We start from the raw sequence: 72,089 nt of genomic DNA on the forward strand, positions 1-72,089 counted from the left end.
TTAGAGAAATAAGGAGACTGAAAGGGGTACCAAAGAGAGGCACCCAGGAAAGGAGCAGATGGTCCTGGGGTAGCTTGGGTAGTTGGAATAAAAATATGGAATAGCAATTCCTTTTTATGTTGAGTTAATTTTGAAACATTATCCTGTGAATAAATAATTTTACTTTCATTGTATCTTCTGGAAAAATTCAATTTAAGCAAGCATAAATTGTTTGTTTAATTCAGGAAGCTTTCTATTCTAATTGACTATATAGAAATTTCAACTTCTATAATTCAAAAGAACCAAAATGTGGACACATATTTCCAAGAAAGTACTTGATGGGAAAATGCCAAGCGGAGAGGGACAAACAAGTGGCAGGGCCATAGTGTTTGTCCATACAGTGGGCAAGAGGACCAGGAGGGAATTCTACATATCCCTCAGATGGCATTCCTCCTTTTCAAAGAAAGCTCATGTTTGTTCCAATTTTAGGACTCTCAGGCTCTATAAGAATTGTGAGGAGGATTGTCAAGGAGTTTGGACAGGGTGTTTTGGTTACAACGTGTGCCTTATTACAGGGGCATCGTCTAGCACCTGGTGGGTGACCCATTGCTTCAGGCCCATCCCTTAAACTGGTCTGTCCTGACTCCAAACAAAACTCACTGTTGTCAAGCTGAGCTGACTGCTGACGCAGGAGTCCTATAACCATCTCTCATGTCTAGTGCTCTCCTTACCAGCACTTATTGGTCTTTCTGTGCCCCTTTTCTTTGTGGCTTATAGAGCCTAAGAGTCCACAAATTCAAAAATGCCTAGGACAGTAAATAGCCCGAAAATCTTATACTATTTGTACTCCAAAACCCCAGTCAGTGCCATTGAGTCAGTCAATTCCGACTCATAGTGACCCTGTAGTGGCCTCATAGGACAGGGTGGAACTGCCCCTGTGGGTTTCCACGACTGTAACTCTGTACAGGAGTAGAAAGTCTCATCTTTTTCCCACTGTGCAAATTGGTGGTTTCAAACTACTGACTTTGCAATTAGCCGCCCAATAAGTGGCCACGACACCACCAGGGCAGAGCCAAAATCTGGCAACAGTTCTTCCAAGACAAGAATAAAAACAGACAAGGCCAAAATGAAACTAGAAGTTTTGAATAATTCTGGAGAGGTCAACAGAAGAAGGCCGAGCTTAGTGTTTGAAAGGGTCTTACCCAGCCAGACCTGAAACTTGTGGAAGTGGATGAGCTTCTGGGGGATCATCTAGGTACCACCACTCCTGGTCCTGTGTCGTGGGGCTGCTGAAGATAAGGATCCTTGAACTCTCTGCTTCTGACATCAAAGAATGTCAAAGAGTAAATTGGATCTTCGGTTAAAATTAAAGCAGAGTTTTTGAAGGAACACGGTGATCTGCGACGGGGCAAATGGGTGTGAGGATTCACCCCGGAGCTGCAACCGAATGGTTTTCACAGAACTTTCCAAGATCTTGGCATTTACAAAGGAAAACAAGTTTGATTAGTTGACATTTCTCTTTCACGCTTTAACAGACTCAAGATAATGGTGAGAGCCCTTAAGCATTATTTTGTTAATCATAAGGTTGAGTCATGCAAGAGCTTTAACTCTGTTAAACAGAAATTTCAAAGGGCAGCTTGAGTAGAAGATGTAAAATATTATAATGAAAAATGCCACCTCCCCCGCCCCCTCTGGGACGAACAACACCAACATGGGTGAAAGGAGACAGCGAATGGTGTAAGACATGAAAATAATATTAATTTATAGTTTATCAAGGGTTCATGAGGGTGGGAAAGTGGGGGAGTGTGTTATTCTGGGTTGACTAGAGAAATAAATCCAGAGATACTCATATATATGTAAGAGAGAGCTTTATATCACAGAATAATTGTATATTAAGAAAACATCCCAGCCCAGTCCACATCAAGTCCATAAGTCCGATGTTAGCCCATATGTCCGATATCAGTCTATATATTCCTCTCCAGTCTCACACAACACATGCAATGATGCTGAATGCAGGAAGATCACATGCCAGTGGGTAGAAAGTCTTGTGGATCCAGTGATGGTGGAAGCATCTCAGTGCTGGTGTGAGTCTCCATGTGGCTCCTCCAGCTCCAAGGTGCTGGCTCCATCAGCATAGCTCCATGTGTCTTGTCAACAGGAATATCTGCCAGGGAATGTGTCCTGCCTCCAGGGAATAAAACAGGATTCCTAGAATCCTCAGGAGAAGGCCATGCTCACAAATAAGCCTGATTAGTTATGACCTGATTGACAGGCTAGACTCCACCCCTTCATTCAAGTTAACAGGAGATTATGTAACTGCCACAGGGAGTGGGGGGAGGGAAAAAAGAGGAGATGACACCAAGGGCTCAAGTAGAAAGAAAATGTTATGAAACTGTTGATGGCAACATATGTACAAATGTGCTCAATACAATTGATATGTGGAATATTATAAGAGCTGGAAGAGCCTCCAATTATATGATTTATAAATAAATAAAAAGAAAAATACAAAGACCTAGAATTGGAAAAGCAAAAGGAAGAACATTCTCAGCATATCTTAAATTAAAAGAACTAAAAAAATAAATAAATAAATAAATAAATAAATTAAAAGAACTAAAGAAAAAATTCAAGCATTGAGTTGTACTATTGAAAGATTCTATAGGCAAAATACTGAATGATGCAGGAAGCATTTTAAAATATTTTAAAAATACAGAGAATCATTTTACCAAAAGAATCACTTTACCAAAATAACTAGTCAATATTCAACCATTTCAGTCAACATGTGACTGAGAACCAATGGTTTTGAAGGAAGAAGTGTAGGCTACATTGAAGGCACTGGTAAAAAAATGCTCTACGAAGTTATGGAATATCAATGGGAATATTTCAACAAGCTGATGAAGCACTGGAAGCACTCATTCGTGTATGCCAAGAAATTTGAAAGACAGGCGCTTGGCTAACTAACTGGAAGAGATCCACATTTGTAACACCTTGAAAGAAAGGTGGCCCAACAGAATGTGAAAATTATAAAACATTATCATTGCTATCACATGCAAGTAAAATTTTGCTGGAGAACATTCAAAGAAATTGTAGCAGTACATTCACAGGGAGCTGCCAGAGGTGCAGACCAGATTCAGAAGAGGACTTGGAACAAGGGACATCATTGCTAAGGTCAGATGGAATTTGGCTGAAAGCAGAAAGTGTCAGAAAGATGTTTATTTGTTTTTTTATTAACTATGCAATGACAGTCGACTGTGTGAACCATAAAAAATTATGGGTAGTTTTGAGAAGAATGAGAATTCCAGAATACTCAATACCTGCACATGGATCAAGAGGCAGTTGTATACACAGAACAAGGTAATAAATCCCATTTAAAATCAAGAAAGGTGTGTCTGGGTTATGTATTGAATAAGGAAGACCAGAGAAGAATCAATGCATTTGAAATGTGGTACTGTGAATACTATTGTAAATACTAGGGACTGCCAAAAGAACAAATAAATCTACCAGAGTGCTCCGTAGAGGTAGGGAATTACGATACGTCATCTCATGTATGTGCACATGTTTCAGGAGAGACCGGTCCCTGGGAAAGGATCTCAAGCTTGGTAAAGTAGAAGGGTGGTGAAAAAGAGGAGGGCCCTCAACCAGATGGATTAAAGCAATGGGCTCAAACAGAAGAACAATTATGAGAATGGTGTACAACTCGGTGGTGTTTCATTCTGTTGTGCAGTCGCTGAGAGTCAGAACTGACGCAACAGCATCTAAAGACAACAATGTGAGTTTTAAAGCCCCTAACAGTATTCACCATAGTAGGGCTTAGAACATAGTCTTTGTTGATTGTTGTGCTAGTTGACCTTGATTCTCCTGAGACTATGGTTCTGGCAACCTAAACACAGTGACTCTTTTTACTGGTTATGGCTAAGAACTTTTCATAACTTTCCCCCTATAAGCTCTACTATGCTCATGAATAAATTTGCAGCACAGGCAAATGCATATATAGAAAAAGCTTCATATATATATTTAGGGAATATGTTATAAGCCATGCAATAGATTCCAAGGGCTGCAGTAACAAATTACCACAAACCAGGTGGCATAAAACAAAATGTATTTTCTGTTACTTCTGGAGGTGAGAAGTTCACATATAGGACTCTATGGGAAGATTCTTTCACTTTTGGTATATCCAGGTGTGTCCAGCTGGGTTTTCTAGAGAGTGACCGATGTACATTAGAAAGAAAGATAAATCAAGAGAGAAATTTATATTAAGCAAGCAGCTCACACAGCTGCAGATGTGCAAGCCCAGCCTGATTCAAGCCTGTGGGTCAAACACTGAATGAAGCTGGAAGCCCTTCCTGACTCATGCAGTTGTTAGCCGACAAACCAGGAAGCAGGAGGTCAAATGAGGAAGCAGCCTGGTAAACGCCTTGTCAAGTGGATCCATTGTCAACAGGCAACATGACAGGTCATTGAAAGCTCCCAAGGTTGGCAAGCCACGTGGCAGGTCACTGGCCCAGGTCCCATGAAGCAGACACAGGGTGTAGGCCAGCAAGAAAAACAATAATAAGAGAATTCTCCACAGTTCCTTTAAAAAAAATTACCAAGTAGGCCTCACTCTCAAGGAGACATGATTAGGGTATATATAACCTTACTGCTAAGCTAGAGAATCCTGGTTCAGCAACTTGACACAGAAACCTAACTAGTCTAAGGGCTCAAATAGAAAGCAAATGTTTAGAAAATGATGATGGCAACGTATGTACAAATATGCTTGATACAATTGATGTATGCAATGCTATAGAGCTATAAAATCCACCAATAAAATGATTAACAAAATAAAACAAAAAAAACTATAATTAGTCTTAGATTTACAGAAAAAAAGTGAAGATGCGTGCTATCATGTCATTTTCAACTCACAGTGGCCTTACAGGACTTTACAGAAATGCCCCAAAGGTTTTCTAGAGGATGGTCTTGCAGAAGCAGACGGCTGAGCATCTTCTCCCGCGGGGTCTCTATTGAGTTCTTACCACCTTCCTTTCCTTTGGCAGCTGCCCACTTAGTCATTTCACCACCAGGCTTCCTTCCTTACTGGAAAGACAGTACCCAGAATTTCCATACATAGTTTTTTCTGTTCTTCCCATTTTATATTAGTGTGGTATTGTTATCAAAATCAATAAACCACTATTGATGCATTTTATTCAAATTTTAAAAACACACCTATTATACCAGTTTTTTTATTCCTTGGTTATGGCAATGTAACTCCAATTTCTGCTTCCATTTCACATGGCAACATGGTAGTGTTGCCTCTGTACCTCTGCTCTTTTTATAAGGATACCAGTCACATTGCACTGGGCTCAGCCAATGACCATGCTACGTTAAAAACATCTCAAAAGCCCCTATTTCTGAACAAGGGCACAATCACAGGATCCAGGGGTTAAAATATCAATTTATCTTTTGACACAGTAAAATCTCTAACAACCAATTACAGTACTTAATCTCTCTGTGCTTTAGTGACCTCGTCTGTAAAATAGTCATCAAACGCCCTAACCTACCTCATGACTAGCTGAGAGGAGCTCAAACATGCAAAACATGTTCTCAGTAGAAGCCACGTAAGTGAGACCAATGTTCACACATAATAAACTAGAGTCTTGATTGCCTTATGAACATAACTTTAACCTCTTCCTCGAAAGTATTTTGGAGCCCCTTTAGGCCTTTTGAGAAGGGTCTGTAAGATTCAGAACTGGGTGGGGGAGGGAGGGAATAAAGAGGAGCTGATATCACAGGGCTCAAGAAGAAGGGTACTGTTTTGAAAATGATGGTAGCAGTATATGTACAAGTTCGCTTGACATAATGGATTTATGGATTGTTAAAATATCTGTAAGAGTCCCTAAGAAAATGATTTTAAAAAAAGAAGAATGAGAATGGACCCAATGACATTGGGTTAGACTCTAAGAGCTAATTTAATTGACCCGGTGTCAAAGGAAGGATATTCGAGAGGTTTACAAGCTTGAAAAGGCTGTTTAAAGCTTCCCCCGCCCCCCATTATTTTTTAAAAATCATTTTACTGGGGGCTCGTGCAACGCTTATCACAATCCATCCATCCATCCATCCATTGTGTCAAGCACATTTGTACACTTGTTGCCACCATCATTCTCAAAACATCTGCTTTCCACTTGAGCCCCTGGCTGTTTAAAGCTAAGAGAAAGATGTTAAGTGTTCTCATGAAAAAGAATCCAGAGAATACACAAATATGCCACTTTCATCTCTCAAAAGAACTAAAGCAGAAATGGAGGCTCTCGTGTCAGGAAGAGTATTGAGGAGGATCCTGGGATGGCGCCAGACTACTGAATAGGAAGAATGGTCTGAATAGGAGAGCAAAGAATTGTTCTTAGGCAAAAAAATTAGCAGGAAGATAAGAAGGTTAAGTTGGGGGTTAAGGCTTTGCAGCAATTAGGCCTTGATACCCCGAACCCCCAAACTCCCTGTTACCTGCAATTGATTGTGACCCATTAGTGACCCTACACAAGTAGACCGGCTTCCGAGATTTTAATTGCGTGTAGCCTCCGGGGCCACCAGAGCGGCGTAGCTCTCCATAAGGAACGAAGCGAAGGAGGGCAAGACAGCAAGATGCCGCGAGATGGGGACCGAGTAGCTGGAGCGCCTGGGTTCCCTGTGAGCCTGCAATACGCCGCCGCGGGTGTTCGCCGCCCAGGTTTCGCTGGGATCAAGGCTCCTCCAGCAAAGCGATGGGCTTGGGACTGAGGCTGCCTTTCATTCGGCGCGGGGGTCGAAGCGAAGGCGATGGCGCACTAGGGGACTGAGGAGGGAACTGCAGGAGCCAGAAAGTGGGTCTCAGGCTCCCGCGGGGGAAGCTCGGGGCTAAACAGTGGAAGTCCGGGTATGTGCTTGTGGTGGTGGTGGTGGTGGGGGGGGCGCGGAGGACGTTTCTGTTGCTAGGCAACCCGGCCTGAGCCCGCCTCCCGGTGCGTTGCTAGGCGACAGCGAGGCGAGAGGAGGGGGGCACGCCGGAGCGGGCCCTACGTGCTGACGCTAATTGTATATGAGCGCAAGCGGCGGGCTCTCGGGTCTTTTTTAGCGCCATCTGCCCTCGGCGCCGCCTCCTGCTCCTCCCGCTGCCTCCGCCGCTGCCCTGAGTCACTGCCTGCGCACCTCCGAGCGCCCGGCTCCGCGTTCTGGCCGCCGGTAACGGACGGGGACTGGAAGGGAAGGGAGCCCAGAGTCGGCCGGGCGGCCTGCGCGGACGGGGGGACGGCGATACCTCAGCAGGGGCCGCGGGCGCCGGGCCTCCCTAGCCCGGTGCGGGGCCCACAGCCCGAGGCGGCCGGAGGGCCGCTAGTCCCTACAGGGGCGGACGGGGGACCTATGGCTTTGGGCGCTTCCGAGGCGGCGCGGCCTACGCGGGCCCGTGGCCGCGCTGCTCCCCGCCGACGTTGCCGGGCGCCACCGGCTGCCTCACGCGCTCGAAGCCCAGGCCGCGGCGGGGCCCGAGCAACCCAAGGAGTGGGCGGCAGCGCCTCAGGGAGCGGGAGGCACTCCGAGCGCGTTGGGCCGGAGTGCGGCACCCGCCGCCATGGCGCCCCCGTTTCTCCTTCCAAAATCCCGCAGGGAGGCCTCGGGGAGGGATGAAAAGAACGACGGAGACGGCGAATTCCGACGGGAGGGAGGGGCCGTGTGGGGGGCGGGGGAGGGGAACCCCGGCGGCTTCCCCTGCACGTGGTCGCGAGCGGAGCGGCCGAGGCTCCGGGCTGGCCCCGCGCTGCTGGGAGTTGTAGAGGCGGTGGGCTGTAAACATGGACCCGTCGTCTTCTAGGTCTTCCCTCCGATGGCGTTCTTGCTGGCTTTTGGGGGAAGGACTAATGTTAGCGGCTGAGTGTCTTCTTGCTAAAGTTGTGAAAGACGTTCGTTGCTACTGGGCTGGGCTGTCTTCTGCGTATGCCTCCAACACACAGCCTGGATCCGGAGGGGAAAAGTTGATCCCAATTAAGCCGGTGAACGGCTCAAAGGTGGCACTAAGAGATTAGGTTTGTAAATGTCTTCATGTTCTTTTAAGAACTTTCACTAGTCTCACAACAAAAGGCATGCTGCGATTGAAGTTCTCCGAATAAGGCACTCCACTAGCCATTTTGCATTTAGATGGAGTGGGGTAGCATGGGAAGGAATGGGATTTAATGTAAGTTTATTGAGTCAAGATTATGAGCGTCTCCTATGTTAATGAGGAGCCTGGTGGCGGTCTGGTGTAGGTTAGGTTGTTAACTACAGTGTTAAGCCCAGTGTTAAGCTCTGGAGGGTAAAGTTGAAGCGGCGAGCTCCATAAACAGTCTCAAGAAACCCTTTCTTGGAATCCATTGGCAGTGAATAAGCAACACTTCTCTTGGCAAGGGTCGGGTGGGGTTAAAAAAAAAGCTTCAAGAGGCAGCGCTTGAGATCCAATGCTTTCACCGTGGAGAGATGGACCAGCCACAGGATATGTCCTGGAGTTTGTACCTATTTTACCATCTTTGATTGTGAAATTGCACGCTTTAAAAATCTCGCAAACTAGTACTACTTGCCTGGTTTCAGGAGAGCAGTGAAAATGGACTTTGCCATTTTTATATGCTGAGGTGACGGGAAAACGTCTTTTCAAGCTAGTATCTGCGTCTCATTCTCTGGCACCTTAAATTATTCCTCCTGTAATTTTACTAATGAAGTAATACATACTGTCTTGATTAAATAAAGGAAATTTTTAAAAGATGTAAACTGACAATAAATGAGATTTATTTATGTAATCCTCAGGAACTACAAAGGTTCAAGCTAGTTAAGAGGTTGCCTGAGTTCAAATAAGGGATTCAAACGTAAACAACCCTTACATTAGTAGGTGGACTTGGGCAGCTATCATTGACTTGCTTAATTCTCTTTTCAGGTCAGCATTCCAGCTATAGCAGCCCCATAGGGCAGAGTGGAACTGCCCTTCTAGGTTCCAGAGACTATCAATCTTACAAGATCAGAGAGAAAGCATCTCTTTAAATGAGAAGCTGCTGGTGAATTTGAACGGCCAAGTTTGTGGTTGGCAGTCTCACCACTACATTACCAGGGCCTTTTGTTGCTTAATAGTCTTTAAAACTTTCTCATCATACCTTGTTATTTCCCCCTTTCTCTTCATTTCCTGCTCACTCAAAATGGGGACATCATGCTTAGTAGAGGATCAGTGATAAATAGGAAGACCTTAAGTGAATGATGGATGGACACGGTGACTCCAGCAGCAATGACATTGTTTGCTGCCCAGTGTAATACATAGGTTTGTTATAAGAATTAGACCCAAACGATGGCATCTAAGAATCCCACATAAGGGAATTGTAGCATATTATTAAAAATCATGTGGATTTTGTAAGACAAGAAAACCATGTAAGTTTTAAAGAACTGGGCACCTGGAATTTTGCCTGGCACTAAATATGATCTACACTCAAAAACTTAATTTGCTTACATTATTCAGTATTGCTTGGTTGAAATACAATGAAAGTTAGGATCCAAACAAAGTGGGGTGGGGGGAACCAACTCACTGCCATTGAGTCAGTTCTGACATAGCAGTCCTGTAGGGTCAGGGCAGAAAGTCTGATCTTTATTCTCTCACAGTGGCTCATGGCTTCCAATTGCTGATAGCCTTGCCATTAATAATTGCTCCTTGAAAAATAAAATCAAAGGAGTAAATTCTTAACCCATATGGAAATATATGATTGGATCGTGAATTGTAACCAAACCTAGAAATTTCTGTGTGTAGTTGATTCTTGAGTAAATTTGAACATTTAAACAAAATCTATGCTAGATTTCAGGTCTATGACCAAAACAGAAAAATTTGTTGCCTGAATGTATTCTAAAATGTAACATGAGTGATAAATGTGTGTAGGGAATGGTAGTGATATGACTGGCCTTCAAAAGCTGGTGGGAAAATTCCATGATCTTGTTCCATTTCCCATGAATTTCATAGTGCCCCTTTATTCACAAAGCTTTTTTTTTTTTTTTTTAGTTAACCTTCAGTTTTATCCAGAAACTATTGAAGTGAAAGGTGCTTTGGTTTGTAACCACCCTTGTAATTTATTTGGGGCACTGTTAGCCGGTCTATTCATACTCAAGGGACCCTATAGGACTTGTAGAAGTGTGTGCCAGGGTTTCTGAAGCTGGAATCCTGGAGTGCCAGAAAGGCATTCTCGGATCTCAGAAACAGGACAGTTCCTACATTTTCCTCTGGGTCACTGTCAATCTGAATACTGATGTCAGAGTGGTGTTTTTTGTTTTGTTTTGGTTTTTTTTAGTTTTGAAAGCTGATTGCCACAGAATGGATAGTGGATTGGCACCACTGGTCCACTGCCCAGGCCCAACTCCTTTAAGCTCCTAGAAGTAGGTACATAACTGTCAGCATTTTAATGAGGCAGTAAATTGTACAGATTAATTTCCATGGGTACATAGTGGGGTGGTTTAAGGTAATGTTTCAGGTGCTTGTTGATGGTTTACTGAACTATACTATGCATTTTCTCGGAATTCAAAAGCATCTTTGGATTGATTGTTTTCCAGGATAAAGTTAAAAATAGTTGATCATGGTTGTGAGATGCTGCTGGTCTTGTTTGATTACTTCCATAATTGTTTCCTATTCTTGTAGTTCTGACTCTCAGTGACCATGGGTACAAAACGAATGAAAGACCATCTGGCTTCACGTGATGTTTCAGCCTCTTGTCGCAACCACGGTGGTTGTCATTCCATCTTCTTGAGGGCATTGCTTTTTTGCTGCTGCTCCACACTGCTAAAAGCATGGTGTCCTCCAGGAACTGGGGGTCCAAGGTATGTGTGGTGAAGTAACATCTTGTCTCTAAGGAGCATTCTGGCTGAACCTCTTCCAATCTGTTTGTTCTTTTGGCAGTCTGTGTGGTACTTTGAATATTCTCCAATGCGATATGTCAAAGGCTTCGGTTTTTCTCTTGGTCTTCCTTATTCAGTGACTTCCACATATATATGAGGAGATTGAAAATACCATGGTTTGGGCCAGGTGTACATTGGTCCTCAAAAGTAACATACTTTTTTCAACATTTTAAAAGGTCCTTTGCAGCAGATTTACCTAGTGCATTGCATCCCTTGATCACTCTTGACATCTGCTTCCTTGAGCATTGATAGTGGGTACAATTGAGAAGAATTCCTTGACAACTTCAATCTTTTCTCCATTTATCATGATGTTGCTTATTGGTTTGGTTGTAAGGATTTTTGTTGTAATCCATACTGAAGGCAGTGATTTTTAATCATCAGCAAGCAAGCAGTTGTGTCATCTGCATATTGCAGGTTGTTAAGCCTTGCTCCAAATCCTGATAATGTATTCTTAACAAACCAGCTTCTTGATTATTTGCTCAGCATACAGATTGAATATGGTGAGAGGACACAACCCTGTTGCACACTCTTGATGAGCACAATGAACTGTTGTGGAATTACCATTCTTCTCAAGGCTATCGAGTGTGCTGTGATAGACACAGTTGAAAGCCTTTGCATAGTATTTGAGACAACTAAGCATCTTTTTGATGAGCCAGGATCGATCTGACATAAAGCGTGTTCCATGCTCTTCTGAATCTGAACCATGCTTTTGACAGCTTTCTGGCAGTGTGCTGCTGCTGCTGTTGGATTATCTTCAGCAAAATTTTACTTGCATGTGATATCAGTGATGCTTGTTCTGTTGCATCACCTTTCTTTAGAATGAGTACAGAGTATTTCATCAATTACTTGATGGAATTACTGGATAACCTTGTTTTTGGCTAATATCTTCAGTGTAGTTGGGCTTTTTCCTTTATTATCATTGATTCTTGTTCATATGCTACCTCTTGAAATTGTTTGGATATTGACTAGTTATTTTTGGTAGTGTCTGTATTCTTTGCTTTTCCTTCTAAAGCTTTCCCTCCTCGTGTCCAACTTGCCAATAATTATCAGTGTATCTTCATTGCATGTTTGATCAAGCATTTTGTAGAATTATTTCTTCATCCCTAACTTGAATGCCTTGTGGTTAACGAGATTTCCTTGTAGGTGTGTAAAACTATCCTATCACAGACAGACAGCTTTGTACTTCAAGATCTAGAAATTATTTTTTTGACAGTGAATGTAATGTCATTCCTGTTCGTAGTAAACAGTATGCTTTTCTGATTTAAAATGGCAATTCTGATTAAAAATACCAATCCATTTCAACCCATGAATGCTTAGAATAACGATCTGATTCCATTTCATTTTTAATGACTTCTGGTTTTCTAGATTCATGCTTGGTATAATCCAACTATTAATGCTTTGCAGCTGTTCTCATTTTGCGCCGAGCCCCATCACCAAATGAAGATCCCAAAGATTTTACTGTCACAGGCTTCTCTCCTTCAGTGACATTAGTGGTTGACTCTACTTTGAGAAGGCAGCTCTTTCCCATTCATATTTTGGATGCCTTTCAACCCGAGGGGCTCATTTTCTGGTACTATCTCTGACATTGTCCTGCATCTTTTGATTAGGCTTTCAGTAATTGATAGTATTTTGATGCTATCCATGGGGTGAAACCTGTTCACTTGGGGTGACCTTGCTGGTATCTGAAATACCAGTGGCTAGCTTCCAGCATCACAGCAACATACAAGTAGTGGTCTTAGTTTTGCCCATTTTATTGTCTAGGACAGGGAAAGAGTCCCTTGACTGGTCTATCTGCTGAGTTACCACCTACCCAAAAAAAGAAATTGGGAACCTGACCACTTTGCCAAATAAGGACATAGTTGAGTCCCAGCAAATCAGGACCACCATGCTTTTTGAAAACTGCCCCAGCCAGACATAAAAAGGACCTGTCTGCTTTTGGTGGGATCGCACTACTTTCACCCTGCCCCGGTGTATCCTGCCGTTCTTGCTTTATACTGCTGTGCTCCTTCCTTCCTCTTATTGTTCTTTTGGTCTCTGCATTGTTGTCAAGCCGCTGCTCCTTTCAAGAAGCCAGCAGTGCTGGAATCCCCCTAGAAAGGAGGTCACCGCACCCTGTCAGCTTGGGGACTCATCTGGGATGGGCTAAATTGACTATAGTGTCTTCTAGGTTAGGTAGAGATGCCCACCCCGCCATCCCCTGGACTTTTCTGTTCCATTAGAAGAGTGGAGATTGTGAACTTGGGCTTGTCTAGTTTCAGAATAAGTATGGAGACGGGCATGTGTGGGATAAGGCAATTCCCCTCACCAGGTTATGCAAGTATCCTGTGGAGTGGCTTGGCTGTGGATTTGTAATGGTACCCATGCCATAGCAGCCCAGCAGGCTGCCAAAAATCCCCTGGAGACAAAACTAGCCTTCTGTGTTGCTATGATTGTCTGGAGCCTTGGGCCACCTCTAGGAGAGTCTTGGGAGATAGCACATGCATATCCAAGGGTGAAACCCCTTACCTGAGTCTGGCCTGAGTCGATAAGTTTCAATGAACACATTAACACCCAAATTGTTACCTCATCTCTGAAAGTCCAGAAGGAACTGGAAGGACAACTTTGTTAATTGCAACCACCAGATCCTTGACTGTCCCCGAGGCTCATCTTTTCTGTCGGAGATATGTGCTTTGGGGAGCAGCTCTTCCAGCTTTGGTTGCACAGGTTCTTTCTCACCTGTGTCCTCTAGCAACATGGCAGTGCCTGTTGATCCAAAATCCTTGTCCTTTTTGTTTGAACCTGTTGATTTTTTTCCTCCGTGTGAGAGCTGAGAAATAACCAGGCTTCCCTGTGACTTTCTGTCATAGCTGCATTTTGTGTGTTTTAGGAGTTGAGGGAGTGCCATTTGTCCCAAGCCAGTGAGGACAATGGTGCCATTGGGAACTATTGTATGCCAATTGCTGGTAGTTTATCCTAACCCATTATGAGGCCCAGTGGCCTCTCCTTAGGAAGTATAACCCCCTTGAGAGTGATGGCAACAAATGTGCTTGACACAATGGATGGATTGTGATAAGGGTTGTACAAACCCCCAATAAAATGATTTTTAAAAGAAAAAAAATAATTTTTAAGGGAATTTTTTTTAAGGAAGTATAGCCCTCACCAAATGCGTTCTCACTGCCTAAACCAAAGACACTCACTGTGATGGCCTTCTTGGACTAGGGTGGAACTTTTTTTTATCTTCATATTCCTACCTTCACTCAGGGAGAGGAATTTGAGAGTTTTTACCAGGGCAGCCCGATAGAGAAGAGACACAGTCCAGCAGACTGATGCCAAGAAACGTGCCTCTAAGGCCCAGTGCATGGGGCTTGTGTTAGGGTAGGCAATAGAACTGCTTCTCTTCTCTGCTTTCCTCTATCTTGTTGTAGGGGATGATGCTATAAGGACTACAAAGCCTTCCCCAAGCCAGAGTGTAATTAAGGTAAGCCCAAGACGGGAGACTAATTCCAGATCAGTACTTGGGGTAAAATTAAACTTTTTTTCCACACACCTGATTTTTTTTTGACATGTTCCTTGAGTTAGGACAAACTCGGAATCTTAAGGAGCAGCAGGTGTGTGCTGAATGAAACTCAGAGGCCAGGCTCAAGTGAGGGGTCACAACCTTGGATGTGCTTAGGCAATAGATGATCATGGCAACTCAGGAACTGCCCTAGGCTAGGTTTGAAATTCTGCCACCTTGCTCTTGGCTGAGGCAGAGTTGAGTCACTCCTGTAGCCTAGATATCCAGAAATTATTCTCAGAGAGACCAGATGAAAACGACTCCTAATCCGCTGAAGTGTACGGGATGGTAGCAGTTTTGTAAAAGAGGGACAAAGGTGAGCAGGATATGCGGTTACCTCTGAAACCAGATGTTCTCAACCTTCCTAATGCTGTGACCCTTTAATACAGTTCCTCATGTTGTGGTGACACCCCCTCCCCCCAACCACAAAATTATTTTTGTTTCTACTTCATAGCTGTCATTTTGCAACTGTTAAGAATTGGGTGACCCCTGTGAAAGGGTTGTTCAGGTGCTCAAAGGGGTAGTGACCTACAGGTTGAGAAGAGCTGTAAACCAAGGTGATAGAAAGCGTTGCTCTTCCTCCACATGAACTGAATGAAGCCTTTTCTACCCACACTGAGAAAGCTGTTTAGGTGGCCTAGGCACTCCTAAAAGAGTTGCTGCCTATGTTTGGACTGCCCCAGATCATTCAACGTGATAATGGGCCAGCTTTTGTCTCTCAGGTTACAGAGTATCTAGCAGCCATTGGGGATAATATAACACCTGCATGCAGCTTGACACCCCCCAGCCCTTGAGGAAGGTAGGAAGAATGGATCAGATCATAAAACATAGTGTCAGCAGGCTCAGGTGAACTGGGTGAGCATTTCCCAATAACCCTTTTAAGGATTAGTACAGAACCACCCCCACACAACCCCACCCCACACCCCGCCTGCACATCAGATCTCTCTGCCTTCAAAATCATGTATGGGTGCCCATTCTCCACTCTAGTCCTGAGGATATGTCATGAGGCCACTGGAGTAATTTAGGCAAATCATTAATACCTTGGATGAGTACAACAAGCCTTGATCGACTACAGGACAGCAAGTTTTTCCAGTGCCCATTGGGGAAGGTGACCCACTAGTACAACCTGATGACTGGTGTTAGTCGAGGACTGGAAAAAAAGGCAGTAGCCAACGACTTAACTCCTGTTCTTTCCACTCCTACAGCAGTCAGTCTTAAAGGAGAGAAATGCAGATACTCCTATTCCCACGGAGTGGGAGTGTGAGCCCTTAGATCTGTGGCTACAGTTTAAAAGTTCACCCCAGAAGCAGTCAAATGAGGAGAACCCACCTGAACCTCCTAGCCCTGTTTTTAGTTTGGAGTGTTTTGTTAATGCTTATTGTGTTCGTTGGCCACCACCTGTGGGTAACAAGATTTATTTGAAGTACTGTTACAGCTGCTCAAAAGGTGGAGAAAATCGGCTATGGTGCCTTTTGTTTGCCGAGTAGTCTTCCAGGAACTTTTAGTCATGTACTGACAGGCCTTTAATGTCACTCCACCTGCCCATCACCAAATCATCTCCTTTAAAGCCTTTTAGATCGTTCCCTGTGGGACTGTGGTGTATCAGAAACAGCTTTCCTGGGCAAGAATACTGCCCCCACCCTACCCCAGTACCCTAGAGGGCTGTGCACCTGACCACATAAGAGACCCCTTTGACCGTCGTACAAGACATCCTTCAAGTCCGGGCTGTGTATGGACACAGCAACCAGCCTGCAGTCTACCTATCCATAAATACCCCTTCCCTGACGAATCATAGCCCCCACTAGAACAGTGTGATACCGATTGGGATTTAAACTTAACGTGTGGTCAAGTTCTTTGTGAGGGCTGTCAACATATCCAGCCGCTGCAGCCATGCGTCAGGTCAGCTGGAATTTCAAAGTAGGGTCATTTCTTCTTGGCTGACAACCCGACCTGGTGGGAATAGACTGCACGATAGCCTTATTTCAAGACCCCACAGCAAAGAATAATCTTGCCTAACCCTGTCAGTGTTGTTCCTAGAAGGCAAGGATCCTGCTCCATTAGTACCCTGGACTGTCCTAGCTATGAAAGCTTCCTCCTCTTGCCTTTGTAGAGTCTCATCAGATGCCAGGGTGTTCTCTCAGGAAACCTAAGTACGTGTAAAGAGATCAAAGACTTGAGTCTCTCTCCAGTGGTCAGCCTTACGAATACCTGAGCTGAAATCTGGTGGTATTATGGAGGGCCTTTGCTTTGAGTCCTCCCAGATACAGATTAGAGTGTGTGCCATAGTACATACAGTTGGATGTCCCTTTCACTTTAGCCTACATCTCCCAAAACTCACCGGGCCATGGAGAAAGAGAAGCATCTGGTCTCACATAAGCATAGCATCTCCCAAGTATACATAGGTGAAATCAGAGCCCCCAATGAATTCAAAGCTGGAGAACACAGCTAGTTTAAACCCATCTTCTGGTGGGTTACCATTAATAAAAATGTAGATTGGATCAATTACATATAACTAACAGTGACTGATTAACGATACTAGAGATGCCATCAAGGACATCTTTGAGCACTTGGGACCTACTAGCTGGATGTCATGGAAAAACAGGCTAGCTTTGTATCTGATTTTAGCCAAGGGAGGAGAGGTGTGCGTCATGTTTGATGGGGAGCAATGCTGTATTGTCAACCCAAACAATACTGCCCCCACAGAACCCCCACAAAGGGGCTACAAGGGCTGGGGAAGATAACCCCACAGTTTGACTAGAGGAGTGGGATCTACACGGAAAGTGGGTCATGAATCCTAACGTTAGGAGTAAGTTGCTCCTATTTGTGTAGCCAGATGAGTTTTCATCACATATTAGGATGAGTACGGGACAGTGGTTCTTTGAGGGTCACTGAAAGATTTCCAGTGTGAGGAGCCAAGTTTAACTGCACACTTGGGGACATCCCCATGTCCACTGGAATTTGAATAGCATTTGGGGGTACCTATTAAGGCAGTTATGTAGAATTAAATAACCTAGGTGAGTTCAGGAATAGATTTAGTGAGGTGGATATGAGTTGGAATGAACTTCAGAGCACTGTTTTATTTATTGTTTATTGTATTTGAAACTTTAGTCCAGCAGCTTAACAAATATATTTCTTTTCTGTAGGATCAGATATTATCATAGGTAGAGATCCCGTGAACAGAGTCTTAATGTTTCCCAAGTGAGCAACCCTTGGGAGTGTTGAAATGATCCACTATAAAGGCAGATATAGTATAGACAAGAGCTGGAAACACAGGGAATCCAGGACAGATAAACCTCTCAGGAACAATAATGAGAGTAGCCATACCAGGAGGGTAAGGGGATGGTGGAAGTTATCAAGGAGTCACGAAGGTGGGAGATGGGGGGAGGGAAAAAGGGGGAGCAGATAGCAAGGACTCAAATAGTAAATGTTTAGAATATGAAGAAGGCAATACATGTACAAGTACGTTTGATAGGATTGATGGTATGGGATGTTACAAGAGCTGTAAGATAGCCCTCTCCCAAATAAAGTGATTCATTTTTAGAATAGCAGATAACAGTCTGAATGGACATGATAGCAGCAGATTTTGTTTGAAATGTAAGTTCATATTGGACCAAATAAGGTCTTGAATCTCAGGACAACTGAAGGTGCATTCACACCGTATTTGCCTTATTCCACTTGGCAATGGTATTAACCCCTTACTTATATTTAATTAATGAGCTATCCATTCCCCTAGGTGAGCCATAAACATCTCACATTTCCATAGCCATGCCAGTCTTTTCTGATTCCTTGTCGTGAAATTGAAGCCAACTCATGGTGATACTATATATAAGGCAAGGTAGAGCTGCCCCCAGGAGTTTCCAAGACTAACTTTACAGGAGTACAAAGCCCCATCTTTCTTCTGGGAGCAACTGGTTTCCAATTGCTGACCTTGCCACTATGCCCCCAGGGTTCTTCCCTTTCATTTAGTGGTAGTTAAAGACTAGGAGGGTCATATCAATGTACTGAATGTTTTTCTTGCAGTGCACATAATGTCTTTATTGAGAGTATGGAGAACTTACTAGGAATGATTGCCATAAGGGCAAAAGTAGCATAGATCTTGGACATCTGGCTATTTTAGAGCCCAGAACTGATGATCAAAGTGGTGATCAATCTGGCCTAATTCAGCCATCACTGGAGTATCACTATCTCCTGGTTAAGCTATTGCCATAGAGTTGATTCTCCAAATTAAACTGTTAACTTTACAGCCTCTTCTGTGGGCTGGGTTCCTTGTTTTCTGGTTAAAGACTTCTTTTTTTTTAAATAAATCATTTTATTGGGGTTCATACAACTCTTATCACAGCCCATACATCCATCAGTTGAGTAAAGCACCCTTATACATGCGTTACCCTCATTCTCAAATTCAAGACTGCATATCTTTAATGGGCTAATGTAACATAAGATGTGAAGTCTTCAAGTCACTTGTCCGCTTCTTAGCCATGTTGTAGCCAGCTTCCAAATCAGACAAGCCAGAGACCTGCCTCAGATGTTGCCGTTATTTATTTAACTCTGTTGTTTCTCACAGTTTTCCTTAGCTTTACTGCTGGCTGGCATCACGATCTTTGGTGCCATGGTTATGATGTTTTGTGCAAATAAAGCAAAGCACATAAAGAGGCACAATGACTTATATTTTAACTCACAAACGCAATCACTATACGTTGTCTAAGCAACAGTAGAGCTTAGACAGAAGCATCACCTGTTTGTGTCCACAAGGAGACTTGATGTGCAACTCACTCTTGCTTGGCCCGTATGTGTTTTTTTTCAGGTCTGATTTTTGGCTCAGCTATTCAAAGTTATGAACATCAAGTAGATTATTTTAACCTTTGCTGTTCCAGTAGTGGAAAGTTGGAGCTTGGAGTAATTAGACAACTGAGGAGGTATCACTAATTATTTTGTTACTTGCAGAGGGAAAAAAATCAGGGGTCAACTTTAAAGCTCTTGTTTCTTACTGGAATCTAACTATCTGAGAATCACTCAGGTTCTTGTTTAGGATGCCAGGTTTTAGATCCTTCCATCTCAGACCTATTGGTTTTTAATTTGGACATTAGTTCAAATGTTGGGCTCTGACATTTTTTAATTAAAACTACAATTGTATATTTCCTGGAAGTTTCGGTAGATCTGTCAGTTTTTCTTAATGTTGGCATATTAATTGTACCATGATAATTTTAACTGACAATAGAACTGCCTCACATGCTTTCCAAGACTCAGTCCATCCTGTTGAGACTCTTCCTCTTTTTCATTGCCCTTCTACTTTACCAAGCATTATGTTCTTGTGGTAGTCTGTGATACTTTGAAAATTCTTTACCAGCACCATAATTCAAATGCATCAATTCAATACAGAATTTTCTTGTGGAGAACAATGAAACACTGCTTCCATTCTTCCTCGGCATCCTCTCTGTATCTCCAGCACATTCATGTCCATTGTGCTAGTTCATCTCACCGAGTCTCCCTTGTCGTTGCTGGTCCTCGATTTGATCAAACATGATGCCCTCCGCCAAAGACTTAAGTCTTTATAGAAGCAGATTAACACATTGTTCTCCCATAGAGCAGCTAGTGGATTTGAACCACTGACCTTTGATTAGCCACTGTGCACTCTGTACTTACCACATTTATTAAAACTAAAGGGACCTAATTAACCATCACCCCAGCTAATTACAGAGCCATTGGTATTGATTATCCAAGTGGACAGAATGAAAAAAGGATAGCTCTTAAGTATTGAGCACTTAAACAGATATCAAACATTGGTAAATCTTTCACATGAATTTGCTCTCCTATTAAAAGCAGTCCAGTGAAGAAATGGTTGTTTTTACCTCTTTTTTATAGATGGTCGCAATAGTTGTTAGCCTGAGCTAGTCTGTTGAAAAGCTGATACTAACTCATGACATAGGTACAAAAAAGTATTCAAATGGGATCTTGCATACATCTTATACCTTGTGTTAGCATATCAGCTTAGAATTACAGAGCATTGTTATTGACATGTTCCGTATTATTAACAAATCTGTGTGAAAATACAGAAACAAAACTTGTAATTTCCTGACATTGATTGCACTCTTCAAGTTGTGCTCCATTCTCACTTTCTTTTACTAATTAATTCTACAATTAACCTAAACGCATGCATTTTTAAAAAAAACCTACCTCTCCTCACCCTAGCTAACCACTATTGATTTTTGTTTTTATTTGCTTAAGAGCCCTAGGTGGGGCAAACTGCTTGTTCAAAACCGTCCACTGGAAGAATAAACCCCTTGCAGTCAAGGTGCAGCCCAGTAGGTCCAAGTGGCCGTCTGTCGGTTCATAAAGATTTGAAACTTTGGGGAAGTTCTACTCATACTTGATGAGTTATACCATTTACATTCACATCAGCAATATCCTATGGCTCAAGTTTCTCCATGCTTACATTTTCTGTTTAATTTTTCAATTTCCATACTAATGGGGGTAAACTAATGGGCTGTTATACTTTTAGTGCAGTAAAGAATTGTAGTTGCCATGCTCAAGTAAGTAAAAAATATTGCTACAAAATTATAAAAGCTTATTAACCAAAAATATTGAAATGTGAAACTTGTTTCTCAACAATTTCCATCTATGGCTGTATAGTTCTTAAGGTGATGTCTCCATGTCAGAAGCCTTTACCTCAGAATTCTGGGTTATTCAGTAATACCATATCAAAGTGGGCAATTTTTTGGCATCCTTAGTGAACTCAAATTCTATACCTTTGAGGTGTTCTTTGGATTTGGAGGGGGGGTACTATGAAAGGGGGCAAGATCAGGCCTTTGTGTGCCAAATGGATAGTTTCCCAGTGAGATTCTTGTGAGACAGTCCTTGCTAGCCTCAAAGAAAGAATTCAACAGTGCAACTTCTTTTTTTCATCAATACAGTTTCGAATTTTTGTAAAACTTAACAATGAACTCTCATCATTGGTCTTGTATCTTTCCAAAGAAAATTGATTACTCTTTGGAATCCCAAAGAACAGTTGCCATACCCTTTTGAATTGATCTTTCTATCTTGAATTTAACTGTGTCCGCAGATTCCTTTCAAAGCTGCTTTTTTGATTGGGCCTTCGTCTGTGAACTGTATTGTTAAATCCAAGATTTGTCCCCAGTTATGATTTGTTGTGTAAAATCCCTTAAATAGAAATAATTAACCATGTGACATCCCAACTTCAATGGTAATTCTGTAGTTTGTTTCCAGCAGTCTCAGGACTTTGGGCCCCAATTTTTCATTTATTGATTTTTACCCTCATCACTCTACTTCCTGACCTTCCTTAGAAGGCTTCATCCGTCTAAAAACTAGTTTTATGTGACGTGGCATTCCTGAACACTTACTGCAAAGCTTTAATGATCTTAAAAGAGGTTGACTTGAGTTTGCCTAAATGTTGAGGGCACCTTAATGAGACCCAAGACAAAATGTATTCGAGGAGAATGTAATGCCAATCCACAGAGTGAAGTGTGAGGCTACCTGTGAAGATTTCCAGTGAGAATCAATTTTATGGCACTAGATTAGGATATATTTAGAATACATTTTATTTTTTCTAAAAAGCAGATATTAGTCTCAAATGCTGATATGAATAATCACATCCTATATAATTTTGTATAAGGATTGGAATTTAATGTGGAATTTCAATTTTGCTTTTTATTTTTTATGGGAGTCTGAATAAACCTCACTTTCGCTAAGGTATATCATTCTGTGAAAAGAAATTCTGTTTAGTCTTTAGTCCTCAAAGTGTATATACTCAGTGCTGATAACCAAGAGCACTTTAACAAGTGTGTCTCATATCAGCTGTCAGTGACATGGCATAAGAGTTTGAAGAATTGAGAACACTCATGTGACACTGTAGGACAGGGTATAGAATGCCTGTCGGTTTCCTAGATGAACTAGGGAAATAGAAAAGCCCCGTCTTACTACCTTGAAGCAGTTGGTGGTTTTGAACTAGCGGATAGCAGTCCAATGTGGAACATTTACACTGCCAGGGCTCCTAGAGCTGTCATAAAATAGTTTGGGGGATTGACATTTAACAAAGAAATTAGTAGACTTAAACAAATTTTTTTTCCAGGTTAATATTTGAGTGGTCCTGTGGTAGAATTCTTGTCTTCCGTGTTGGAGACCCAGGTTTACCCAGGTAGTGAACCTATCGTCACGCATGCATAGCCAAAGCTTGCTTATCGATTCATCTTGACATGAAGCTGAACAGTTTTCAACAACTTCCATACTAAGATATGGGGTTATAAGTGGGGCCATAAATCCAGTAGATGACAGTTGCTGATTTTACAGATAAATTTGATTAAATACACCTAAAAATTAGTAGACTTGCTTTGTGAGACAAAATGTTGAAGCAATACATAGCTTGATATAAAGATCCCTTTTCTACAATTCTTCCATTCTTTACAAATAATACGGTTTTATTTATTGGCTAGGTTTTAAGAGACTACTGCCTGTTTTAAATAATAGTCTGTTTTTCGGTTTTCTTTGGTTCCCACCCATTCTGGACATTAATGATTTTCAAAGGGAGTATATATTCATGGCATCCTTTTAAAAGTTTGTGTTAAATCTGTATAAAATATGTAAAATTTTAACATTGACATTTCTCTCCATAGATAATTTGGAGTTCTTACAACATGGCAGACATTGACAAGTAAGTGACAGAGTTCGTTCTTTTTTTCCAGATATTTAGCATCAATTTATACTGTGATGTAGTTAATAGCAGTATAATTGTTTTACATGTTACTCATGGTTGCTACTTAAAGTATGTCCAAGATAAAATACATGTGACTTATCAGGTGTTAATTATTAGGACAGTGCTGAGCATACTAAATGGGTCATAAATACTTAGAGACTTCCATTTTTTTACCATTTAGTTATTTCCCAAAAGATTTTGGCCAAGAGGTATATAGTATAATCTATAGATATAATTATATGAAATAGATGTAGAATTTAATAATAAAACGATTGTGTGCCTTCATCAAAAATATTTTGCTTGATTCTCTTACTGATTGCACCTCCTGCCTCTCCAGAGGTATAATCATTATTCTGACTTTAATTTTGAAAACCTGAATAGCATTTACAAACTGAAGAGTGCACAAAAAAAAGATAGTCTCTAGGCTAGCTTTCTTGAGGGTCTTACCAGAGCCTTTTTTGAGAAACTATTCAGCGAAGTCATGCATCCTAGAACATAGGTTTAACCAGCTTGGAAATTGGAATGGCTCTAGTGTGGATGAATGTCTTAAAGAAACATGGTAGAGAAAATGAGATGAGCTGCACTGCCTTTGTTGCTTAACAATTTTAACAGCCTACTAAAAAGGTGTACTCGATGTTAAATGAAACATTTCCGAGATGAGAGAGGTGATTCTAATCAAATACCAACAAAGGAGGGCAGGCAGATACTGATTTAGTACAAGGTCAGCATCACCCCAGTACAATGTCTGGCCTGATCCATGCCTGCATGCTATGCTGTCTTTTATCATGAAACAATGGTGGCTGTCAACATCTGCTTAATTTTAGTGAAAGTGGCCCCCGTGTGTGATCTACAGTATAGTCTTCATGGGTTTCCTTTTCATTCTCCTCTCAGAATTGTTTGCTATATTCATATTTTTGTTTTTAGTTCTTTAGTAACTTAATAGATTGTATGGGAAGTAAATATTTTTGAGGCATCACATGATTGAATTGTTTGTATTCTACTCTAATGCTCTCTAGTTTTGGGTGTAGAATTCTAGTTGGGAGAATTTCCCCCGGAATTTTGACAATTTTCATTGTCACTTCCTCAGTGTTGCTCTGCAGCAAAGTCAATAATTGTGACACCTGAAAAATTGTATATGCATTCCTGGAAGCATCTCCAGCTTTAGAGTTCTGAAGCTCGTATTGATAAGTCTTTTCATTCATTGTTTTAAGCATTCAATGGAGGACTCCTTAGTTCTGGGAACTTTTCACTGCTTGCAGTTAGTTCTAGCAAATATGTTGACTTTTATAGATTGCCTTATTCTGTTTTACTGGAACTCTTTAGTCAGATGTTAATAATATTGAACTGTTCTAATTACCTTTTGTCCTCTTTCTCAATCCTTATGTCTTTTGTTCTATTTACTATCTTTATCTTTTTGTTCTTGGCAAAATTGAAGAAACCTATCTTTCAACTATTGTATTTTAAATTTTCTTCTATGTTTTCTTTGCTTCCAAGAGCTCCTTCACTGTCTGAATGTACTTCGTTTTGTAAAAGCACCCTGTTCTTGTCCCATTGATGTAATGTCTTTTCTTTGGATGTTTCTTTCACCTATGTAGTTTTCTAATTCTCAATTTTCATTTACCTCTATTTTAATCCTTCCTTAAGTATGAGGCAATAGTTAAGATTGACGTGAGGGACAGTTGTTGGGTTTTAAGAAAAAATAGATTGGAATATTTGAGTGCTTAGAGGTGGTGGCTTGCCAATTTGGGGATTTCCTTTATAATGGGTCATCAGTCTGGGCATTTGTGAAAAACTTATTGCCAGTATTTCTTTCTGGTTAGTCAGATTAGATCTGCCAATGCAGAGATTTTTCTAAGTAAAGATCTGAGAGGAGGCTGGAAGTGGGGGGAGTCCTGCATTCAGCATTCTAGTTTATATACAGCCAATCCTTAATATATACTCTGTCTGCTCCTCCAGGCACAGTCCTCAGTTGTACATTCAGAGAAGAAACTCATACTTTTGTTAGAGTGTGGATCAAGGCTTACCTGCTTATCAGTTTTTACTTAGTTCTTCCTATTTTAGCCACTATTACTCCTTAGCCATACTTCCAGAAGTACCATATATACTAGAGTATTATGAGCTGAGTTTTTCAGCACATTTTAAATGCAGTTTTTGTGGTAAAATTAGTTGCCCCGGCGGATATTCGGGTCAGCTTATACTTGTATATGTGGTATATTTGTTGGCAATTCTTGCCCTTTTTAAGATTCTGTGTTTATAAATTGGGCTGGTACTTGTATTAATCTGCTATTAGCTTAGAGATCAGCTCTCTGATCTTGGTTACCACTTGTCTACCTAGTTTTCACTTTCCAAACATGTGCTGCTCTTCTTGGTTGCTTTCTCTTTTAGTGTTTGTTCATTTTAAAACCTAAATTTAGTAGGGTTTTTAGAAGATGAAAATGCATGAGAGGGCTTTAAAAAGTAGAAAAATGGAATTAAAATTAGAATGGAATTTTCCACCAACTTTTTAAAGCCTTGCACATCTACCATCTTAACTCAGAGCCCTATTTATAAATCTTTTTAAAAAATTAAATTGGATATGACAACTTGATATTTTCTTTTTCCTCCACCTCTCTTTAATTTGAATGGGAAGGGTCTGAGATGGTAGTCTCATGTTCATTAAAGCTGGAGTCAGCAAACTCCAATGTATCTTGGATACTTTGGACAGTGTGGTCTATCACAGATATTCAAGTCTGTTGTGATAAAATAGCCTCAGATAATATGTAAATTAATTCATATGTTTCCAGTAGAACCTCATTTATTAAAACAGTGGGCTAGATCTGGCCTTGGGACAAATTGGTTACCATGCCTGAGCTCATCTAATCCTAGTCTTACAGGCTTAAAATTTAGATGTTCAATAAATGATTGAATAGAAATTACACTGGAAAAAGACTGATCAAAGCTATCTTCAGCTTCATAGTGTTGAATAGAAAAATAGAGTAAGATTTATGGAGATCTTGGTCTACCTCATGTTTAGGGGAAAAGCTGATGGCACCATTGAGGTAGTTTAAAAGGACAGATGACATTCATCTCATTTCGTATTAAAAGCTAGTCTAAAACAAATTAATTTATTTTTGATCATTTTATTAGGGGCTCATACAACTTATCACAATCCATACATACATCAATTGTATAAAGCATATCTGTACCTTCATTGCCCTCATTCGCAAAACATTTGCTCTCCACCTAAGCCCCTGGCATCATCAGGTCCTCATTTTTTTCCCTCTCCCTCGTGAGCCCTTGATAATTTATAAATTATTATTTTGTCATATCTTGCCCTGTCCGATGTCTCCCTGCATCCACTTTTCTGTTGTCTGTCCCCCAGGGAGGAGTTTTTAAAGGGATCACCCGCTCTGGATTCCCTGTGTTTCCAGTTCCTATCTGTACCAGTGTACATCCTCTGGTCTAGCCAGACTTAAAAGGTAGAATTTTGATCATGATAATGGGGGAGGGGGGAGGAAGCATTAGGAGCTAGAGGAAAGTTGTATTTTTCATTGGTGCCACATCGTGCCTTGACTCCCTAGAGTCCTCTCCAATGGCCGACAAATGGGCTTTGGGTCTCCACTCAGCACTCTCCCCCTGCCTACCTCCCCCCCCACCCCCATTCACTATGTTAAGATTTTTTTTGTTCTGATGATGCCTTATACCTGATCCCTTTGACACCTGGTGATTGCACAGGCTGGTATGCTTCTACCATGTGGACTTTTGCTTCTGAGCTAGATGGCCGCTTGTTTACCTTCAAGCCTTTAAGATTCCAGATGCTGATAGCCGGGCACCATCAGCTTTCTTCGCCACATTTGCTTATGCATCCATTTGACCTCAGTGATCGGATCATGGAGGTGTGCACTCAATGATACAAATTTTTTTGTTCTTTGATGCCTGATAACTGATCCCTTCGATACCTCGTGATGGCACAGACTTGAGTGCTTCTTCCATGTGGGCTTTGTTGCTTCTGAGCTAGATGGCCACTTGTTTATCTTCAAGCCTTTAAGACCCCAGATGCTATATCTTTTGGTAGCCGGGCACCATCAGCTTTCTTCACATTTGCTTGTTCACCCGCTTTGTCTTGAGCGGTTGTGTCGGGAAGGTGAGCATCATAGAATGCCAATTTAATAGAAGAGAGTATTCTTGCATTGAGGGAGTACTTGAGTGAGGCCCAATGTCCTGCTACCTTAATACTAAACCTATAAATATAGGCACATAGATCTATTTCCCCATCCTCATATATAAATATATTTGCATTTGTACATGTCTTTATCTAGACATCTATAAATGCCCTTTGCCTCCCAGCTCTTTCCTCTATTTCCCTTGACATTCCTCCTGTCCCACTATATCATGCTCAGTCTACACGTGGGTTTCAGGATTCCTCTTTGTTACATTACCCTTGATCATGCCCTACCAGGCCTCCCACACCCACCTCACCACCAATTTGGATCACTTGGAGTTCCCTTGTCCTTGGGTTTGTTAGCACCACTTCCTTTCCCCCCAGAACTGTCAGTCCCATTGTTTTCTCCTCTAGATTGTTCATCCAGCCTATCTTATTTAGACAGACCTGCGGAGATAATAAATGCACAAAAACAAGACAGCAAAGCCAAGCAACAGTATACAAGAAAACAACAACAAACCACTGATAAAGACCAAAACAAAATACAAGAAAGAAAATCTTGTAGTTAGTTCAAGGATTGTTTGTGGGCCTTTAGGAGTGTTTTCCAGTCCAGTGTGTTGGGGCACCAGCCCCTAGCCCCAAAGTCCCACCTTCAGCATTCCCTGGGGACCTTGCCGCTCCATTCCCTTGCTGTTCCACTGCACTCCCCCAGTGCTTTGCCTCAGCATGGCAGGATCAGATTGGGCACAATTCCCACACTGTCTCTGGTGCTGTCCCCCGCAGGGCCATGGGTCAGTGAGGGACGTCATGTCTCATAATGGGGCTGGCCATGTGGTCCTTTCTGTGGTCTGGCTGCTCTAATTGGGGTCATCGTCCTCAAGGCCTGGTGGGCCAGGATGTGCTCCACTCTCTCTTACTCCCCCTTCATCTGCTCCTGAGTACTCTGATCAGATACCTCCCTCTTCTGAGGCTGCAGATTCAATGCCGTCCTTTGAAATAAATTGTTCTGCGGGGAGGGGCAGGAGTCCACTTAGTATTTGGTATTTGGGCCAGCACCCAGACCTCTCCACTGGTTCCCTACTCCACGCCGGAATGTTGCATTCACATCTAGGGGCACTGGGTTGAAGTCTGGTCCCTCTTTCTCTATGGAGCTATAGATAATATCCTCCCCTTGGGTGGGTTAGCGCCCTGTGCTCCCACAACCCATTTTTCTTCCTTATTTTCATCTTTTTTTTTCTTTCCCCACCTCCTCCCTAGTTGTCTACCATGTGCATCCTTGCATTTAATCTGGTCCCTGCCATACTACACGGTCCTCACCCCAAGAATGTAAACACAATTTAATCCCTCCCCTACCCCCAAATTTTTGCAGCCCCCATGTACAATTAAAATCTTTACTAGGTCACTAGGTCTAACATCCTCCCCATACAGTCACTCTTGTGGCTGGAAAGGCAATTCCCCTTCAGATGATAGGCACGTCAGTGTTACCTGTTGTGGCAATTACAGCATCAGCTCCACAGGAGAAAGAGTCGAGGCTTTCTTGTAAAAATGGTTTCTTGTGAGTCAGAATGATGGTAATGAGTTTGTTTTTTCTATAGTATCCAGTTAGTATTTGTCCTTACATGAAAATTAAATTTTCAAATGCTGCTTATAGTTTTGAAAGTAACTACATCTGTGATCCTAAAGTTAAAATGAAAAGTGAGACAAGGAATTGATGGACATTGCTATAAATGTTGACATCTTTGTAGCTTCTTTTGTGTTCACTGGAATCTTAATGTTTAAAAACTAGATTTTAATATGAGATTGTGGAAGGTGTTGTGTCTTTTTACCTGATTCAGTGGTGCCATCTTTGTTCTAAGCATGTGGTGGATACAGATCTTGTTCTGTGGGTTAAAGATGAAGAAAGTTCAAAGGTAGTGAGTATAGGCTGAAGAGGTTTCTCCACAACTATCAAGTGCCCATGCTCCTTGTATGCCGTTTCTTGTCTCCTCCTCACAACCCCAAACTCACTTTTAGTTGATAGCTTTCATTCCCTGGATTTCCTGAGGTCCACTATGGTGGCTGCTAGCTACCTCCAAAGTGCTTTACTATACCTTTTGTCTCATGCTTAGAAATTAGTCACATAGCCCCATCTAGCTGGAAGAATTGAGCTTGGTGTTGCCATCCTTTATCAGGGTACTATTATTTACTAAGAAGAAAGAGGCGACTCAAATATTGTATAATTACTTACATAGAAGTTAGGAAACAATTACCTTTGACTCTGTTTTGTATCTTTGAAAGAGACATTAATCTAAAAATAAATATTTAAGTTTTTCTATTTTTATGATTGGTACATTTGAACCTTGGTGTGATACTATGCTATTATAGCAAAGAACAGTCTGAACTTGATCAAGATTTGGATGATGTTGAAGAAGTAGAAGAAGAAGAAACTGGTGAAGAAACAAAAATCAAAGGTATTATTTTAAATTACTTCAGGAACCAGTGATTGTTGGCACAACATGTCTTAGAAGAGTTTCACTTTGGAACTGTTTTCTCACTCTGCCCACTGGTCCCTACTTCAAGTGTAGTGACAGTGTACATGTGACATGGAGATGAGAGTAAAGGATGGCGGCAAGTGTGGACCTAGAAACCCACGAAAAGTCATTGCATGCACTGCTAGAGTGACATTGATGTAAATACTGTCCAACCAACTGCCTACTTCCTAGTTTTGTGTGAATTTCAAAATGTTAAATTTGTTGTCATGGGCTTGTTATGTTACTTCTAAATGAAAGACTAGTTACACTTAAAATATGCTTAGTTTGAAAATTTAGGAGGAAATTCCATTATCTTTTCATTCTGTTATTCTCGGAGCTTTTCCAAGTCCCCTTATATATAGGTAACAAATAATTAATGCAGGTGTCTTTTTAAATTTCAAGCAAATAACAAAGAAAACCGTATATTAAATGTAGACAATTGTATTGCCCTATAGGTGAAAAACAAGATTGAATTTTTTTATTTTTAGATGAGTTGGAAATTAATGTGATGTGTACATACTTTAGTTAGTTACCGTGTTGTAACATTTTATTAAAAGATGTGGAGATTGTAACTTTAGTGGCCAATATTGATATTTCTAAATACATGCTCACCACTGTACATAATCGAGTAATTCTATTTTTATTTAGAGTAATTTGGCCCTGAGAAGTATCTCTTGGGAAAAATAATAATGATGTTGAGTATGTTAACTTTTTTACCTAGAGACACAATTATATAGGCTACATGAATATCGGACATCACTTAGGCTCAATTTTGTTCCAGGCCTGAATTCATCTAACTGTATTTTTTGATATGTTATTTGCCTTTGAGGATTGGGAAGAGTTGTAGGTAGAATGAAGTTTTGAACTTTGCAAAATAACAAGGTGGGTTAAACAAATAGTAGGGAAATTGTTCATAGGTTGTCACATTACCTCTGAATATAGGGTACATAGATAGCAATCACTTGGAATCTGCACTTTTCCTGGCCATTATTTTCTTTAACTTGCTTCCCATATCTTCTCACTATGCCAGTGATTTATGGACAACTCAGGAATACGTCATAATTGGATTGCCCTATTAAAATAATAGCATAAAATAGCATAATTTTCATAAAATCCTTCTTTCGATGCCCTTTTTATTTATTTTTTCTTCAAAGCGCGTCAGCTGACTGTTCAGATGATGCAAAATCCTCAGATTCTTGCAGCCCTTCAAGAAAGACTTGATGGTCTGGTAGAAACACCAACAGGATACATTGAAAGGTACAAGTTCTTCTTTTCCGTAGTCCTTATGTATCTCTCTGTAATCACCACTGTAGGTGTAACTGTGCTTTTAAGACTCTCTAGGGCTTAATATGTGATAATGAAAAGTTAATGTCCATTAGATCATAGTAAAGGGCTGTTGGGAATATAAAACTCTGCTGAGTTCTACCAATTTAAATTTAGAGTTAGTTTTCTTAAAGTTTTCTTATTTTGGTTCTAGTCTTAGGAAAGAGAATGATCTTAACTATTCTCAAATTTATATAGAGGTTTGTTAAAAAGATGCATTGAACTAGCAGAAAATACTTTTTTGTTTTATTGGTGCTATAAATCATTAAAAGTGCCTTCTGGTTTTTTAAATTTTAAGCTCTATCCATATTGTTATCTCTGTGTTTTAAGTCTCATGGTATCTAACTAATTACTGCATAGTTAGCTCTCCATGATATGCATCAGCCCTATTTCCTCCAGGCACCAACAAAACCACAAATTCATTTGCACTGGACATCGTTGTGCGTGTCCTTTTTGAGAGTAGTAGGAATTCCTTTGAGAAAACTACTCAGCAACAGGAGAGGGCATGCGTGCTTGATTTTCAGAATGCTTCTATTTGGTGCATCTTTTATCCCGATCACCTTGTCATTTGTGCCAACCAGCTTTGTAGTTTACCAGTCTAATAAGCATAGGCTTGGTTTATTTGATTGGTTGCCTCCTGATTTCCTCATTTTGGGCTTCTTTTCATTGTACTTAGGATGAATCCATTTATACCCGAAGTCTATTTTCTTTTGAAGTTAATTGTCACCTTTTTTGTAGGAATCTTTGTGTATTCAAGATGTCAATATCTTTTTAAAAATGTAGATAATTCTATCTTCTTGGTGTTTCCAATCATAATGTCATTTCTATTAACTTTATCCATGGCATTCTGAATCAGAAATCCTTAATTTTTATGTAATTAAGATCTTTTGTCTTAAAGTTGTTTCAGAAATCTTCTTGTTTCTTAATTTTTCATTGTCTACTGAGCTTTAAACTTGAACACTTATTAGGTCTTTAATAGCTATAGTGTCCATGTTTGTTTTTGGTGTAGTTAAGCATCCAGTTTTGCTAGTAGCTGTAGTCACTAAGTATGTATTCTTTACCCATTTGTGTGTGTGTAGTGCACCCCTTTCTTGCATATCCAGTTCTTGTAAACACCTGTAGTTGTGATTCAGTAAACACTTTTTTTACTTGTCTTTTTGCCTTTTCTTCTGTCACTGTCAAATAACTGGCATATTTTACTGGACAGAAAAGTAATTTTTCTTTGATATCCTACCCAATACTAAATAAGGTTTCCCTAACTATATGTACAAATGGTTAATTCAAGCTAAACTACTAACCAAAATGTTTGGTATTGGAATCTACCCAAATAGCCTACACAAGACAGTTACATGGGATGGCAATAATTTAGCATTAACTGGATGGTGTCTTTTTCAATTATACCAAATGTGGGGCTATATTTAACATTTTCATAGCAAACTTACCTGGATTCTTAAAAAACAAACAAACAAACCAAAAGCCTGATTTTGATTGGAATTATGCTGTTTATATCAATGAACATGGTAGAGAGTTGATGTCTTCAAAATAATGTCCATAACTGTATTTATATAGATAGTGTATTTATATTAAGTTTAAACTTTTGCTTTTAGAGTTTGTACTGGTTAAGCTGATTTTTATATGTGCTTCTATTGTACAATAGTATCTTTGCTAAGCATTTTCTCTTGGAGCAGTTTATTCAGTTTCCATCTCTTCCAACGATATCTATAAATAATGACAGTGTTATACTTTAATTTCCCAATCCACATCACCTTTCTGTATGACCTTTACGTAGACATTTAATACTGTGTTATATAGTCTGAAAACTGGTAGCTAAGCCGTGGTGTTGTGGGTTAGGCATTGAACTACCATTAACCAAAAGATTGACCTTTTAAACTCAACAGCTGCTCCATGGGAGAAAGATGAGGCTATTTCACTCTTGAAAACACTCTAGAGGGTGGTTATGAGTTTCAGCTCAATGGCATTGGGCTTGATTATGGTTTTGGCCTTAATTCTAATCATGGAGCAAATTGGGGTATAAAATAATTTCTCCATTAAATTCAATTAGGAGATGAAGTCATAGTACTGCCTCAATCCTAGAAGGCTTTGTTAAACAAACACCAACTAAAAATTGTTGGGTTTTTCCCCCTTGATCTAGGTCTGTTTACACTTCTAAAGGTGGTGTTTCTCTAACCTTTCGAGCGAGAATTCCACGCTCTTCAGTTTAATGGAAGTTTTGGCGTTATCAAAGAGCTCCCAATAAAAGGTTCCTTTTAAATTGTCTCTGAATTTGTGGAGCAAAAAGATGTATGCATGGGGCAAGATCAGGTCTGTAGGGTAGATGGAGTTTGAAGTAAGGTTTCCCAAAGAAAATTCCAAAGGACAGTATTTGCTATTGTAGAAGAATGAAATAAGTCTATTGTGATGATCGATCAAGATTAACCTTTACTGCTGACCCCTTGAATCTCCTAAATAGCCACCCCTACCTTTTTAAAAATAATTTTATTAGGGGCTCATACAACTCCTGTCACAATCCATACATACATCAATTGTGTAAAGCACCCTTGTACATTCATTGCCCTCATCATTCTCAAAACATTTGCTCTCCACCCACGCCCCTGGCATCAGGTCCTCATTTTCTCCCCTCCCTCCCCACTCCCCCCTCCCTCATGAACCCTTGATAATTTGTAAATTACTATTTTGTCATATCTTGCTCTGTCCCACATCTCCCTTCACCCACTTTTCTGTTGTCTGTCCCCCAGGGAGGAGGTCACATGTAGATCCTTGTAATTGGTTCCCACTTTCCAACCCACCCTCCCTATGCAATGCCAGTATCACCACTCACACCATTGGTCCTCAGGGGATCATCCGCCCTGGATTACCAGTGTTTCCAGTTCCCATCTGTACCAGTGTACATCCTCTGGTCTAGTCAGACTCACAAGGTAGTATTCGGATCATGACTTGGTGGGGGAGGGGGGAAGCATTTAGGAACTAGAGGAGAGTTGAATTTTTCATTGTTGCTGCATCGCACTCCCCCGCGCATTGACTATGTATGGTAAGATTTTTTTTTGTTCTGATGATGCCTGATACCCCTTGACTCCTCGTGATCACACACAAGCTGGTGTACTTCTTCCATGTGGTCTTTGTTGCTTCTGAGCTAGATGGCCGCTTGTTTACCCTAAAGCCTTTAAGACGCCAGATGCTGTATCTTGATAGCGGTGCACCGTCAGCTTTCTTCACCACATTTGCTTATGTACCCATTTGTCTTCAGCGGTCCTGTCAGGGAAGTGAGCACACAATGATATGATTTTTTGTTCTTTGATGCATGATAACTGATCCCTTCAGTAGCCACCCCACCTTCTGTTTGCATCTGTGTCTTACATTGAAGTGGTCCAGCAGATCCCCCTGGAAGCCACTGTTTTGACTGGACCTGTTTTTTTAAAGACATTAGGCTGAGACAGGAAAAGCTCATTCCTGAGAGCACTTGGTAGCGGCCTTTCACTCGTGGCAGAGACGTCCTTAAGGAAACGTACGCATGTATGGACGGGGGCTCTAGTAGTGGCACTTGTGACTAGGTAGCCTTGTACACGTACATTGTTCTCAGACCCTGCATTCTCTATACAAGCGGCCTCCTTCCTTGAAAGTATGTATTAGCTAGTAAATATTCTGGAGCTTTTTCTTTAAACTATTGTTGCATTCCTAGAATACATAAGCTTAGCAATACTACTTTTGTACTTTTGAGTTGTGCCCTTAGTGCAGATATGTGGGCACATAAGTATACAGGTAGGCCCAGACTTTATTAGCATATTCAAATTAATGACAAATTGAAATTTACAGTTGTAATTTGTAATCTGATACATCGTTATTTGCTGGTGTTAATTTTCTCAGATGTTCATTTGTAGATGTTTAGAGATGAAAGTCACTAAGATACCAATATAAGGCAATATTATTGTCAGAACCAACAACGTAATTCATGTTGGGTATGGCCTGTGTGTATTTATGTATATTCTGTTGTACATAGGGGAGCTTTGAGTTGGAGCTAATTTAGTGGCAGCTAATTGCAACATACGTATAAACGGCGCTTCAATTTTTCCAGAAAAAAATCGTTCTTTTAATTTAATTTTTCTTTAAAAATTCTGAAATGCTTTTGTATGTAACCTTTAACTGATTTTCCATCCTTATGCCTTCTAACATGAATGTTAGCCTTTCTGATGTTAGATGCCATGAGTCAATTGCAACGCAAAGCAACTCTGTGTGCACTTCCTCATTCTGCATGATTCTCAAAATCATTCTTACGGTTAGAGCCCATTGTTGCAGGCACTGTGTCAGCCCACTTTACTGAGGGTGTTACTTGTTGTTGCTGCTCCTCTTTCAGATTAAACATGCATGGATGCTTTTTGAGGAGTCCTGGTGGTATAATGGCAGTTCCAACCCGCAGCAGCTCTGAGGGAAAAAGCTTGGACTTTCTAGTCCCGTAAACAGTTAGTCTTAGAAACGCATAGGGGGTCACTATGAGTCAGCAGTGGGTTTGCTTTTTATATATGATTTTACTACCTTATATGTCTTGGAAGTGATTTTGTGTTTAGACTTGTTGCTTCTGTTGTTATTTTTTGATATATCATGTTTTTATTGTTTTGGTCTTTCTCTTTGCTTCCCTCTGGCTAAATCAAGTAACCTGTGCTCATTTCAAAATTAATTCATTCTGGTTTTTTTTACTGTGGTAATCAGCTCATATCCTGATACTGAAATGTGACTCTGTGTTTATTGATTTCTGTGATTCTTTAGTGTTTTTCTCTTGGGCTTCTTCCCCCCCCCTTCAAATGAGGCATACTTGATAGGTATTTTATTTCATTATAATGTTCATGTATTTGGCTGGCTATGAAATTGTAAGCATCAAAATACTTGTCAATTTGGTTCCTGTTTTTGTTTTATAGGTGCCACCCCCCGCCCCCAATAAATAGGTTTAGAATTTTTTTGTGTCCTTCATTTCTAAATCACTAACAATGGCCACAGGGTGTAATGAAGGTTTCATATTTAACTGAGAAATTTATTCTCAGTTCTCCAGATTTCTGCCCCAGCTTCTCTGTTACTCGGCTGTTGCCATATTGGTTGTCCTTTTCTCTGAGCTTTGCTCTTAGTGAGTTCTTGTGTTGTGAATGTCAGTCTTGTACTTACTTGCCTTTTCATTTTTAATATTTCTTTGAAATGATTGAACCAACTTCTCTTAAATCATTTTATTATGGGCTCATACAACTCTTATCATAATCCATACATACATACACATACATCAGTTGTGTGAAACACATTTATACATTCATTACCCTCATCATTCTCAAAACATCTGCTTTCCACCTAAGCCCCTGGCATCAGGTCCTCATTTTTGCCCCTTTCTCCCCGCTCCTCCTCCCTCACGAACGCTTGATAATTTATAATTTATTATTTTGCCATATCTTGCCCTGTCTGATGTCTCCCTTCACCTACTTTTCTGAAACAACTTCTTATAAAAACAAAAATCCAAACCCTCTGTCAGCAGCTCACAGCAACCCCATCGCATAGGGTGGAGGAGAATTGTCCCGTGTTCTGTCTCAAAGGATGTAAACCTTCATGGAAGCAGATTGTCACATCTTTCTCTCCTATATAGCTAGCTCCTTGGTGCGGTCTAGTTGCCAGCATTTTGCTCAGCAGCTTTAAAACGCCTACTTGTAACAATTTCATCATCGCCATCACCTTGGTTTCTTGCATGTGTACTTCTAAAATCATGGAAAGCCTTTGAGCCTTTAGGAGTAGAATAAGACGATAGAAATTTTATGCACCTGTTCCAGCATATCTACAAATTCAACTTTAAAGGCACACTTGGAAATAGATCTTGTTCCTTATCCAGAGACTGCGTGGTTTTTGGCTTGTGTGCTCCTTTTGGGAAAGCTTTCTGAGAAGCTCATGAATATATTTCTTTTTAAATATTTTTCCAAATCCTAGAAAAACACATTCACATTTTCGGTCCGCAAAATATTCCTTAAAATGATATATTCCATTGTTCAGTTATTTTGGACTTTGAGCTTATGTTTACTGGGAAAATAGCCATCATTCTAGTAATGGATACTGGGGGGGGGATGAATGAAGTCTGTTTTTCTACTCCGTTCTGGGAGGAGACCATATCTCTGTAATCTGCTGTAAGGCGGGAGATGGATAAAGGAATGAGTGTTTGAAGTTTCCCAGCATTATAGTTTCTTCATATTATCATCGTAGGAACACTGCCACTAGACTTCGGAGAGGTAGGCAGACAGTGATTGCTCTGAGGTAAGAGGAGAACCTATAGCTTCCTTTCAGGCTATTCTATCCCCAGTCCACGTTGCAGCTCATCGTGTACCAATTGTCAATGAAGTATGTTGTGTGGCTGCTTTGTGGGTAGAAATACTTCATTCTTGTTTGGTTCTAAAGTTGCTCTAGGATATATGGGGAGGTGGGGTAAGAATGTGGGGAGGCATGAGGTCAGCAGCTTATGCTAATTGAATGATTTGACTAATTGACTTAACTAATTGACTGATTTGACGGCATTAAACTTTCAACTTGAATGATAAAAAATAGAGCATTGGTATTTTTAGTGCTGGTTTCTGATTTTCTTAACTAATATAGTTTAGTTGAGGATTGTTTTCATATAAAAATCTTTTGAGTTTGACATGAATTTTTAAAATCTGTTTTACAGCTTCTCTAAGGTTAAGTAAAATTTAAATGCATATTTTCCTAGATGGTTCCCAGTTTAATCATACTTTAAGAGACTTATAACGCAGATATATGTATCCCCTTGGAAGAATTCTATGGGATTTATGCAATCAGTGCTTTATAAAAATCTATGGCCCCCTTTGATAAAATATTGTATTATTTGGTATTAAATTTTACATTAGATAGGGACTAAAATTTTTAAAAAGTAGTGTTAGGCCACTGTTTCCTTTTCTAAACATAATATTGCAATGCGGTCACCACTTTGAAATCTGTCCTACACTGAGCTTGATTATAATGAAAGGTGAGAATATTGTGACATAATTTACAAATTTTAACAATTTATTTTAATTGGTTAAATTTCTCCTTGACATGTTTTTAGTTGTGGGGTTCAAACAATTAAATCTATTAATTTTAATTGCTTTTCTTTGCTTCAAATAAAAGGTAAATCAGTCACTAGCTTTCAAAAATGCTTCAACTTAGAATTGTGCTTGTGGTTAACTACGATGCTATATAACGGGTACTTTCTAACCTTTCAGCTTGCCCAAGGTAGTTAAGAGACGAGTGAATGCTCTTAAAAACCTTCAAGTTAAATGTGCCCAGATAGAAGCCAAATTCTATGAGGAGGTTCATGATCTTGAACGAAAATATGCTGTTCTCTATCAGCCTCTATTTGATAAGGTAATGCTTTATATTACCCTTTTCTCATTCTAGAAGACAGAAATAAAGTTCTGGAAATACACATACTAAAATATGTTTCTAAAATCAGAAGTGGCTTATGAACTTGTTTTATATCATTTAGGCCTCTTTGAAAGTATTACTAATAACTGGAAATGATTATGCGAACTATCAGAAATGACACTTGAAATCTTCATATTCTTTACATAAGTCTGTAGCATTCAGTAATGTGAAATCCGTTTTTATCCTGGTTAATAGTGTCTTTCTCTGCAAACTTTTAATCATTGTAGCGTTTTGAGATCATCAACGCAATTTATGAACCTACGGAAGAAGAATGTGAGTGGAAACCTGATGAAGAGGAGGAAATTGCAGTTAGTACTAACTTTAATTTTTCATTTGTTTTAGAATATAAAACCTCTCAGAGCTATTCATTAGTTATGTTACAATAAAGCCAGTGGTGGTTTTGTATGTAGGAATTCGTTTTCCTTATTGTAAGGTGAATGAAGTGAATTGTTCAACCTTCATTCACTTATTTAAAGTTTCCTTAAGTTTCGTGACAGAAGCTGTTATCCCTGCTTTTTAAGTTTATGTGTTTCAAATGGAAGCGTATAGCTATGTGACTTGGTGAGAAAAGCGAAGTGGCAGAACTGTGCCACCAATTCACTGCTTTCTCACAGGAGTGTTCTTGAGTCAACATAAGAATGGCCTTGCCTTTTCTGTGGACTAGAATTAAGAACTTTGTTTCTCATGAAGTGTGTTTTGTGTGTGTTAATTTTTTCTTTTACTAAAGCTGCATTCTTGAAACTCTAGACCACTAGTACTTTTCACTTTTTTAGAGGGCGGGTGGCAGCTTTGCTGCAAGTGACAATAGTGTATTACATGCTTAGAGGAGCACTTGGCTCACATTTTCAATTGGTCATTTTGAGTGTTGGTTGTTGTATTTCCCGACACTGGCTATAAGTTAAGGAAATGTACAAAATTTTATCCAGAAGATCTTATCTAGACATTTAATAACATATACGTGTCACTTACAAGGAGGAGCTGAAAGAAAAGGCCAAGGTTGAGGATGAGAAGAAGGATGAAGAAAAAGAAGACCCCAAAGGAATTCCTGAGTTTTGGTTGACGGTTTTTAAGAATGTTGATTTACTCAGTGATATGGTTCAGGTAATTTTTTTAATAAAATACTAATTCTCTACCCCCCCCCCCCAACTCAACTTTGTTAGGCTGGGTGTTTCAAAGAAGCAAAAACAGTGACACTTTAATATATAAAAAGAGAACATGGAGAGAGAAAGCAAGTAAGCAAATGTCTTAACTGTTGTAGAAGTGGACAGGTCCTGTCCAACTCCCCATAGACTAGGCACTGAAGTCAGCAGGGATCTGGAGGCAATGTGGAAGGTGGTTAGCTCAGATCCAAAGGAGGGCAGATTAGCCATATGCAGGATCCAGACCCAACAGAGAGCAGACAAATTTTTCCATGGCATCCTTGTATAGAGTAAAGTAGTCCATACCCACAGGTACGTTTGTGATGTGAATATCTTAGATGGTGCTGCTCACATTCTGTTAGGTCACCTTATGAGGGAAGAGTGGGGATTACTAGGCCTTACTATCAAACCACTTAGAATCCTGACCCTGCTAAGGTGGTCTAAAAAACTGTTATAGAGCAAACTCTCAAAACTTACAAGGCCATGAATATTGATTTCATTAATGCTGACCACTGTAAAATAATTAAGGAACTCTGGTAACATTGGTAAGCATTGGACTATTAACTAGAAGGACAGTAGATCAAAACCACCAGCAGTTGCTTTTCAGAAGATTATCTACTCCTGGAGGAAAGATTTACAGCCTTGATATGAATTGGAAAGGAGCCCTCGTGGCAGAGTGGGCTTCACTTTGAGCTGGCGACACTTTGAGCCGGTAACCACCAAGTCTGTGGTTCAAACCAACCAGCCACGCTGTGGGCTGTCTAGACCTGTAAGGATTAAGAGTCTCAGAAATGCAAAGGGGCAGTTCTGCCCTGCCCTGTAGTCTTAGTCACCTTGGTGGCAGTGAGCTTGAGATAAGCTGGAAATTCACAGGGTTACTAGAGTAGAAATGCTTTGGACATAGGTTGTAGATCTATTGCTTTGCTCTTTTGAAACAGCTATGTGTAGAAGGAAATTCACGTTGAATAATATTATCAAATAATTAAATATATTTTAATGTGCTAAGAGTAGGGGGGGCGTAGGATCTGGGACACAGGCTTGGTATATATATATTCTTTCACACTGAGACCTTTTGAATCCCCCCAAAAAGTCTACTTGGATGTTTTCATATTAAAAGGACACTAAAAAGATCTTTTGCCATTGTCATTTCTTTTATTTTAATTTGAAGGAACACGATGAACCTATTCTGAAGCACTTGAAAGATATTAAAGTGAAGTTCTCGGATGCTGGCCAGCCTATGGTAAAAGAACTTTGAGTTATTGTTAATTTTGTAACTAAGTGACACATGAAGGAGGAATGTGAGGATGACAAAGAACGAAAGGCAATACTGGTCTTTCGTTGGTGTTAACTAAGGGTTGGATTTCTTTCCAACTTTTTTATTGGCACTTCATACGCAATGCAGTTCAGTAGTTCAACCATACCAAATGTTTAAGTTTTAAATGTTGCAAATTTCAACATCTTACCATTTTTCATGGTGAAAAAAACCTATTTTCAATTAGTCGTAATATCAGTGCTTGGTTAATATGGATAAGAGTATAGTGCCAAAGATACATGAGAAAGTGCATGTACTTCCTATTAAAAGGTACTTTCCTGGAAATTACAGAAGCAGTCCTCATTTTCTTATTTCAGCTGATAAGCTCTCCCCAGAAACATCAGTGTGTCACCTATTTGTGCTATATAGCTGTACAGTATAGTTAGTAGTATATGCCACAAGGTTTTGTTTATTCTCTTGTCAAATTCAGATTAAGTCTGATTAGACTCGTGGGGAGGCCAATATAGTCAGTTTATTTAGGCTTATTTGTACAAGTTACAAATTAAATTAAGCTGCTTAGTTTTATTCATTTTGTTTTCTTAAAAACTTGGCACTTGCCTTCTTCAACATCCCCCTCCCTCAATTATCCTTGAGATTTTAAAGTCTTCTCTACCTAAAGCATTTTTAAATTTATGATGTAGGAATTTAATTTCTATACCATTTTTTCTTTTTTAAGAGTTTTGTCTTAGAGTTTCACTTTGAACCCAATGAGTATTTCACAAATGAGGTGTTGACAAAGACATACCGGATGCGGTCTGAACCAGATGATTCTGATCCCTTTTCTTTTGATGGACCAGAAATCATGGGTTGTACGGGGTGAGTTAATTTTGCTATTTAACAGATACTTCTGTTGAACCTATGCTTTATTATTTCAAATATTTACTTGTCTGAAGCAGTTTTGCAAAATAGTTTCTGAGAATAGCTTTCCTGTTTTTTCCTGTAACCCTCGTGCCCCCTTATCACTAGGTTGGCACATTTTGAATGCCTCAGCGGAAACAGCAGAAACCATTTACATCTAGCTCACTGTTTATGCTATTTTTTATCCACCTAATGAGATAAATACATAACAATTCATTTTCTTCTCTTTTTAAATTAATTATTAGGGGTCTCTTACAAATGTGCTAACAAATCTATCGTTCAATGGTATTAAACACACTTGTCCATACGATGCCATCAGCACTGCCAGAGCAGTCTCCTTCTACAGGAGCCCTTGGTGTCAGCTCTCTCCTCCCTCTCCCGCCCTTGTGAATCCTTGATCATTTACATATTATTGTTAACTCATGTATTACACTGTCCATTGTCTACCTTCACCCTCCTTTCTGTTAATTGGTCCCCCTAGGGGTGAGCTATATATCCAACCTTATGATGAGTTCCCCCTTCCTCACGCCTCCACCATCCCCCTGCCCTCACAGAATCGCTACTCCCACTATTGTTCCTCAGTCTTTTTAACTGTCCTGAATTGCTTGTGTCCAGAACTCTTACCTGTGCCAACGTGTGTACTCTGGTCTGGCTGGATTTGTAAAGGAAGGACTGAGTCATGGTAGGTGAGGAGGTGGGCATGGTGAGGAAGCATTTAGGAACTAGAGGAATGTTGTGTGTTTCCTCTGTGCTATTTTGTACCCTGGTTGAATCCCGCTGTGCGGGATAAATTTGATGCAAACCTAAATTGAGTTTTAATTCCGGTAAATCTGTTTCATTTATGAGTATTTTACTTCAGTACTAAATAGAATTGTTGTCCAAAAGTTCTTTGAAAGTAAACATCAGTTGGGGGAAGGAGACGAGCCAGTTCATGGTGCAGAGTAGCAACAATGAAACATACAACTTTCTTCTAGTTCCTAAATGCTTCTTACCCGACCCCCCACTATCACAATCCCTATTCTACCTTACAAATCTGGCTAGACCAGAGGATGCACACTGGTACAGATAGGAACTGGAAACACAGGGAATACAGGACAGATGATCCCTTCAGGACAAATGCTGAGAGTGGTGATACCAGGCGGATGGAGTGGAAAGGGGGAACTGATTATGAGGATCTACTTATAGCCTCCTCCCTGGGGGATGGACAACAGACAATTGGGTGGAGGGAGACGTTGGAGAGTGTAAGATATGACAAAATAATAATTTACAAATTAATCAAGGGTTCATGAGGGGAATGGGGGGAGCGGGGAGGGAGGAGGAAAATGGGCTGATATTAAGGGCTCAAGTAGAAAGCAAATGTTTTGAGAATGATGATGGTAGCAAATGTACAAATGTGCTTGACAGTGGATGTGTGTATGGATTGTGATAGGAGTTGTATGAGCCCCCTATAAAATCGTTTTTTTTTAAGCAAACATCAAATGTAAATTCAAACAATGGAGATTGTCATGCTGACTGCCCCACACGACTTACAATACATCGAACCCAGGATTTAAAATGAATAATGCTTAATATTACAAATTTTCTATAAACAGTGTCATAGTTTCATTTATAAGCTAATAGTGTATAATTATCTTTTTTAAGTAAGTTGTTTTTAAAAGAATGTGTAAGTGCTCATATGTTAATTTGATGGAAGTCTGTAGAGATGGGTATAAGAAATGTTCATAAACCTAGTGTTAAAGTGTAGCACTGCTATTTGCCTAGTGTGCTTAGATTTCTAATATTGAGACTATTTTTGCTAATTGTAAATATTTGAATTTTAAAACATTTAAAAAATAAAATTTCCCTTAATTCTGTGTTGAATATTAATGCAACTATAAATATATTTAGTTCTAAAACCATGATTGAGGTTAGTTTGCTAATTATGGTAAAAAAAAAACCACCTCTTACACTTTATTTTTGCAGGTGCCAGATAGATTGGAAAAAAGGGAAAAATGTCACATTGAAAACCATTAAGAAGAAGCAAAAACACAAGGGGCGTGGAACAGTTCGTACTGTGACTAAAACGGTTTCCAATGACTCTTTCTTTAATTTCTTTGCCCCACCTGAAGGTAAGTAGTAGTGGTTTGTTTTCAGTATTGATGGTGATTTTAAATTAAGTTCTGTTTAGATAAATGTTTACTTGAATTTCTTTCCTTAATTTTTCAGTTCCTGAGAGTGGGGATTTGGTAAGTTGAATTGCTGCTTACTCTGAATTCTTTAAACCTAAAAATCAAACACACTGCTGTTTTTCTACCAAGGAGCATGTGGTTGTTTCAGACCCTAAGTTTTTGGTTAGTAGCTGTGCTATATTTGAAATTAATGCATTGGTTCTTGAAAACAGATGGTGGCATGATTGTTGCTATTATGTGTTTTTTTTGTTTTTGGAATTCTCCAGTGCATGGGGGCAGGCAACCTTTTAATGACTTTGAGAACGTATTCTACTCATAAAGATAATAGAATATACATTGAGGAAAAGCAGATAGATCTGAAATTATATTTTCAAACTATTGCATTTCTAGTCCATTGAGATTTGCTTATGGTTTTGTGATTATTTTGCAAGACGAGTAAACCACAATATAGTGAGTCACTTGTGTTGCTTATTCTAACTGCATTTTGATTTGTGCAAATTTAACTATTTTGAAAGTCAGCCATTTGTCTGTGAAATGACAAATTGAATAACTTTTTTTTTTTTTTTACACAAAATAGGATGACGATGCCGAAGCTATCCTTGCTGCAGACTTTGAAATTGGTCACTTTTTACGTGAGCGTATCATCCCAAGATCAGTGTTATACTTTACTGGAGAAGCTATTGAAGATGATGATGATGATGTGAGTGAGTCTGAATCAGTGGAATCATTTGATGAGGGCATAGTTGTTGAGAGGTGAATGCATATGAGCTTTTAAAAAAGCTAGATGTAGAATAATTAAAAAATTATTCTTAAAGGTTTTCCTGTAGATAGTTTTTCTGATTTGTTTTAAGTCTATTTCAGCTCCTTATGTAGTTTGTGAAGATGACTCTGAATCGCTTCAACTTTGTTATATGTGACTATTGTTTTTGATGTAGTCTTATGCAGTTACTGTATATATTCGAGTATAAGCCGAGTTTTCCAGCACATCTTAATGCCATTTTTGTGTTAAAATGAGGTGCCTCGACTGATATTCAGGCCAGCTTCTATGCCTGTATATACAGTACTGCTGAACACACCAAGGACCGTGGAGGTTTATAAGAACTTTAAATGACATTATTAGGAAGTGTAGAATTTTGTTGATAGGGGTAGGGGTGAGGGGTGATGATTAAGCTATAATTGGGAAGGCTTCTATACTTTTAATATCTTTGTTGTTAAATGTCAACCTGTTCCATATAGGAGTACAGGCCGGGTAATATAGTAATAATTATCTGGTGACACTTTGCTCCCCGATTGTAGTCTTGCTTACTTTAATTCTAGTTGTCAAATATTCATATTGATGTGAATAATTCCTCTGGTTAACTTTTAACTATCAATAGGTACAATTATGGATGATATTGTCATTCTCAGATGTATTTCACACAAACCTAATTTTTTCTCCCTTTTTTAGTATGATGAAGAAGGTGAAGAAGCAGATGAGGTAATGTTTACCAAATGGGCAGATAATTCTGTTTAGTGCATTGAGAAGCAACTTGCCTGACAATGAATTCCATGTCGTAGTCATTATTCTGTCATAAAGGTTAAAAATATTTTTTGAACAATAATGATTTTAGAATTCTACAGCCCAACAATGTATGTGTAAGGTTTCAATAAATAAACTGTAAAACTCAGCAACTTTTTTTTTTTTATTTCAAATAATTCTGTTCTGCTGCAGGGTTATCAGCTCTTTGAAGAAGTCAAAAGCTGCAGTAAACTTTTTCAACGTTGACTGCAGTAAATCTTTTCAATAAAACCTGTCTGGATGTCTCGTTGTGTTGGGAAATTTTCATATTAGAAGCTTTCCAATTAAATTACGTTATCACCACACTCTCTAATCATGAAAATCTGTTGACCTCTCTAGAGTAACTTTTATTAAATTCTCTCTACAATATGAGACTTTTATTCCTACTGTACCTACTTCATGGATGCATTTTGAACTTTAATATAGGAAGGGGAAGAAGAAGGAGATGAGGAAAATGATCCAGATTATGACGTGAAGGTGAGCAAGACTCGTGGTAACTTTCTGTTAGTGGAAAGGTAGGCTTAAATAAGACTTGGTGTCCCAAATATGGAAGTTTATTATTCCATATTAAATTCCCATTGGCTGGATGACTTTTTCCCACTTAATCACCATTGGCATTTGAATAATTCACATAATTTTATTGCATCTTTCCCAAGTAATTCTTCTGTTTTGGTTCTGGCCATGTGTTTTCCTTAGCTTCAGGAGATTTTGGATTCTGTTGTATGACATAACAGTCTGATACATTTTAAAATGGCTTGCAGTGTTTTCCTTCCTGAAGTTAGGCCCATTTTATTTAGGGTCCTAATGTAGTAGTATTCATCAGGACCAAGGAAGCACCGCTATTAGGTCCTAATGGTAATTCCTGGGAATTTTAAAATATCAAATTAGTTAAGATTACTAGCCCCTCACAAAGTACATAGGAAAGTACTAGGATTCACTTGAAAGAGATGGCTTTTCTTTCATATATTTATTTGCTAAATCCTGTTAAATATTTAGAGTATATTTTAAAATAATGTCCAAGTAAGAGAATTTTGACATGTTGTTTTCCTTTAACAGAAGGATCAAAACCCTGCAGAGTGCAAACAGCAGTGAAGTAGGAAGTATGTGGCCTTGAGGATAACCCGCAGTGTAATAGCCTAAACACAGCTATTCTTTACTTACAGCCTGATGTTTTTGTATTTTCTTTGTAGCCTCCGTAATTTTTTTAAAGGAGAGGAACTGATTTTAAAGACACATTTGCTCTACCTATCATTTTAACTATAATTTTTCTGTAAGATATGTTGCGTGTATAGATTCCCTCAAGCATGTTCATTGCTACATAGCTTGGTTATTGTTGACTATTTTTATTATGTAACTAATAGATTGCAGTTAATGGAATTTAACAGAACTGGCAAATGAAACAGATTTCTTCCTTTGCAAATTTATTTTCCTGAAGAACCAAAGTATTTTTCCAGCCAGTAGGTGAATGAGTTTAAGTCTGCTTGCATTAGCTGTGCCTTCCATTACTTTGTTAAGGAAATGCAGTGACTTATACTAAGAGATAACTTAGTAGTTTTTTTTTTAAAGTATATGTCAAGTTATATGGTTAAGAATTTCCAGTAAGACCTCATTTAATAACTATCAGATTGTTTAGATTTTTGGACTTTAGTGACAATTAACTATAAAGATGCTAACTCAGAATGGGTATTGTTTGCCCAAGGATTGAATAAAGTAAAACCTAGTAGTTAATCTCATACTTATTTAACTATACATTTAAATTTAATCTCCATTAACTAAGCATCTTTTCTTTGTGGTAGGGTCTACCTTCTGCTTCCCTGGAAAGGATGACATTTCCATCATTTGACAAGCCTATTTCAAGTGTTTTTTTTTTTTGTTGTTGTTATTTGTTTGCTTGCTTTTGTTTTTGCAGTCGAAAATAAAAATGTCATATAATTTTAGTTCTTAGAAGTTAATGTCTTAATTTTTTATTAATTCAGGTAGAGGCAGAGGCCTAACTTAAAATGTTTACGCCCAGTTTAATATTGAAGAAAAATGTGCCAACTTTTGAAGATAGAACTACATCTGCTAGTGAGTAAGCAAGTGTGAAAAGGAAAAGACAAAACTTTTAAGTGATGTGTGGTATTTTTTTTAAGGGCAGATTAAAATTACATTTCTTTGAGAACTAGAGAATAGGCCCCAAGTCTCTTATGATTTACTCTTAATACTTACTGCATAAAGGTGTGGGATAAGTCATTTGCCCATAAACTTCTATTCAGTAGGTATTTAAATTGGGTAGTACTTAGTGTTTCCTTCACTACCTCACAGATGATGTTGAGGTATAGTAATTTAAGTTTTGTGAAATGTTTGTTCAGTCTCATTGAAAGCTCAAGAATTTGGATCTGTTCAGTGTAGCACAAGTACGATTGCATCTCTTTCATTCCAGCGGTTAATAATTTACACTGGAAAACACGGGGTAGGCACCACTCCATCTGGGCAGGCAACACTGTTTGTGTGGTTCCTATAAGAGGGTTAATGAAAAGGTCCAGGAATCTATTCCCGACGCTGCCCACTTTTATACATGACCATGTTATAGTAAGTACTTGAGATCGTGATGATGAAGTGGAAAATAAAAACAATGGAAAATGCCATTAAATTTGAAGAAAAGAGCCACATCTAATATACCTCAGGCTAATTACTGTTACTTATTTGTGAAGAATTTAAAACTTTGAAGGTGGTATACTAATCTGATAGTAAACTTGTTGAAGGCCAACAAGAGATTCCGTTCTTAATAAAATTACATTGGGTGTATTACTAGAGGTTATCATTTCCCTTAACAGAATTTAATGTAAAGATGGAATGTGAACACATTTTCTAATTGTATAATGTGCTCTATTTACCAATCACTCTAGGGCAGCGGTTCTTAACTTGGGGGTCAAATGACCCTTTCACGGAGGTCGTTCCATTCATAACAGCAGCAAAATCACAGTTACGGAGTAGCAACCAAAATAATTTTATGGTTGGGGGTTCATCACAACATGAGAACTGTATTAAAGGGTCTCCTTTTTCGGAAGGTTGAGAACTGCTACAGGGGATGAATAGATCAGTCCATTTGCCTCTGGTTTCCTGCCTTAGAAACTTGGTGTGGCCGTTCTGCTGTCATGGATTGCTGTGAGTCAGAATGAGTTTGACAGAGTAGGTTGATGTTTATTTCACTACTGAGATTTTAATTAACTACTGGAAATCCTTAACCAATTGTAATAGTTTATAGGGAAAAAGAATTCTAAGAAAACACCCTTTTTTCCTTCCCTTTATTTCCAGAATGATTTCAGTTGCTTAGAAATCAGCCATTCTGTACCAGTTGCTTTTGTACCCATAGCTCATCTTCATGGATTTTTCTGAAGTGTAACAAGTTTTTATCATAAGATAGCATCCCATTTTAATGAAATAGTAAAACCACTAGTTTTACTTTTCTTCCATTCCTTTTAGGAAATAGCTATTGCCAAAGTGAAAAGGTAGATAATATTTCATCTTGTTATATAAGAGGGGCGTGATTTGCAGAAGAATTGTTCTCTTAATAAAGTTGAGAGTTTAAGGCGTCAGTGTTCATCTGTGACAATTGTCCAGTTCAAAATGGTTTGATTCCATTCTAGAAATTTGAAATACAATGTAATTTCAAACACTTAATAAAATTTGGATTTTATTTTATACAATGTACTGGTGATATTTTGTTTTATATAAATGTATATTATATCAATGCTTTGCAAAGCTAGGGTTGAGCTTTCTAGAGTTGGGTGTTATGTACTTGGGGACACTGTGTCCTATAAATTTGTATTGTTTTAAGAGCAACTTCTGAAACCACCCTGCTAAGTTGAATTTGCCATTTCAGAATTGTACATAACCGCAAACATTTCTGAGAGACTGAGATTTGTCTTTATATGATCTAAATGTAGTTTCTTCCATCTTCAGTACTCAAAAAGATTCTGGTAAATAGGACAGGTTTCATAACAGTGGTTGCTAGTTTGACATGTTTCAAGTGATATTCTCAGTTCTTTTATTGAGTTTGCTGAAATGCTAACACTTCCTACGATATGAGCACATTCAATTGGCTTAGTGCAATACTTTGAGAAGAGTAAAATTCTACCTGTATTTCTTCCCATTCATCTAACAATAAATGAAAAGGAATCATTTCCTTTGATTACTCTGGCTACATTAATGATAAGTGGTATGTGATAATTATCCTAAAATAATGGGATTAATGTTTATTGCTGCTTAAAAGACAAATTTATGGGCTTTTGGGTTTCTGGGCTATTGCTGTTATTAAAGATGGCAGGTATTAGTGATTGACTTCAGAGTCAGCTTATAAAAAAGCCATCACTTTTTACTATCTTCTGCATTACATACCTAATAACTTTTGAGCTCCACTTAGTTTTGAAAATAGTGTAATTTTAGGTAGTTTTCTATGTAAGGCATAATAGCCACAGTAAATGTAAATGAAGTAATACTGAAATTAGAGATGCACACTGGTGATTTTGTGTGCTGGTTTAAAAATAGCAACTTAAATTATAACCTGGTTAAAGGGTCAAAGCCTATACTGATAAAAGGTCACATAGAAGTCAAGAGATGAAATGACTTGTTGCACACGACCTTTTTAAAGTGTTGAAGCAGCGAGGTTACTTTGAAGTCTAAGGCATACCTGACCCAAGCCATGAATTTCCAATCATCTAATGTGCATGTGTAATTGGACTTTGAGTAAGGAAGACAGAAGAAAAATACCGTGATTGGATGGTGTAAAGAGCAAACCTGTATCTTAGGAAATGTACAGCTGGAGGCAGGGATGGTGAGACCTACTTTGGACATGTTATCAGGAGAGGAGAGACCAGATCCTGGAGAATGGACATCATGCTTGGTAAAGTTGAGTCAATATCAACTCAGCCAACCCCCTGTAGGTTTCTCATACAAACAAACTGTAGAAAGGTCAATGTTTCTCCCTCTTGAGCCGCTGGTTTCTTAACTGCTGACAATGTAGATCACAGCCCATCATGTAACCACTGGACCGCAACACAGCCAGGGTTCCCTTCCCCTAGGCAGTTGGCATGAATTATGACTGCCGCCCTAAGGGGATTTCCCCCCTGATCTTAGGAGAGTGGAGGTAATTCCCTTCACAGCATACTGTCTGAGGGCAAGACTTCTCTGGTCGGTGGTGTGAGGGATTCAGTGGGGATCTCTGCAAGTGAATTCAAGGCGTTAGCACTGTCATCCATAGCCTATAACTGGTTCTCGGAAATTCAACCCCACTACAGTTAGCTTCTCTGGTAACGGCTTGTGTGTTCCCCATGGGCTTTAATAACTCAGGTAGGTGGCTGATTGTGCTATGACAAGCATTTTAAGATTCATTGTTAGCTCAAAATCCATTCTTAAGTTTTATATATCTGGTCCACTTTAAGGGTAACATTACCCACTGCTTTAGAAAATAACAGGTGACCTCCATGGGACATTGCTATATCTAATGTTAATCTAGCCAATGATAAAGATATTTTAAAATACTATTGAAAGTAAACATAGAGGAACCAATTATAAGGATCTACATATAACTTGCTGGGGGAACGGACAACAGAAAAGTGGGTGAAGGGAGACATCGGACAGTATAAAATATATGACCGTAATTTAAATTATCAAGGGTTCGTGAGGGAGGGGATAAAAATAAGCTGATGCTAGGGGCTTAAGTGGAGAGCAAATGTTTGAGAATGATGAGGGCGATGAATGTACAAATGTGCTTTATATAATTGATGAATATATGGATTATGGTGAGTTGTATGAGCCCCTAATAAAATGATTATTTTAAAAAGTAATCATAAAGAACAGCTTACTAGTTAGCTGTATTTATTTTAAGTTTCCTGTGAAATGACTAACATTCAGAAAACTTTTAGAACAAGCATTTTTGAAAATTAAAATTAGAGTACATTGCTCTTAGAAAGTCTATCATAAAGCCTCATTAGATCATTTATAAAGTTTTGATGTTTTCTGTTTCATTATAAAGCGTGTTGGGCAAACAATGGCCCCTTGGGTGATGTTCATATCAGACATGGTGAGGGGAGGCTGGATTTCCATCACGTGAAGACAGCAGAAATGTGCTAGTTTCACTTTCTCTTGCCCTCAAAAGCTGGAATGAACAATGGTTCAGAATCTTCCTGCACCGTTTGGGGGCCAGCCTGACGAAGTTGTCTCAGATCAGTAAGAATATTCCTGAGTTTGCCAGACAACTGGGGCAGGAGCAGTACATACCACCAAGTCTGGGTTCTAGTTGGGGAGAGGGTCTCAGATGCCTTTTGAATTTCTGATTAAACAAGGTCTGTAACTTCATTTTAAATTTTATTCTACTCCAATAGGCTTGCTACACAAGCTCAAATTTAGCGTTGCTCTAGGCTTCCTGCAGGCTGCAGATCCTAGTTCTAATAAGCCTGCTACTGAGTGTGGCCACTATTGGTGGGTTGGGCTGCTAAACGAATGAATGTCTGGGGAATGTTTATTATAGACTAATAGCAAGAGTTAATACTTGTGTGTTCTCCTTACCTGCATGTTTCCTATTGGTTCTCCTTTTTAGGTAACTTTCTCGTTTAGTCTTTCGATTCTTGTTTTGGAAAGTTTGTGAAATTTCTTGACTTTCTTTGGGAGACTATCCTGTTTGGGTTCGTTAAGCTTTTAAATATCTGTTGTGTTTCTATATATATATATATATATATAGCTTCTAATAACTTCAATTTTTTCTGCTTTATTTTGTCTATTTCAATGGCTGGAAAAGTACTCATTTTGATATGTCCTGCATCTTTCACTTGTTTTCTAATTGCCTAGCAGATAGTATTGATACATTTGTCTTCGATCTTGCTTAGTTGATTTTATTATTTTGCATTTTTAATTCATTCTCTATTAGAAATCTTTATCTAAATTTCCTAATTTTCTATTTTTGGGTTACTGATCTCATTTCATGTATTAGTAAGTTCTTTATAATGTTTTCCTAAATTATAGTTTTGGTCTGTTTTTCTGATGGTATCGATGAATTCTTGTTTTTTTTTATCAGATTGTTGACGATATCTAAATACCAAAGTACCAGTCTTCTTTTTAATACCATTCTTTTTGAATTCCTCTTCAGGTAGTTCCAGTAGTTTTTATTCCTCAGGAAGGTGTTTTGGCTTTGTATTTTGGTTTGTTGAACCACTTATTTATGTTAGATCCATGTCTGGTCTAGAAAATGTGGTGTTGTGTTTGTATTTAATAGGTGATTATATGTCCAGTATTGTGTTTTTGCTTTACAGGGGTTTTTTTGTTATTGTTTAAATTTATATTGCATGGGCAAGGTGTAGCTACATCAGGTTCTAATCTGCTTTCTAGCTAGGCACTTAGCCACATATATCCTGGTGGGTGCGATAGTTCACTGCTGGTAGTGAGTTGAGCAGAGTGGTGTTATTTCTGTCAGTCATTGATCATGTATTGTAGGACCAACTGGTGTTCTTTGCTCATTAGGTATGGTTGCTGATGTGTCACTGACCCTGTTCCTATGGGTAATCCCCCCGTTGGAACTTTGCTTGTAAAATTTAAAAATAGCCATGCTCTTTCAAGCCAGTAGACATCACCGTTTTGTCTCCTTGTTTTTGTTCAACTTCTTTTCCCAGTAGAGAATTGGTCCACTTTTCTAACCCTTCCTCTGAAACTCAGTCTCAGGATTATCATCTATATGTACTACGTTTGGTGTGTCATGTTCATGTGGTGGCTCTGTGTGGTCTGTCCACATGTCCACTGCCTTTGTAAAATGGAAGGGTTCTGCAGTGAACCCTAAAGTCACATTTTAGATAGGCACTGATGGGGGGTGGGGGTGGGGTGCTCTTGTCTGATTTTGTTTAACTGAAGTTAGAAGTGCAAAGAATTCCTTTATTTAATCATTGGGAGTTTTCAGCCTACTGTCATTTATTTCTAAACTCTCATTTATGAGGGTAAGTGTAAAAATACTGATAAAATTATATAACCTTATTAAGCAAAAATAGCAAAATATGAAACATTTCTCAATTATCCATCTAGGTGTGTACATTTCTGAAGACAGTTAATATCGCTGTAATCCTTCTGAATTTTGTACTTGAATTTATACTATATAAAAACATTGTGGTATCCGCAAGTGAGTCATTAGTTTCTTGTAAATGATCTCGTCTAGAATTTGGAACAGAAAGCAGTCTGAAGCCACAAGATTGGGGGTGTAGGGTTGATTAGAATAACTTCGTTGCAGTGATTGGGGGGGGGGGACTTCTTGGTTGAAATTCCCTGGCCATTTTCTCAACCTGTGTATATCTTAAGTTTCCTTAAAACTTCCTAATCGCCTGTGATCATCCCAAATTCTTTGAGAAAATCTGTCAAAATTATTCTTTGGCAGTCTCAAGAAGCAGTTGCCATAACTTGAGCTCGTTTTTCTGCTTGAGTTTAATTGGTCTCTCACAAACTACTAGTTTGCTCATTGGATTGTATTTGTAAATTTAAGGCTCATTATTTATTAAGATTTGTGTCACAAAATCATCTACATTAGCTTTGATTTTGTTTAAGATGTGATTGAAAGATCAGTTGAGAGCTAGATTACCTTTGCACGATGCTTTGAGCATCTATCCCTCAAGCAGATAGCCAGGGTATCAACTTGAAATTGGAAATGCTGAACCAGTCTCTGAAGTGAAGCCACAATTTCTTCATTTAAGGATGACTGTCTTCCTTCTCTCTGCTCTTCTCTGAGGGTTTCCTGACCTACTGAAAGTGTTTGGTCCTTTTGGAAATGAATGGGGCAACAATCCAGTACTAAGCTTCAATAATTTAGAGAAGATTTTTGTTCATTATACCAGGCTGATTTTTTTACCCTTTTTCGTGGCACCTTAGCCAGACTGCTAGAATGTGTGTGAGGCTACCCACTGATTTCAGAGATAAGTTTACGCTTGTGATGCTGGAAGTCTACATGGATGAACTGAAGCTGTTTGCTTTCATATGGTTGAAAAGTTAATAAAACAGAACAAAACTTGTCAGTGCTCTGCTAGTCCACAAAACCCTCAAAGGAGCCAGGAGACAGAAGGTGATGGTTTTTGCAAAGTGAGAAAACGGAATCTTGAAAGTGGCCAAAAGTTGTGGAATTTTAAAAATATAATACAACAGTGCTTTTATTAAAATGATAGTTTTTCTTTACATCATTTGTATTTACTGATTCCATTTATCTGGTCAAATGACATTCCCCTAAATAGCTCATCCTGAGACAAAGTGTCAAGTTTGGTAAAGGAACTTTACATGGTAAGTAAAAGATGAAGGAGCACAGTCACAGGGTGCATTGAGTGGGCGACTGCTCCACTGGCAGATTAAGCAATCGTTGGAGAGGCATGCACTCTGATGTGTTAGAACACTCAGCTTTTTACTGTTAACGTTTGTGTTAAATACCTCATAAAACTAGCTGGTCTTAATCTTATGCAAAAGTAACAAAAATGTGGATATTATGTGTTAGACTGGGTAGACTAGAGAAGCAAATCCATGAACACGTGTATAAGAAGATTTATATACAAGAGCAATTGAACACAGAAAATTTCCCAGGCAAAGTCAAGATCAAGTCCATAAGTCCCATATTAGCCCATATTTACTATATCAAGCTATAAATAAAGTCCTCCAGACTAATCGAACACATGCAATTTGGATCCAGTATCATTGGAAACATCAGCGCTGGCAGGGGTCTCTGGCTTTTCCTGCTTCCGAGGTCTCTGGTTGCGTCCATGTGGTTTGCCTTCTACAATGTCTCCAGGGAGAGCAAGAGGGGTGTCTTCTGCCTCTAAAGAGGAAGTACCAGAATTCTCAGAAGGCCATGCCCACAGAAGTCTCATTTTTTTATCTCCAGATTGACAACCTAGACTCCATCCCTACACACTAAATCCTTAAATTATTACCAGATTAGGTGACTACCACATTACATATAAACATGTAGGTTTCATTTAACCACAATAAAATTCCTTATCTAGTACTTAAGGTCAGAAATCAAGACAACCTTTGAAATGGTTTAAATCAATTCTTTAGGAACTAGTAAATTTAGAGGCTGAAGTTTTAGAATGTTTTTATGCTTTGAATATTCATGTTAATTTCTTGTAATACAGCTTGCCAACAGGTGATTTTATTTCTACTGGCTGATTTGACCTTTTAGGTGTAAGATTTCAGAAAGAAAATGGCCCAGATAAATTTACTGACAAAGATCAAGCATTGTTTATAGTAGGGAAGAACAGGGGTTTTTTGTTGAGAATTTGAAGTAATTATAGGAATTGCTTATCTTGGATTTCAAAAAATGCATATTTTATAGTTTATTAACCTTTTAAAGGGTTCTAAAGTTCAGTTGCATATGAAAATGTAACATTAAATTAGGAAGATCAAAGAATATGCATTTGAGTTACGGCACTGGAGAAGGCTATTTAAAGTACCCTAAACTGTTAGAAGAACCAGACGTACAGCCAGAATGCTCTTGAGAAACAAGGATGGTGAGACTATGTCTCCTGTACATGGGAGAGGCCAGAAAGAAAGACACTTGGAGAAGAGTAGCAAAATAGAGGAAGATCCTCATCAAGGGTGTATCGACACTGACTACAACAAGGGGCTCAAACAAGACAGGACAACCTGGCCGTGTTTTCTATTGCTCACAGAACGGACTTGATAGCATGTAATAACAGCAAGATTCAATTGTTAAAACAATGGCCTTTGGGTGGGAAGAGTTTTTGTGGGAGTGGGAAGAGTATTATAAGGACCATTAGCTATAATTTTGTTTTCACATGTGAATGCTGAGTATAATGTAACTACAGTTATGGGTTGGGAGTAAAACTTCATTGCGCATGTGAGGCTAGGTGAGGCTGCTTTAGACACATAAATCTTAAACCAGCGAGTTAGACCTAAAGGCTTATTTGGAGTCCTTGATGGAAATGATTAAGAATTTAGTTGCTTAAAATAATTTATAAATTATCGAGGGTTCAGGGGAGCGGGGAGGGAGGGAAAAAAATGAGCTGATACCAAGGGCTCAAGTAGAAAACGTGTTATGAGAATGATGGCAACATGCTCGAATGTGCTGGACACAAGTGATGTATGTACGGATTATAAAGTTGTATGAGCCCCTAATAAAATGATTTTTTGAAAATTTAGTTGCTTACCAGATTAGTGAAAGTCCACTCGGGTACCTTGGAAGGAATGCTTTTATTTTCTATTTAATGTTAAGTGCATATTTCAAATGTGTACTAATAGAGTATTTTAGGTAAAAGAAATACTGCCTTCTATATATATATATATGGAGTCAAGCATAAGGATGAAAATTTTTTAAAATGGAAAAATTATGCTGGGACTATCATGACATCAAGCTGTTGTATGTGCTTCATTCTAGTGTTAGCACTTAACAGCCAGTGATTTTAGAGGTTTCACAGACAAGAGTTAGTCTAGACTACCCATACTCTGATACTTAGGCCCTATCCGCGCCTTAGGAGCGTCATGTTTCCTCATATTAAAAAACCCAGGCATATACAAAGGTATGTTAGAAAAGTATTGCCATAAGGGTTCTAATTTACACATGTTCAAGTTTATTCCATTCAAAAAGGTATGTGTAAATAAATTTATGCAATCAGAACAGTGGTTTCTGAGGGGAATATTCCTAAAAGGTAATTTTGATAAGGTTTCCCTAGGGTATTCATTGATGATGGGTGCTGATTCAGAAAGAAGTTTTAAGATAATAGAAAACTATTGGTTGAGAACGGCTGTGAAAGATGCATTGAAGAAAATTTTCCATCATGACAATACACTTCATTAATTGAGACTAGCAAATCGTGCCCTCAGAAGTTCTTTGGGAAACATCTCCACTCAGCCACCTTGTCTCCCGATGGAAGAGTGCAGCATTCTTCCAGGAATGATAGTAGTGCCACATAGATGGAGAAACAATAGCTTCACACTTGCTGTTTTACAATTATTTTTTGTTAATTTCAGAGCAAACTTTTTAACCTTGAATGTAGAATCCAGAGTTCATAGCCTTTGGGTTCTCAGGCTTTTTACATTGTTTTGCTACCCTTGGCTTTTCACTATTTCTTTTTTGGTCCAAAGTACTGCTGGAGCTCTCTACAGTGTCGGGTTCTAGGTTGCCAAAATTGAAGTGCCCATTTGTGCTGGTAGTGCTCACAGGAGACGAATTATTTGGCATGGGACTGTTATCTCTGACAGTGTTAGGAAGTGGGGAGTTGAGGTTACGGTGATGACCTCTCCCTCAGAAGATAAAAAAGTTTGGATACAGAATATAATTTGATCAAGAATATTCTACCAACAAAGCAAATAGCTTTCACAATTATACAGGTCTCAGAAAAGTCATTTAGGAACAGCCTACTTGCATCAGAAGTTCTACAATCTTATGTTTCATTGCCTGATTCCTCAGTCATACACAAATGAAGTTGAGAAGGTGACAAAAGTCTCGGCGACATTTCCGATATTCTCGCCTTGAGACCCGTTCTTTCGTCCGCTGGAGCTGACCTCAGGAGCGCGGTTCGGGTGCAGGCAGCGTGTCTTCGCGCAGTTGGACAGAGGGGGAAGAGAACCATGGAGAAGCAACCCAGCTCACTAGTCCCCCTGCATTGGTTTGGCTTTGGCTATGCAGCACCGGTTGCTTCTGGTGGGATCATTGGCTACGTGAAAGCAGGTAGTGTCCCGTCCTCGCTGCTGGACTTCTCTTCGGGGGGTTAGCGGGCCCCGGGTGCATATCAGCTCTCGCAGAATCCCAGGAACGGTTGGGTTTTCATAGCTGCATCCGGGACCTTGGCTGGCATGGGAATGAGATTCTACAACTCCGGGAAATTTATGCCTGCGGGCTTAATTGCAGGTGCCAGTTTGCTGATGGTTGCCAAAGTTGGAATAAGTATGATGGCTTGACATCAATTTAGTCCTGTCCTAGCTTGAACTCAAGAAGAATTATTCAAAGTCTCCAGACTTCTGCTATTTTTATTGTAAAAAATGTGTAAGACTTAAGTGTTGATCTCCGGGAAAGCCGAGACTCCTGGCGTCTGGCCCTTTTAGACGCAAGGTAGCAGGCCCATGAGCAGAATCACCCAATTTATTAATCAAACATGGCGTGTAGTGAACAAGACAAGCTGGGGCAAGCATTTGAAGATGCTTTTGATGTGTTGAGGCAACATTCAACAGGCAACCTCCAGTACTCTCCAGACTACAAAAATTACCTGGCTTTCATCAACCACTGCGCTCAGGTCCGAGGGAGCCCCAGCTGCTTTGGAGTGCTACCGGCGGAGGAGCCTGCCTGTACCTGGAAAACCATCATCAATAATGTTGCAGACTACTGTGTGGAAACAAATATGCATCCATCACTGCAGAATATCGCTGAAAACCAGCTAACGCAACCTGCCGCTCTCCAGCAAAAGGTCGGAAAAGGCCGAAAGAAGCTTCGGCTGTTTGAATACCTTCTTGAATCCCTGTGTAACCCGGAGATGGCTTCTTGTATTCAGTGGGTAGATAGAAGCAAGGGCATCTTTCAGTTTGTGTCAAAAAACAAAGAGAGACTTGCAGAACTTTGGGGGGAAAGGAAAGGCAACCGGAAGACCATGACTTACCAGAAAATGGCCAGGGCATTGCGGAATTACGGAAGAACTGGGGAAATCATCAAAATCCGGAGAAAACTAACTTACCAGTTCAGCGAGGCCATTCTCCAAAGACTTTCTCCCTCTTATTTCTTGGGAAAAGAGGTCTTCTACTCACCGTGCGTCCAACCTGAACAAGAATATCTCGGTTTAAATCATTGGAATGCAAACTATAACCATCCATGTGCCAACTACCATGAGCTAAGTGAGCCTGATTGCTAGCCATACCCACGTGTTTAATGGCTTCCTGGCACCAGAAGCTTGTACCTGCTAGGACTCTTCCTTTAAGGCAAATACTGAAGAGAAGAAAACGGTCAGTTACCTTGTCGCTATCTTTGCCGAAACAGCATCCAGCCTTTACTAACATTGGTGGAAACACGACCACCTTCCTCGGTGGCCCAGCAGCATGCTGCAGACAGCAGGGACTTTAGACTCTGTTCCTCTGCGGCGCACAGTATCCTTCTAGATCACAACATGAGGGTTCATTTGGAAACCCCTCTAAGTAAACTGGATTTTACCTTAAACACACATCTATGGCAGATTAAAGGAACTGACATCCCCTTGGGACTTAGAGGAGCAGATGATGATGATCCCAAGCTTATGGATTTGGAGGTCATTGGACTACGGTTCAAGTTTCCTAATTTGAAGGTACCCAGGAATTGGCAATTTCAGACCACCATATATTTTCTATTTTTTCTTTGCTTTTAAGCTCTTTGCTTTGGTATGGCACGTCTTGTCCAAGAGGCATAGTTCTGCTTGAGTGAATGAGTATTATTAAAAGTTTTATTGTCCTATCAAAAAAAAAAAAGACTTAAGTGTTTTCACGTATTCTCTCCTTTTAAAACAATAGCACTGAACTTTGCAGGGGAAATAATCAATCTGTCATTATTATTGCCCTACAGAGGTGATTCTATACCATCAAGTCCATGTGCACTCATAGTGACTGTAGGACAGAGTAGAACTGTCCCTGTAAGTTTCCAAGAGTAATCTATGGGAGTAGAAAGCCCCTTCTTTCTCCTGGGGAAGTGGCTGGTGATTTTGAACTGCCGACCTTGTGGATCACAGCCCAACTGGTAACCATGACACCACCAAGGCCCCGGTTAGATACCCTACGAGCTTACAGTGAAATGATCCAACAATCTGAGTCCTGGATATTGGTGTCATCTCTTTCCATAATTACATGTACGTTCTCATTGGGCAAAATGTTGGTGCCAACATTTGGGGGCCCTGGAACTCCATGCCCCTACTGGGTGGAAAAGTTTGAAGAAATCTTGTATCAGCTTATATATAATCATTGTTTTCTCACCTTACAACACAATTTTGAATTCCGTTACATGAGATGGAAATAAATTTTTACTCTTAAAAAAAAAGTCAGGAAAGTGGTTTCTGATCTCTGCTAATTTTTATTCAGATGATTGATACATGTAGGTATAGAATTTATGAATTATTGAGATAGTTAAGGTTTATTGTGCCAACCTAGCCAATAAACACGTGGGATTAATTGGAGGGTGGAGAGAGAAATGGCTCGGTGAGTCTTGTCCTTATTCTCACGTCTCGCTCTGAGGGTCGGACCAGGGTGCAGCTGCCTTAGTTCCCTGTTTTCAGCGGGCAAGACTTCCTGCAAGACATCCCTGAGGTGAAGCCACATGGACCTACCCTCTTGCAGCCAATTGCTGAGATCTTTACACACTGATTCGGCTTTCTTCCTGCAGTCGACTTGTGTTTAGGAGGACTTTGTGGATTGGTGGCAGACATATGGGCTAATGTCAGACTTATGGGCTTGGGCAGCACTGGGTTGGGATGCTTTCTTAATGTACACTTACTCTTTATATAAAACTCTCTTACACATCTGAGTTTCTGTGGATTTGTTTCTCTAGTTTACCCAGACTAACACAATTATGATCCATTGTATTCTAAGACACAGGCTTTTTCAAATAAAAGGGAAATTTTATGCAAATTTTACTGAGTTCAGGGGGAAAAGTTTCATTCGACTTTGTGGGTCTGGCTGCTTCCATGACATTAATTCATCCATGATGCTCATTGAGTTAATCCTTATTGGGGACACCTGGCCCACTAATCCAAGTTTCGCTTCTATAGTCACTTTGTCATGCGCCCAAACAAGTTTCCATACCATCTGTTTTCCTCTGCTGAATTTTTGGAAATTACATTCACTAGTTTTTCTAAGATCCAGATTGAATAGTGTCAATTCTCAGACTGCTGTAGTACCCAAAGGAGGCTTTGAAATGTACTGGACATGGGAGTGTTGTCTATGACGGTATCTGAATTAGGGAATGGTAGAATGAACATTAGGATAATGGCCTCTACCGCACAGGACTAAGAGGTTCAGATACAGAAAATAATTATTTGATTAACGTAAAAAGAAAAGACTGCAACAGGGAGTCATTTGGGGTTTTTTTTTTAATGGAAGGATTTGTCTACATGACAACTGTACATTTGAGTTGCAAATTACAGAACCTGTTGAGAAAGAAGCTTACGGAAAGGTCTTAGGTATTCATGGCCCATTACGGGATTGAAGCTTTAATGCTGCACAGCCAGGGCAATGCTCAACACATGATTAGACTGTCTTGTCACTGGTACTTCGCAGGCTCCTCCATTGGATCACTGGTCTCTAACTGCTTCTGCATTTAAAGCAAAAGCCAAACTCCTGCTCAGTGTCATCCCTCTATAGTTACTGTGTCACTTCAAAGCTAATATTACCCTAATGAGTAATCCCTACGCAATCAGATTCCTGGATTTTAGGACTTGGTCATCTTCATAAAATGTCTAATCAGCCTGTGCGACCTGATTTGGATATAAACTAAAAACTAAACGCATTGATTCCGACTCATAGTGACTGTAGAGCACTGTAGAATTGTCCCTATAGGTCTCTGAGGCTGTAAACTTTTAGGGGAAGCAGAAAAGCTCATACCCTGAGCAGCTGTTGGTTTTGAACTGTTGACTTTGCAGTTCACGATCCAACATATAACCCACTATGTCATGAGGGCCCCTTCTCGCCTAGGCTCTTGGAACAACTCAACCATTTTGGTCCATTCTGTGCACTGTCATTAATTGTACTAAAATACCATAAAGACTCAAAACCTTGGTGCCATCAAGTCGATCCCGACTCATAGTGACTCTAGGGTAGGGTAGAACTTCCTCCCAAATTGTTTGAGAGTTTCAAACCTTGCGGCTAGCCATCCAATGGGCCAACCACTACACCACCAAGGCATACAATAGATACCTTTTAATTGCCCACCAAAAACGAGCTGGTTATAGTTGGCATAGTTGGTTACAACATGTGCTAACCAGAAGGTCTCAGTTTGAACCGATCAGCTGCTCCGGAGGAAGAGGCTGTCTGCTTTCCTATCTATGGTATCAAACCGTAGGTAGCAGTTTTACTCCATCCTATTAGATTGCTTTGAATTTGCATTGATCCCATGTCTGTGTGTCCTAAGTGAGCTTGCCACCTATCCTGTTTGGCTTCTCTGCATTACTCTCCAAAACTGAGGAGTAGTCATCAGACTTTAACCTTTTTCTAGTTCACTGGATATCTGAGATCTTAGCTGGCAGAGTGTTTTCATCTCTGTACCTAGTAGTTCGGTGAACTTCAGATGCTAGGGCACAATCCACAAGAAAAATTTTGTATGTGTGATGTAAAACATGTATTTAACAAAAATCACAAGTACATAATATATTGATTTTATATTCTCATTTATAAATGAAGGATCCATGAGTTGGTTGCAAGTTTTAAAAATAACTGAGTACCAAACACCCTTTTCTTGTTCTATGTTGTGTTATACAAATTGATCACTAGATGGCGATATTTGATCAACTGTCAGATGCTGTACAAGGGCTTACAAGTCTGTTCCACACAACACTTTGGCCTTGGGTTATCCTCACAATCCCTATATGTGAGGCCTCCCCCCCCCCCCCCCCCCCCGCGTTGCAGCTACTCTGAATTCATCTTGTTGGAGGTTTTCCTGGTCTTTGCTGACCCTCTACCAGTTGATCAACTCAAACAAAACAAACTCCCTGCCATCAAGCCTATGCCGACACTATAGGGCAGGGTAGAAATCTGAGTTTCTGAGGCTGTAATTATTTACAGGAGAGAAAGCATGGTCTTTCTCCTGTAGAGCCGATGGTGGTTTTGAACTGCCAACCTTCCTATTAGCAGCCCCACACATAACCATTACTCCCACCAGGGCTCCCGAAAGTTGATCAAGTAGTAAGAACAGTGTAAAGGAAGATATAACACTCCAAAAGTCACAGTTCTGTATTTAAGAGTTAATATTTAACTTTTTCAACTTGAACCATTTTAGAAATTAGAATTATTAAAGCATTTCAAACGAATTATTTCTAATATGAAGAAAATGAATGGCTACAAAGCCTTAATTGCACTCTGAACAATGGCCTATTTGGTTACCATCCTCCATACACTGAGAAGGGGAACAGATTTATCTTTTTGTAGATTGAAATGTTTCTTGACATTGACTCTTTAAAAAGAATCATTTTATTGGGGGCTTGTGCAACATCACAATCCATTCACATGTGAGTTTGTACATTTGTTGCCATCATCATTCTGAAAACATTTCCTTTCTACTTGAGCCCTTGGTATCAGCTCGTTTCCCCCCTCTCATGAACCCTTGATAATTTAGAAAATGTTATTATTTTTCCATATCTTACCCTGATCGATGTCTCCCTTCAGCCACTTTTCTGTTGTCCATCCCCCTGGGAGGGGGTTATGGGTAGATGTGATCGGTTCCTCCTTTCTCCCCTCACCTTCTTCTTACCCTCCCAGCATGGCTACTCTCAATATTGGTCTTGAGGGGTTGATCTGTCCTGGATTCCCCGTGTTTCCAGCTCTTATCTGTACCAGTGTACATGCTTCGGTCTAGCCCGATTTGTAAAGTAGAACTGAGGTCATAATAGTGTGGGGGTGGGGGTGGGGGGGCATTAAAGACTGGAGGAAAGTTGTATGTTTCATCTGTGCTATGCTGCACCCTGACTGGCTCCTCTCCACATTGATTTCGGTTCTATCCATGTTACGATGTTTATTGTCATGAGTCTGAGTCTACTAATTACAAATTAGTAAATTTATAGACTAAGATTTTTGGAGTATTGCAGTCAGGTTGTAAATGAAAAGAAATGCTTCATAATAATGTCCCAAGTTCTACTGTTAAAGGTCTTGAAGCCAGTATCGATTGATTAATTGACAAAGCATTTGGCTTTTTAACTATCAATTAAGAGAAACTGTTACAAACCCAGTTGCATTACTGTGGGTCCCATCCTTTTTGCTTACTCTGACTATATACAAATATAGGATGATTAAAATACCAAAACCCACTCCCATCAAGTCAATTCCAACTCACATCAATCCTGCATAGGATTTACCAGGCTGTAAATCTAACTGGGGCAGATAGCGTCATCCTTCTCCCATGCATGATGTGGCTGCTGGGCTTGTTCTGCTGAGCTTACAGTTCTCGGGTCAATATTTACCTGATGGCAGCACCAAAGCTTCTTATACAGGTTGACAGTTTAGTTGAATATCTCTCACAATACTCTCTGATGCTGAGAGCCAGAAATGTTGGTGGAATTTATTTTAGATGGCACATATGGGATGAATATAAGCAGCAAAGAACTAGCATGCATACTAGTTACCATTAAAATATATATAGATGCCAAATAAATACGATATAGCAAGTTTTGTAGGGTTTCTAAAATAAAGTTCTATTTCAAAATGTATAAAGGGTGCATTTGGTGGTGTAGTGGCTACATGTTGGACTGCAGTCAGCATGATCAGCAGTTCAAAACCACCAGCAGCTGTGTGTGAGAAAGACTGGGCTTTCTACTCCTGTAAACAGTCTCTGAAACCCACAGGGGGCCTCTGTGAATCACCAATGACTCAATGGCAGAGTTTTTTTTGTTTGTTTGTTTGAGCTTAAAGTGTATTTATGAAAAATCTGTCAAAAGGATTTCAAGAAATTTATTCTTTTTATTATAAATAGAGCTTTCTGATTAAATATGAAATTTCTACATATGTTGAATTCCTACTGTTTGCCAAAAACGGATCTAGATGACACATTAAAAAAGCAAGAATTCTTCCTCAATTTGTTCCTCAATTGAATTTAGTAAGAAGGCAATAAAACGATCCAATATTCCTCCACTCAAGTACTCCCTCAATGCAAGAATACGTACTTTGTTCTATTAGACTGGCATTCCATGATGTTCACCTTCCCGAAACAATCACTGAAGACAAACGTGTGCATAAACGAATGTGGTGAAGAAAGCTGATGGAGCCTGGCTATCAAAAGATATAGCATCTGAGGTCTTAAAAGCTTGAAGGGAAAGGTAAATAAGCAGCCATCTAGCAGAAGCAACAAAGCCCATGTGGAAGAAGCAAATCCTAACATTGTTAATGAGGGGAAGTGCGGAGTGGAGACCCAAAGCCCGTCATTTGCCAATTGGACATCCCCTTACAGAGTCGCGGGGAGGAGACAAACCAGTCATGGTGCAGTGTAGCAATGATGAAACGTACAACTTTCATCTAGTTCCTAAATGCTTCCTCCCGCTGACTATCATGACCCCAATTCTACCTTACAAATCTGGCTAGACCAGAAGATGCACACTGGTACAGATAGGAACTGGAAACACAGGGAATCCAGGACAGATGACCCCTTCAGGACCAGTGGTGAGAATGGCCATACCAGGAGAGAGGGGTGGAAAGGAGGAACTGATGACAAGGATCTACATATAACCTCCTCCTGGGGGACGGACAACAGAAAAGTGGGTGAAGAGAGATGCTGGACAGTGTAAGATATGACAAAATAATAATTTATAAATCATCAAGTGTTCATGAAAGAGCGGGGGGCATGGAGAGAGGGGGAAAAATGAGCTGATGCCCGGGGCTTAAATGGAGAGCAAATGTTTTGAGAATGATGAAGGCAATGATGTGCAAATGTGCTTTACACAATTGATGTATGTATGGATTGTGATGAGTTGTATGAGCCCCTAATAAAATGATTTTAAAATTAAATTTAAAAAATGATCCAATATTATGTTACCAGGTGATATGTGCTATGGGAGGAAATGAGGTGAAATAGATGGTTGCCCAGAAGTCCCGCTCTTCTGTCAGTTTGTTGTATTGTGGTGGTTTAGGTGTTGATGTGATGCTGGAAGCCAGGCCATTGTTTTTTGAGTACCAGCAGGGCCGCCCATGGTCAACAGATTCCAGGAGAAATTCTAGGCAAAGACAGACAAGGAAGAAAGAAGAGGCAGGTATTATGACTCTCTGAGGTATGAACTACTGATCAGATTTAGTCCCAGAGGATGAGTCCTTTGGGTTGGAAGGCACTCAAAATACGACTGGAGAAGTGCTACTTCCTCAAAGTCCCACCAAATGGCTGCCACCCAGTCGATTTCAACTCCTAGCAACCCAATGTAGGATTTCTGAGACTAAACCTTTTGTTGCTAGGTTTAAAGATTTACTTTAAATCTTTTTATTGGTGGTTCCCACAGCTCTTATCACAATACATACATGCATGCATTGTGTCAAGCATATTTGTACATACGCTGCCATCATCTTCAAAACGTTTCCTTTCCACTTGAGCCCCTAGCATCAGCTCATTTCCCCCTCCCCCACCCGCCTTCCCTCATGAACCCCCATACACAACCCATAATATAACCCATAAATTATGATTTTTCTCCATGTCTTACACTGACTTATGTCTCCTTTTACCTGCCCTTCTGCCGCACACCCTACATGTAGATCATTGTGATTAGTTCCCCCTTTCTCCTCCCCACCTTCCCCTTCCCCTCCTGGTATCGCTGTTCTCATTATTGGTCCTGGGGGATTTATCTGTCCTGGAGTCCCTGTGTTTCCAGCTCTTATTTGTATTAGTGGACATGCTCTGGTCTAGCCTGATTTTTAAAGTAGAATTGGGGTTATGATAGTGGGGGTGGGGGAGGAGGCATTAAAGAACCATAGGAAAGTTGTATGTTTCATCTGTGCTATACTGCACCCTCACTGGCTTGTCTCTTTCCTGTGACCTCTCTGTACGGGGATGTCCAATTATGCACAAATAAGCCTTGGGTCTCCACTCCGTGCGCCCCCTCATTCATATTGATATGATTTTTTTGTTCTGGGTCTTTGATGCCTGATACCTGATCCCGTCAACACCTCATGATCACAGGCTGGTGTGCTTCCTCCATGTGGGTTTTGTTGCTTCTCAGCTAGATGACCATTTGTTTATCTTCAAGCCTTTAAGACCCCTGATTCTATATCTTTTGATAGCCGGGAACCATCAGCTTCTTCACCACATTTGCTTATGCACCCATTTTGTCTTCAGTGATTGTGTAGGAAAGCTGAGCATCAGAGTATGTTGGGTTATTAGAACAAAGTATTCTTGCTTTGAGGGAGCACTTGAGTGGAGGCCCAATGTCCATCTGCAACCGTAATACTTAACATATAAATATATGTACATAGATCTATTTCCCTATCATTATATATAAATATATTTACATATGTAGTTACCTGTATTTAGACTTCTATAAATGTCCTTTGCCCACTAGTTCTATTTCCTTTTACTTTCCTCTTGTCTCACTATCATGTTCGACCTTCATTAGAGTTTCAGTAATTCCTCTCGGCTACAATACTCTTAATCAAGTCCCACCAGGCTTTCTACGCCCTCCATGCCATCGATTTTAGATCATTTGCTGTTCCCTTGTTCCTGGGTTTGTTAACACCCAAGACTGTAAGTAAATCTTGATAGGAGTAGATAGCTTCATCTTTCTCCCGAAGAGTGGCTGGTGAGTTTGAACCACTGACCTGGAGGTTAATAGTCTAATCCTTACCCAACAGCACCAAAGGACTCCTCAAGAGCACCAGAAGTCAAAGTAGAGTTGACTTTCATAGTGTAAATGGAGCAAAACTTTTGGGGCCTTCATTTGCTGATTGGGCTTAACTCAAAATGAGAAGAAACAGTTAGAAACATCTTTTGTGGGCTGTAAGAAGGTCCTCAATGAGCTGGATGGACAAATGACCGCAATAATAGGCTCAAACATAACAATTATGAGGATGGTACAGGACTGAGCAGAGTTCCCTTCTGTTACACACAGGGTTGCCATGAGCTGCAGCTGACTGGGTGGTCTCTAACAGTTTAAAATGGGTAAGGTAGCTCTTATTAAGAACATGACATTTGAGCAAAGTTTTGAAGAAAGTGGGATCACTCTGCTGTGTCGAAAGTAAATTATTGCACAACAAATTTAGAATCAGGGATACAAAATAAGAGGCCATTGCAGTACTTCAGTGAGCAGATGGTGTTTTGGATCAGGGTGGTAATGAAGGAAGTGCAGAAACGTGAACAGAGTTAACATATTATTTGAATGAATTTTCTGATTCAACGTATGATATGGAAAGAGTAACCGATATCGGTAAGGCTCACAAATGCAGGGCAAGACTACAAGTGGAGATGCCATATGTTAAAAATACTTAAAAGTTTGTTAGATAAAAATATGTCCACTGCTCCTATCTTGATATGCATACAATCTGTACTTTTATAAGAACCTGCAAGACCAGGTTTGACTTTAGTGCTGTGGTGAAGTGAAATCACTTGGTCTGGCTCTGCTATCCACTTGCTTTGCAAGTCTCACCAAACGATTGGGTGGGGCCATACAAGTAATGTAACCCTCCACTAGAGGGCGTTGACCCGTTTTGCCATTCTACAGGGTATACCTAAAATGGAGCGTGATAAAAGCCTGAGGTGTCTAGCTTACATTCTTTCATGGGTGTGCTTAGTCTCAAAATGACACAAGGGAGAACCTCTACTAAATAACTTCCTCTTTCCTGATGAGAAGGAGGAGGAAGATGTTGATAGGCTTATATGATTCAGATGTGTTAACAGGGCTAGTTGAGCTGATAAAACTAATTATGGAAGGAGAGGGGGCGGTTGATTTCTTCATGTGTTAAGAGTGTTCTGCTGTGCAATGACGCGGAATTAGCGGGTATGGCTCTTCTCTCCGTAGTCCTTGTAACTCTCGCCAAGTGACTGGGAGCAGGGGGACATGCAAAGTGTGTGACCTTGCAACCTAATGGAGGGGATTGTCCATTTCAGCATGGTATTGCATTGAAACGGAGCAGGAACAGAGAATCCTATTAGGAGAAAGAATGTAGAACCAGGAGGGAAGAATGTCGGAGATCTCTGCATGAAGATGCCCACCCAGAGTAAAGCGGGAATCTCTGGATATTGATTAGCACGAAAGGAGCTTCCAAGTCGTGGGGGGGGTGGGGGGGGGAGGAAGGGTCAGCGGTCAATGGACCACCTGGCTGAGAGGTCGAGGACAAGAGAAGACATGTCTATCCTTAGAGTTCATTAGCTTTTCGCTTTCCTACCAAACTCCATATTCCTGTGTATTTCCTGGGCGTTCTGTGTAACCCTTGGAATGGATTAAGAAGGGATAGTTCATGTCAAAAGAATATAAGGAAAGGTGGAGGATGGAGGCATATTGGCCTTCTGCTGGGAGGAATCATCCTTGGGGAGGTTGGGAGTTGGATCCTCCTGCTTCTGTAGCTAGAGGCGGTCTGAAGAGGCTTTCAAGGCATTTCTTCAGGTGAGAGAACACAATTTGTGGGGAGAGTTGGTCCTCAGTCCATGCCCTGCCTCTCCTCTCTTCTGCCTGAGTCTGAACTGTAGACCAAGGGGGCCCCCTTACCACTTTTGTGGCACACCTGCATGTAGTTCCAGACTGACCACTCTCCCTGTGTGGTAGTTACATTATCTGTTGTCAATTTGAGACTTGAGTGAAAGGGTGGAGTTTAGCCTGTCAATCAAGTTACAGGTGGATGATATCATTTGGAGGCGCTAAGGAGATAAATAGCTGGTTAGAGGTGGGACATACGCTTGCTTCCTGTGAAACATTACTGACAACAAGCCACATGGAGACACACTGATGGAGCTAGAGGAGCTACATGGTGATGCACACCAGCGTTAAGATGCTTCTACTGCCACTAGATCCACAAGATTTTCTGCCCACTGGCCTGTGATCTTCCTGGACTCAGTGTCATTGTATGTGTTGTGTAAATCTGAAGAGGAATTTGTAGATTGATATCGGGCATATGGGCTTATATCGGACTTATGGACTTGATCTGGACTGGGCTTTTTTCTCAATATTCAACTGCTCTTGTATATAAAGCTCTTTTTTATTCTCCTGAGTCTTTATGAATTTGTTTCTCTAGTTAATCTGGGAGACAAATGGCACAGCAAGACCTGCCCATTGCTCTCTGGTGATCACACCAGCCCGTGGCTGCTTTCACTACCTCTCTGCCTCAAGTTGTGGGCTACACAACCTGTGGGACAGCCAACCTGTGGGTCATGTCAGTAGAGCTTGAGGTTCGAGACCTGCCTCATGTTGCTGCTGGTATATACATCGCTTGAACTTGAAGCTGGCAGATCCTGTCTTCTTGCATTGTTTGAGTTCAATATCCCATCTAGTACTGCTTTGCTAAACTCCTGAGCTGCTGACTCTTGGTGACTCACCCTGCTGTTTGCTGCCTGTGGGTGGACTATGCTTGCATTGCCTGAGGGAAGACTCAGCTGTCCGCTTCCTTGACCTTGGACCCAGCAGCCCTTGTGAGCAGGACTTCCAGTATATTAACTGTTCCACGGAAGTGAGTTGAACTGAGCCCTCTGTACTATTGTGTGGATTAATTAGCTGTTATATTCCTTCATGTTGTGTATATCTATCATCCTAAGTGTCCTGGTGTTGTTTCTCTAGAGAATCCTAACACACTCCATACAGACCATTGCATATCTTAGTGATAAAATTCCTTGGAAAGCAGCCCTTAGTAAAGAGACCTTAGAAAGGGTCAGGTAGCCATTTTGAATCCTAAGTACATAGAGTACAGTCTAAAATTCCAGATATATATGGTATTTTTGGCTCCTTTAAAGGGCAAGGTCTCTAAAACATGGGGCTGCTTTTCACCTGCTTTACGAGCAGTACTGGTCCAGGGTTTTTAAAGACCTGAGCAACTGTACTGATGGGATTGCTATCTACTAAGAAGGGAGAGGCTCTGGTAGCGCAGCTTAGATTGAAGGTTGGAGATCAGGAATTTGAATTCTCTATTAGACACCAAAGCAGCACTATAGAGAAGTATAAATGGAAACTGTCCAAATTATAGTGGTACTTGGGATGTATCAAAACTGAAGGCTGTTTTAATTTTGAAGGTTGTTGTTGAACTGTTGAACCAACTAAACCTCTTGGGATCATGAAACTTCGGTGATCCTGGCATTTCAGACCACTGCTTGTCTGTCAACTTGTCTACTGTGGCGATGGTGAGCTGCTATGGTGATGGATGCTCTGTCACTGGCATTGCAGTAGGGTCACATGAGGTGAACAGGTTTCAGTGGCATGTCGCTGAAACACAGGTATCTCAGAAACTTATCAGACCAGTTCCATCACATAAAAAATAGAACTTCTTTTAATCAATTGTCTATAATAGTGTTTCCCAAAGTGGGTGATACTGCCCCCTGGGCGAGTGCTGGAACAATGTGGAGGAGTGGGTGGGCTGCAAAATCAGATTATCTACACTTTATCCTAGATTGTGGGCTAAACTAAAAATGTTTTGAATTGCCAGGAGGGCGCTGAGTAATCTGTATTCTGAAAAGGGGTTAATATGCCAAATTCATAAATTTGGTAACCTGTGGTGCACAGCCTACAGATTCATCCATCTTAGTCATGGAACCGAAACTCTATCTCACTCATTAGCACTTTAAATCGCCTCAGACACTTCTCTCTGGGGAAATACTCAGGGATGTACTCCCTGGCCTGCCATGTTGCTGTTATTAGGTGCCTGCATCGAGCATTGTCCATAGTAATTCTATGTACAACAGAA

General features: G+C 40.0%; 2 protein-coding genes across 4 annotated transcripts; both read left to right on the forward strand.

The window, feature by feature from the left end:
- The first annotated feature begins 7,026 nt into the window (after nucleotides 1-7,026).
- On the forward strand, nucleotides 7,027-47,506 carry NAP1L1 (nucleosome assembly protein 1 like 1). 3 transcript variants are annotated; one of them, XM_075551262.1, is made up of 17 exons: nucleotides 7,039-7,164; nucleotides 19,206-19,317; nucleotides 23,029-23,066; nucleotides 29,614-29,699; nucleotides 30,914-31,016; nucleotides 38,333-38,474; nucleotides 38,762-38,842; nucleotides 39,507-39,635; nucleotides 40,842-40,913; nucleotides 41,662-41,801; nucleotides 43,806-43,951; nucleotides 44,049-44,068; nucleotides 44,589-44,711; nucleotides 45,459-45,488; nucleotides 45,996-46,046; nucleotides 46,626-46,697; nucleotides 47,366-47,506. In XM_075551262.1, exons 3-16 carry the CDS (start codon nucleotides 23,050-23,052, stop codon nucleotides 46,659-46,661), a joined length of 1,176 nt encoding a protein of 391 aa, XP_075407377.1. In that variant the 5' UTR covers nucleotides 7,039-7,164; nucleotides 19,206-19,317; nucleotides 23,029-23,049; the 3' UTR covers nucleotides 46,662-46,697; nucleotides 47,366-47,506. The 3 variants fall into 3 exon arrangements, with proteins under 3 accessions (XP_075407378.1, XP_075407377.1, XP_075407376.1); XM_075551261.1 differs by having other exon boundaries at nucleotides 46,626-46,669; XM_075551263.1 differs by lacking the exon at nucleotides 19,206-19,317 and having other exon boundaries at nucleotides 7,027-7,164; nucleotides 46,626-46,669.
- A 9,958-nt stretch (nucleotides 47,507-57,464) lies between these two features.
- LOC142450811 (transcription factor Spi-C-like) lies at nucleotides 57,465-60,359 on the forward strand. The gene has a single exon (XM_075552755.1). The coding sequence runs from the start codon at nucleotides 58,679-58,681 to the stop codon at nucleotides 59,423-59,425; it is 747 nt and encodes a 248-aa protein (XP_075408870.1). The 5' UTR covers nucleotides 57,465-58,678; the 3' UTR covers nucleotides 59,426-60,359.
- The last annotated feature ends 11,730 nt before the right edge of the window (nucleotides 60,360-72,089 follow it).

This window comes from Tenrec ecaudatus, chromosome 6 (assembly GCF_050624435.1).
Source record: "Tenrec ecaudatus isolate mTenEca1 chromosome 6, mTenEca1.hap1, whole genome shotgun sequence".
NCBI classification, from domain to species: Eukaryota; Metazoa; Chordata; class Mammalia; order Afrosoricida; family Tenrecidae; genus Tenrec; species Tenrec ecaudatus.

What these genes read in the sequence shown, in the direction of transcription:
- NAP1L1 (XM_075551263.1), top strand. An exon ending in TTGAAGATGATGATGATGAT is followed by an intron (nt 44,712 to 45,458) that starts GTGAGTGAGTCT and finishes TCCCTTTTTTAG; the next exon opens with TATGATGAAGAAGGTGAAGA. An exon ending in ATCCAGATTATGACGTGAAG is followed by an intron (nt 46,047 to 46,625) that starts GTGAGCAAGACT and finishes TTCCTTTAACAG; the next exon opens with AAGGATCAAAACCCTGCAGA.
- LOC142450811 (XM_075552755.1), top strand. Translation starts at nt 58,679, where the DNA reads ATGGCGTGTAGTGAACAAGACAAGCTGGGGCAAGCATTTGAAGATGCT.